The sequence below is a fragment of the Mustela nigripes genome, chromosome 13 (genome assembly GCF_022355385.1).
Source record: "Mustela nigripes isolate SB6536 chromosome 13, MUSNIG.SB6536, whole genome shotgun sequence".
Classification (NCBI taxonomy): Eukaryota; Metazoa; Chordata; class Mammalia; order Carnivora; family Mustelidae; genus Mustela; species Mustela nigripes.
The window spans coordinates 6644208-6714042 of record NC_081569.1 but is presented as its reverse complement, the minus strand read 5'-3'; the positions used below and the strand labels follow the sequence as shown (position 1 = coordinate 6714042).

The 69835-nt window shown below is 52.1% G+C and overlaps 2 protein-coding genes across 2 annotated transcripts; both read left to right on the top strand.

The window, feature by feature from the left end:
• The first annotated feature begins 30488 nt into the window (after nucleotides 1-30488).
• On the top strand, nucleotides 30489-39539 carry AEN (apoptosis enhancing nuclease). Its single transcript, XM_059371605.1, has 4 exons — nucleotides 30489-30589; nucleotides 34595-35199; nucleotides 36718-36918; nucleotides 37362-39539. Exons 1-4 carry the CDS (start codon nucleotides 30493-30495, stop codon nucleotides 37596-37598), a joined length of 1140 nt encoding a protein of 379 aa, XP_059227588.1. The 5' UTR covers nucleotides 30489-30492; the 3' UTR covers nucleotides 37599-39539.
• A 3228-nt stretch (nucleotides 39540-42767) lies between these two features.
• ISG20 (interferon stimulated exonuclease gene 20) lies at nucleotides 42768-53755 on the top strand. The gene is made up of 4 exons (XM_059418472.1): nucleotides 42768-42972; nucleotides 43211-43462; nucleotides 52019-52219; nucleotides 53518-53755. The coding sequence occupies exons 2-4, from the start codon at nucleotides 43235-43237 to the stop codon at nucleotides 53602-53604; spliced, it is 516 nt and encodes a 171-aa protein (XP_059274455.1). The 5' UTR covers nucleotides 42768-42972; nucleotides 43211-43234; the 3' UTR covers nucleotides 53605-53755.
• The last annotated feature ends 16080 nt before the right edge of the window (nucleotides 53756-69835 follow it).

Genomic DNA, 69835 nt, shown 5'->3' with positions numbered 1-69835 from the left:
AACCTCGGGGTCCGGAGTTCAGGCCCCATGCTGGCTGTAGAGGTTATTTAGTGAATAAATAAACTTAAAAAAAGAAAACAAAACACCTTTCCAAGTGAACAACTTGGTTAACATCTACCAAACTTTGAAATGTCACAACCAGTATCTGAAGTTGTTTTGTTTTGTTTTTTAAGATTTTATTTATTTATTTGACAGACAGAGGTTACAAGTAGGCAGAGAGGCAGGCAGAGAGAGAGGAAGGGAAGTAGGTTCCCTGCTGAGCAGAGAGCCCGCTGTGGGGCTGGATCCCAGAAACCCGAGTTCATGACCTGAGCTGAAGGCAGAGCTTTAACCCACTGAGCCACCCAGGCACCCCCAGTAACAAGTCACATTTCTTGTATCTCTACCACTCCCCGGACCATGCTCTAGGACCTGTCCCAGGGGCACACTCACCCGTGACAGGGCTCACTATGGGCTGTTACCAAGTTTTTTTTTAAAGGGTTTATTTATTTATTTATTTGAGAGAGAGTGAGGGAGAAGCAGGCTCCCCGCTGAGCAGGGAGCCCAATGTGGGGCTCCATCTGAAGACCCTGGGATCATGACCTGAGCCAAAGGCAGACACTTAACTGACCGAGCCATCCAGGCGCCCTGGAATGTTACCAATCTTTTAAAACTGTTGCCGTTCTGTTGTTGAGAAAATGGTATCTCATTGCTGCTTTAATGTAATAATGCTGAGTAGTGATTTTCAACTCGACTTCTGTTTGTTTGCATTTTTAACAATGAGACACATCTGTGTATTAACTAGTGATAAAATTAAAGTAAATAAAAACCATGATTCTTTAGGCTTTTCAGAGCATGGCTTTGGAAGACAGAGAGCAACAGTGGATAGAAAAACAAGGTGAAACTGATAAAACCACGTGGTGGAAGGTTTGGGCCACATCCTTTAGGTACTAGGTAAAAGTAAGTGATTTGATAACATAATTAAACTTGATCATATGTAAATGTATATTACATATGGGCATACACAATACACATAAACACACAAATACATACAAAATCTAATGAAATTACGTGCACATAAAGCATACATGTGACAATCTCCAAAGAATGACCCTGCCTTGAGCTACAAAGGTAAACTAGACAAATTCTAAAAATCAAAAATCATAAAGAGGCCACGGTCTCTGAACACAATGAAACAATATTCAAGATTAATAATTTTTAAAGGATAACCAAAATATTATCTGACCAGAAAAATCATTAAAATGTTCTCTTAAATACTCTGAGGTTAAGAAAAAAGAAAAAAAAAATCAAATTGCAATGTGTTTAGAAATGAAAGACAACAAATTGGTTTAAAGATTTAAATTTAAACAAAAACTAGACAATTTATGAGTAATTAAGAACTAATCTTGGGGCACCTGGGTGGCTCAGTGGGTTAAGCCTCTGTCTTTGGCTTAGGTCATGATCTCAGGGTCCTGGGATCAAGCCCCACGTTAGGCTCTCTGCTCAGCGGGGAGCCTGCTCCCCTCCCCCACCCCAGCCCCCACCTGCCTCTCTGCCTACTTGTGATCTCTGTCTGTCAAATAAATAAATAAAATCTTTAAAAAAAACAACTAATCTTGGGATAGGAAAGGCCCTTCTAAATTTGACAGCAAGGGGCATCGGGGTGGCTCAGTTGCTTAAACCTCTGTCTTCAGCTCAAGTCAGAATCCATGGGGTGCTGAGATCGAGGCCCACACTCGGCTCCTCCCTCAGCAGGAAGCCTACTTCTTCTCCCTTTGCCTGCTGCTCCCCCTGCTTGTGCACTCTCTCTCTCTTTCTCTCTCTCTCATCAAATAAAATAAACAATCTTCCTTAAAAAAAAAAAAAAAGTGACAAGCTTCAGAAACCCCAAAAGACTAACTAACACATTCAACCACCTCAGATTTAAAAAAAAAACAAAAACAAAAAAACCTATGTGATAAACACAATGGGCAAAATCAAATGATAAACTAGGAAAGAATATTTGCAACTTAAATCACAAAGGGCTAATTTCCTAATCTATAAAGATCTTCCATAAGCCAGTAAGAACAAATACTAATTGGGGCACCTGGATTACTCAGGCCATTAAATGGCTGCCTTTGGCTCAGGTCATGATCCCAGCCAGGGTCCTGAGTCAAAGTCCGCCATCAGGCTCTCAAATCAGCGAGGAATCTGTTTCTCATTCTCCCTCTGCCCCTCTCCCCACTTGTGTACTCTTTCTTGTTCTCTCTCCCTCTCTCCCAAATAAATTAAATTAAATTTTAAAAAGAATAAAGACTAATAGCCCAAGAGAAAAATGCCCAAAGGATATAACCAAGAGTTCACATGGGGCGCCTGGGTGGCTCAGAGGGTTGGACCTCTGCCTTCGGCTCAGGTCATGGTCTCAGAGTCCTGGCATTGATCCCCGCATCGGGCTCTCTGCTCAGCAGGGAGCCTGCTTCCTCCTCTCTCTCTGCCTGCCTCTCTCCATACTTGTGATCTCTCTCTGTGTCAAATAAATAAATAAAATCTAAAAAAAAAGAGTTCATAGAAAAAGGAATTTAAGAAATGACTTTTAAAACATACAACGTGATATTCCATTGCACATACAATAAATTTAACTGCAAAATAAGACTACATTGAGATATCGGGTTAAAGAAAAGGACACAGTAGATAATGACCGTTACATTGTTACACGAAGTTCAAAAACAGGCAAAACTAATTGAAGGTGTTAGAAGCTAGTGTCCGTCTTAAGCAGTAGGGAGCTGGAGATATGATGGGGGCTGCTGGAATTCTATTTCTAGATCTGGGTGCTATTATACAGATGAATTCACTTTCTGAACCTGAATGGAGCTGTATATTTATGATTTCCACATATGTCTGCATGTATGTTAAATGTCAATAAAATTTACTTCAAAATACTACACTGAATATAACATTTTACTTATGAGTTTAGCCAAGATCAAATCATTTGATGATGCATTATGCTAATAAGGGTGAGGAAAAGGGGGCGCTCCTATGTATTGCTAATGGGAATACAGACTCACAAAGCTTTGACGGGAAGATGATTTATTAATATCTGTGGAAATTATCAATGCACGTGGCCTCTACCTAGCATTTGCACCTCTAGGAATTTACCTTATAGATAACACTTGCATCAATATGAAGATGAAATGCATTGCCACATTCCTGAGAGATCAAAAGATTGAAGGCTCCCTCAAGAGCCATCAACAGGAGATTAATTAAATAGTCCTTATAATGGAATCCTTACAACAAAATGCTCTACCATCATTAGCTCTAAGGAGGAGATTTTTTATGTACCAATATAGAATGATCTCCAAGGTGAATTTTTTTTTTTAGATTTTATTTGTTTATTTGACAGACAGAGATCAGAAGTAGGCAGAGAGGCAAGCAGAGAGAGAGAGAGAGGAGGAGGAAGCAGGCTCCCCCTGAGCAGAGAGCCCGATGCGGAGCTCCATCCCAGGACCCTGAGATCATGACCTGAGCTGAAGGCAGAGGCTTACCCCACTGAGCCACCCAGGCACCCCCATCTATGTAATTTTTAAAAATGTTTTAAGAAACAACGTGTCTGCCATAATAGTTGTTGCAGACAAGATAGAGGCTAAAACCAGGGGACAAAACTTTGGGAAGAAGCAAGTAGAAGCATCATTTTGGAATAGCTCCCCTAAGATATTTATCAATTACAAAGGGAAAAATAATATTATAGTGGCAAAACCTGTCAACCACCACTTCATTAACATCACTAGGAGTAAGAAAACATCATGTACCCTCAGATACAATGCACTGGGAAGGATACAATATCTCTTCTGTAGTATTCTCCCCAGTAATGCGTGACCTCCATCCCATCAATGAGAAAACACCACATAAAGTCAAACTGAGAGATTTTCTACAAAGTTACTGACCAATGTTCTTCAAAAGTGTCAAGGATGTGAAAGTCAAGGAAAAAATGAGGAACTGCTACAGATCAGAGAAGACTAGGGAGTGATGTCAACCAAACAAGGTGTGAGATCCTAGAACAAGAAAAAGGGGCATTAGGAGGAAAACTGGTGAAACTCAAACCAAGTCTGTAGTTTCATTAGTAGTATTGTAAAGATGTTAAGTTTCTGGACTTGATAATTGCCCTGCAGTTATAGAAGTAGTTGGCATTAGGGGAAGCTGAGCAAGAGAGATGCATTAATTCTTTTTCTTTTTTAATTTATTTTCAGCATAACAGTATTCATTGTTTTTGCACCACACCCAGTGTCCCATGTAATCCATGCCCTCTCTAATACCCACCACCTTGTTCCCCCAACCTCCCACCCCACTCCCCGCCCCTTCAAAACCCTCAGATTGTTTTTCGGAGTCCATAGTCTCTCATGGTTCACCTCCCCTTCCAATTTCCCCCAACTCCCTTCTCCTCTCCATCTCCCCATGTCCTCCATGCTATTTGTTATGCTCCACAAATAAGTGAAACCATATGATAATTGACTCTCTCTGCTTGACTTATTTCACTCAGTATAATCTCTTCCAGTCCCATCCATGTTGCTACAAAAGTTGGGTATTCATCCTTTCTGATGGAGGCATAATACTCCATAGTGTATATGGACCACATCTTCCTCATCCATTCGTCCGTTGGAGAGCATCTTGGTTCTTTCCACAGTTTGGCGACCATGGCCATTGCTGCTATAAACATTGGGGTACAGATGGCCTTTCTTTTCACAACATCTGTATCTTTGGGGTGAATACCCAGTAGTGCAATGAGATGCATTAACTCTATTATTTTTACAACTTTTCTGTAAGTCTAAAATTCTTTAAAAATGGAATGAAGGAAGGAAGGAAGGAAATGGAATGGAATGGAAGAGAGAGGGAAGGCAGGAGGAAGGAAGGAGGAGTACAAAGAAGGGAGATTGGGGAAACTCAACAGAAAAGGAAAAGACCTGGAAAAGCAGAATTCGACAGTGACTTAGGTACCTGTTGTTTGGTAAGCAATGTTCTAATTTCAGGAAATGACTCAGCCTGCTGGCAATTTTATTCAATTTTAGAGATAGAAATAGTTTTTTTTAGCAAATGGTGCTGGAAAACTGCACATTTCCATGAGTGAATCTAGACACAGACCTTATATGCTTCACAAAAATTAAAGCAAAAATAGATCACAGACCTAAGTGTAAAATGCAAAACTATAAAATGGCTGGAAGGTAACACAGGGGAAAACTAGATGGCCCTGGGCGTGGTGACAACTTTGTCACAACACCAAAGCCATGATTCATATGAGAAATAACTGATCCACTGGACTCCTTTAAAATTAAAATTTTCTGCTGTGCCAAAAACACTGTCCAGAGAATGAGAAGACAAGCCACGGGCCGAGAGAAAAGATTTGTAAAAGAAATATCTGACAAATATCTCATAAATGTCTGATAAATGTATGTATGTCCAAAATATAAATGAACTCTTAAAACTCAAAAAGAAGAAAAGGAAAAGCCTCAGCAAAACCCCTCGCCAAGGAAGATACAGAGATGACCAAAAAGCATGTGGAACTATGTCCACATCATTTGCCATTAGGGAAATGCAGATTAAAACCAAAATAAGATACCACTGCACATCTCTTTAAATGGCTCAAATCTGGAACACTGACACCACCAAATGCTGGTGAGTATGCGGAGCAACAGGAACTCCCATTCATGGCTGGTGGGAATGCAAAATGGCAGAGCTACTGTTTGGTGCTTTTTTTTTTTTTTTTTACAAAACTAAACATACCCTTCCCATAAGATCTAGCAATCATACTCCTCAGTATTCACCTAAGTGAGTTGAAAGCATAACCATGCAAAACCTGCCCACAGATGTTTATAGCAGCTTTATTCTTTTTATAGTGTATTTTTTAAAAAAGATTTTATATATTTATTTGACAGACAGAGATCACAAGCAGGCAGAGAGGTAGGCAGAGAGAGAGAGGAGGAAGCAGGCTCCCCGCTGAGCAGAGAGCCCGATGTGGGGCTTGATCCCAGAATCCTGGGATCATGACCTGAGCCAAAGGCAGAGGTTTTAACCCACTAAGCCTCCCATGCGCCCCTATTCTAGCTGCTAAAACTGGGAAGCCACCAAGATGTCCTTCAGTAAGTGAATGGATAAATAAACCGTAGCGCACCCAGACAATGGAAGAGTATTATCCAGGACAAAAAAGAAACAAGCTATCAAGCCATAAAAAAAACACACACACACACACAAAAAAAAAACCCAAAAAAACAAAAACAGACATAGGGGAGATTCAAATGCATATTACTAAGCAAAAGAAACCAATGTGAAAGGTCACACTACTGTGTGAGTTCAACTACATGACAGTCAGAAAAGGTAAAACAGGCTAGTAGAGACAATAAAATGCCAGGGGTTGGGAAGGGAGAGGAATGACTAGGTAGAGCACAGAGGACTTTTAGGACAGTGAAGTTATTCTTTGACGATTCTATCATGGAAGATGCATGTCATTATACATTTGTCAAAATGTATAACATAGAAAGATGTACATTCTATAGTTCACAGCAATAGTGAACTGTAATGTCAACTGTGCACTTTGGGGTATAACAATGTATCAGTGTAGGTTCATCAGCTGAAACAGATATACTCTGGTGGGGAATGTGGGCAGAGGGGAAGCTGTGCATCTGTGTAGGCAGGGGAGGTATGGGAATGCTCTGTACTATCTGCTCAAGTTTGCTATGAACCTATAACTCTAAAATATGAAATTAACTTAAAAAGAAAAAATGTTTAATTTTTTTAATGAAAAAAACAAGACAAAACAAAAACAAAAAGTAAAAAAAAGAAAAAAGAAAAACATTTGCATGTAATACAGATTCTGATGGTTGGATGGGAGTCTTTTTTTTTTTTTCCTTTAAAGATTTTATTTATTGATTTGTCAGAGAGAGAGCAAGCACAGGGAGGCAGAGTGGCGGCAGAGGCAGAGGGAGAAGAAGGCTCCCTGCTAAGCAAGGAGCCCGATGTGGGATTCGATCCCAGGACACTGGGATCATAACCTGAGCCAAAGGCAGCCGCTTAACCAACTGAGCCACCCAGGAATCCCTGGATGGGAGTCTTGATAGTTACGGCAGGAATCCCCACTTCATCCGGTAGACCAGCTAAGAGATTATATGGAAATGTCCGCCAGTTCACTCCCGGGCCTCCTGGAGTCAGAATCTCATCAACATCATTGAGCCCAGGAGCTTGGAGTAATAAGAAATTTTTCACCAAGGAGAAATCTTATTTTAGAAAGGATCCTGGCTAAGGTGCCCAGGGCTGCGCAACACAAAACCATAAAACTGAGGTCCTTGGAGCATTTAACAAGATTTCCACCTGATTTCTACCTCAGTGATTTCATTGAGATTTGTCCAGGAAACTGGTTTCTCCCAATCTGCTAAAAGGTTGAGATCTGCTAAAAGATTTAGAAATAATAATGTGGGAGGGCCTGGGTGGCTCAGTGGGTTAAAGCCTCTGCCTTTGGCTCAGGTCATGATCCCAGGGTCCTGGGATCAAGCCCCACATCGGGCTACAAGCCTGCTTCCCCCCCACCTCTCTTCCTGCCGCTATGCCTACTTGTGATCTCTGTCTGTCAAATAAATAAATAAAATCTTAAAAAGAAAAAAAATAATAATGTGAATAGGAAATACTGGGTCAGCTTGTGCTGAGTCTCCTGTGCATATTAATTAACTCATCAATTTCCTTCCCAGAGATGGGAAAGATTGAGTGCTCAGAGGCAACTCTTACAGGCCTTCCTGCCTCAAGAATGCCAAGAATTCACCTGTATCCTCTCCAACATGATTTGCCTCTGTGACTAAGAGATCACTTCTCCAAGCTGCCTTTGGCTGCTGCCTCTGGCATTTTCCACTCTAAGTCTCCTCTGATGGATAGTCTGGTAGATTGCCAAAGGAGTGATTTACACTTACAGTTAAACCCAGGACCTTCTCACCTGCCTCCCCAGGCAAACGGCCTTTATCTGCACTGCTTAGAACACCCTGGGGAAACATTAAGGCGAAATTGAGTACCTTCTCTTTATCTCTTACCTAATTTAAAATTAGTGTGTGCTCTAACTGTAAATCTCAGACTGAGCCAGTCTTAGCTAATTATGTTTTTGCCATTTCATTTTATGTGATAACAATAGTATCAGCTTTAAGCAGAATTTATAGTTTTCCAAGAGCTCTCCTGAGTGTGAGCGTATTTGATGCTCACCAAAACCCCATCAGGTAGCAAAAGAAGAGTTGCCATCCTCATCTGAGGAAAGAGAACCCATGACCCAGAAGTTCAACAATCTCCCCTCCCCCCAAGGTCAAACATCAGTTTCTACCATCAAACAACTTGTGCAGGCCTTGTGTCTACTTTAAAATAAGTCGCTAACTATTTCAAAGATATGTAAAATACAGAAAATACAAAAGATAGCCCCATATCTATCTCCCGGTTTTAACAACTGTTAACACACGTGCCTCTGATGCTTTTAAACAAGAAATAAAATGAAACAGGGATGCCTGGCTGGCTCAATCAGTAAAGCATGAGACACTTTTTTTTTTTTTTTTTTTTTTTAATGAGCATGCGATTCATGATCTTAGGGGTTGTGAGTTCAAGCCCCATGGCCCCATGTCGGATGCAGGTGTTGCAGGATTTCTGTCTTTACTGTCCACAGTTCTTGGTCATGCAGATTTGAAAAATGAAGAGGTAGACCAGATGAAAAGTGGTAGGCAATGAAGCAAAGTTTATTGAGCAACAGTATAAAGGTCCCGGAGAGGGAGGGGACCCAAAAGGGTTGCCCTTGGAGTATCCAGGTTTAGGGGTTTTTATGAGCTCTTTTGCAGAACTACCTTAAACAATCAGGGTGTGCTGAGTAGTGCCAAAGAGGGCACTACCGCCTGAGCCAGCCAGGCACACCATGTCTTACTCTTCAAACAGTGCTGCAGTAACCATTTTTCTCATGCTTCCTTGTGACCATGCACGAGTAATTTCCCTAGAGTATGTACCCAGAAGGAGGGTAACTGGATTGAAGGATATACATACCTTCGAATTTACTAGAAGTTGCCAAATATTAGCGATTTATACTTAGAACAAGTGTCTAAAAATTCCTGTTTCACTTTATCTTCACCAACCCTTGGAATTATTACTCTATAATTATTATTATTAATTTTCCAATTTGGTGGGTGCACTTGGTTGTCTTCATTGTTTTCACTGGAATACCCTCAGGACTCGTCAGTCTGGGCAACTTTCATAAGTCTACTGGCCATTGGAATGCCCTTTTCTACGAACTGTCTGGTTACGTCTTTTATTCAATTTTCAATTTTTAAAATCTTTTTCTTATTTATTTTACAAGTTCTTTTTCAAAAATTTTTATTAACATAGGATGTATTATTTGTTATTTTACAAGTTCTTAAGGAATTCTAGATACTAATTTTTCATTGTTGATAGGTTTTGTAATTATCTTCTCCCACTTTTTAATTTGATTTTAACTTAGTAGCTAACTTTTGCCTCCACTAAAGTTTCAAAGGTAAATGTTATTGAATATTTCTTTTTTAATTTGTGCTTTTTGGATCTTGTTTAAGAAATCATTCACTGTCAAGAGTCAGAAAGATATGTTCTTGTATATTTTTCTATTTTTTTCTAAAAGCTTAACACATTTTTGTTTTTAATTCTAAATGTAAATTACTTTAGGGTATGGTATGAGATTACAAACTTCTTTTATTTTATGTTCCTTATAAATGTTTTCATATAAATGTTCCAACTGCCAAACACTCACAGACCAGTCACCCGTATGGATATATAGGATATATATGGATATATAGGTCGGTTTCTGGGCTCTCTGTTTATTCTATTAGTCTATTTAATATCTCTATGGCTGTCCACGAAGTACTTATTACTACAGCTTTTTTTTTTAAGATTTTATTTTATTTTTAAGATTTTATTTATTCATTTGGCAGAGATCACAAGTAGGCAGGCATTTAGAGAGAGGGAAGCATGCTCCCTGCTGAGCAGAGAGCCCGATGTGGGGCTCGATCCCAGGACCCTGAGATCAGACCTGAGCCGAAGGCAGAGGCTTTAATCCACTGAGCCACCCAGGTGCCCCTTAAGATTTTATTTCTAAGTAATCTCTCTACCTAACATGGAACTCAAACTCACAACTCCAAGATCAAGAGTCCCACGCTCCACCCACGGAGCCAGCTAGGTACCCCTCCTATAGCTTTATTATAAAACTTGATATTTTATAGGGAAGTCTCCCTCATTAATCTTTACAAGTCTCTTGGCTATTCTTGGCTGTCTTCATATAAAGTTTAACACCAGTTTGTTAAGGTCACACGAGAAAATTCCCAGGCTTTTTAAAATTATAATTGCAATAAATTTATAAATTAGCTTCAGGTAAATTAACATTGTAATGTCATTGCCACATCCACCAACAGGCCATGTCTCTCCATTTACTCAGGTCTTCATTTATAACCTCCAATAAAATTTTAGAATGTCCTCAGTGAGTGCCATCATTACTAGATTTATTCCTTGGTACCTAAAGGGTTTTCCTGTTATTCTGAGTAAGTTCACTTGTTATCTTTTTTAAAATTAGGCATTGCTTTGGAATGTGACTGATATTTTTGAATCGAGGAATTACTCACATACCATAAAATTCTTACCCTTTCTTTTTTTTTTTTAAAGATTTTATTTATTTGACAGAGAGAGATCACAAGTAGGCAGAGAGGCAAGCAGAGAGAGAGGGAGGAGGAAGCAGGCTCCCTGCCCAACAGAGAGCAAGATGCGGGACTCCATCCCAGGACCCTGAGATCATGACCTCCTGAGGCTTAACCCACTGAGCCACCCAGGCAGCCCCTTACCCTTTTAAGGTATATACTTCAGTGGTTTCTACTATATTCTCAAGGTTGTGCAAACACTAATTCCAGAATATCTCTGTCATCTGCAAAAAGAAACCCCATAAACTTTAGCATAATGTTTTGAGTGTGCACCTGCACTGTAGCGTGGATCAATGCTTTGGTCATTTTTATGGTTCAGTAATATTCCACTACATGGAGCTATCACATTGGTTCATTCATTTATTGGCTGACGGACAGTGGATTGTTTTCACTTCAGGGTTATTATGAATAACTCTATCATGACCATTTGTTTTGGTTTGGTTTCTTAATTTCTTTTATTTTTAAATATTTTTTATCTATTCACTTTTGAGAGAGAGAGAGAATGAGCCTGGGGAGAGGCAGAGGGAGAAGCAGATTCCCCACTGAGCTGAGAGCCCCTGGCGGGACTCGATCCCAGAATCCTGGGATCATGACCTAAACTGAAGGCCGGGGCTTAACCAACTGGGCCTCCCAGCTTTTTGTGATTAGTAATATTAAGAGTATTTCTGTGGGGATGCCTGGGTGGTTCAGCTCATGAAATGTCTGCCTTCAGCTCAGGTAATGATCCTGGGGTCCGCGGATCAACCATGGGACCAGGCTCCCCGCTCAGTGGAGAATGTTTCTCCACTGAGAATGTTTCTCTCCCTTCCTGTGCCCTTCCACCCTGCCAGCTCATGCTCACTCTTACTCTATCGCAAATAAACAAATAAAATCTTAAAAAAAAAAAAAAAAGGAGTATTTCTACCATCTTCTTTGTTGTTTTCTGTGTAGCTTGGTTTTTTCCCTTCTTTTTTTTTTTTTTTTTTTTTTCTTTCTAGTCTTCCCCTCGATTGATCTAGTTTTCCTCATTCCTCCTCTTTCCTCTGCTGGTCTGGAAATGAAACTTATAATTTCTATCATGTCAGCTGTTTTTAAAAAATTTTTTTAAAGATTTTATTTATTTATTTGACAGTGAGAGACAGTGAGAGAGGGAACACAAGCAAGGGGAGTGGGAGAGGGAGAAGCAGACTCCCCCACTGAGCAGGGAGCCCGACCCAGAGTTCCAGATCATGACCTGAACTGAAGATAGATGCTTAAAGACTAAGCCACCCAGGTGCCCCTAAAATTTATTTATTTAAGTAAGCTCCAGCAGGGAACCCAACATGGGGCTTGAACTCACTACTCTGAGATCAAGTCCTGAGCTGAGATCAAGAGTTTGAGGCTTACAGGACGAAGCCACCCAGGTGCCCCTTTACTCCTTCATTTAAAGAACTTACCAAAATTTAGCTATATTTAGTTTTAGACTTTACTGCTTGTCCCAATGTCTCTGTGTGTGAGGCTCCTGCATACTGTCTGGCACACACCAGGTACCCCATAAACATCTGTTGAACAAATCGTTGAAAAAAGTGCAGCGGGGGCAGCTGGCTCAGGCTCAGTCAGTAGAGCGTGGGGCTCTCAATCTCAGGGTTGTAAGGTCAAACCCCACGTTGAGTGCAGAGATTACTTAATAAAATTTCTAAAAAAAATGTAGCAATGTTTAGTATTTGTCCTCGAGTCCTTTTTTTTTTTTTTTTTTTTTTTTTTTTGCCTACAAACAGAACAGTTCAAGGTTTGCTAGACATTATAACTATAACCACCTCCTTTACAAAAAAGTTTTTAATTATAGGGCCCCCTGGGTGGCTCAGTCATTAGGCATCTGCCTAATCCTGGGACGGAGCCCAGCATTGGGCTCCCTACTCGGTGGGAAGCCTGCTTCTCCCTCTCCCACTCCCCCTGCTTGTGTTTCCTCTCTCACTGTGTCTCTCTGTGTCAAATAAATGAATGAAATCTTTAAAAAAAAATAAGCTTTTAATTATAAAATGCATATAATATGAAATGTACCATCTTAATGGTTTTAAGTGTACAGTTGAGTGACACGAAACATATTTGCATTGTTGTGCTACTATATCCGCCACCCATCCATAGAACGCTTTCATCTCGCAAAACTGAAACTCAGTACCCATTAAACAGGAATTGTTCACACCCCTCTCCTAGCCCCTAGCAACCACCATTTTAGTTTCTGATTCCATGAATTTGACTACTTAGGGTACCTCATATGAGTAGAATCATCCAGTATTTGTCTTTTTGTGACTGGATGGTGATCAATGAAAAATATGAATTTTTAAATGTTTCCAATCCCTGCATATTTTGAAATGTGAAAATGAAAGAGGAAACAAACAAAAAATATCCCCAGCCTTATTAGCAGGAAATATCCTGCTCCTGTGTTGTCTGAAAGTGAACGGCACAGACATCTATGTGTCTGTCAAAGGTTGGACCTGCAGGGCACTGGCCTGTGAGTAGCGAAGCAAGAATTTCAGCCTGGTGAAGCCCTTACCAGCTTCTGCTGGACTGGCAGGGTTGGGGGGGAGGGAAACTCACATGATTATGTGGCCTGATAGGGGATATTAAGGAAGCGAGCAAGTGAGAAGGGATCGAAAATATTTCACTTCCCTCTTTACTATTAAAAGGAAAATGGTTGGTTGGGGTGCCTGGGTGGCTCAGTGGGTTAAAGCCTCTGCCTTCAGCTCAGGTCATGGTCCCAAGGTCCTGGGATTGAGCCCTGCATCGGGCTTTCTGCTCTGCGGAGAGCCTGCTTTCTCCTCTCTCTCTGCCTGCCTCTCTGCCTACTTGTGATCTCTGTCTGTCAAATAAATAAATAAAATCTTTTAAAAATAATAATAAATAAAAGGAAAATGGTTGGGACTCCTAGGTGGCTTAGTTGGTTAAGCCTCTGCTTTCAGCTCAGGTCATGATCCTAGGATCCTGGGATTGAGTCCCGTGTGGGGCTCCTTGCTCAGCGGGGAGCCTGCTGCTCTCTCTGCCTCTGCCTGCTTGTGCTTTCTCTCTCTCTGACAAATAAATAAATACATAAAATCTTAAAAAAAAAAAAAAAGGAAAATGGTTGATGATGAATGGCCTTGGTGACACTGACACAAAGGAGAGGAAGGCTTCAGCTGAACGTGACTCAGCCTTTTCTACAGGGGTCAATGCTACTCCACTGCATGCAGAACCCAAGCCCTACTTTCGAGGGACATAGAATGCCCAGATTTCTCTGTGAACATTTGCAATCTTGTTGGCAAGTATGTCATTAAAAAAAGAAAATCTGGGACACCTCGGTGGCTCAGTGGGTTAAAGCCTCTGCCTCCGGCTCAGGTCATGATCTCAGGGTCCTGAGATCGAGCCCCACATAGGCCTCTCTACTCAGCAGGGAGCCTGCTTCCCTCTCTCTCTGCCTACTTGTGATCTCTGTCTGTCAAATAAATAAATACAATCTTAAAAAAAGAAAAAAAATCTGTGAGCCTTCCAGTTCACACTTCTGTGTCCCATGTGGCTCCCTGGCCACCAGCATGGAAATCCTAGATTCACCCTAGATTCATGGAGGGTTTGCTCTTTTCTCGTCCATTTGGCTGCTTTCTGGAGCAGGGGAGCCTCGGCTTATCCGCCTACACAAGTGAGGATTCCCGCAGGTGGTTCTGCGTGGGCGCACCCTGGGTGCGCTCAGTCAGGCCGGGGTTTGGGGGACGGCCTGTGAAGAGTGTGTGAGAGAGAAGGGTGAGCCTTCACATTCTTCAGTTCAGGAAGGACAAGCTGTGTGTTGTTAGGTGACCAAGGGTCAGACCTGCCAAGGTGGGGCGGTGGGAGGGAAGGGGAAGGCTAGGGATGTCCCTGTGGAAATGAAGATTTCTGCGTGATGGCCCTCTGGGAGTCTCCCTGAGGCCAGGCTGACCCTCTCCTCCCTAGTTTAGCCAGGACAGAGGAATCAGGGCGAGGACAGAGAGGTGGGCCCGGGACTAGTTAGCTCTATCCAGTGCGGGTAGAGTTGGCTTTGGCACCAAAGCCCGACCCACCTCCAGCATTCTACACCCCCACCCCCCATTCTACCCCTCCTCCAGCACTCTGCCGCAGCGCAGCGGAGCGGAGTCCCCGAGCCCAACCACGCGGCAGCAGAGAGGAAAGGCGGCGAGCTGCTGCGGCGCAGGCCTCCTGGAGCTGTTGCCATGGCCACAGGGGACTTTTGATGTGAAGCGCAGTGACCACCCCCGCACCACCAACTTCCCTTCTCCACTTGTCCTCTGGATGACGTCACGGACGTCCGTGGCCCTGACAGGCCACCTGTAGGCTGGTCTCGGCTTTAAAGCAGCTGTTCTCCCCTGGTCACCGCAGCCGTGGCCACTGTGTCTGCTCCCGGAGCACAACGCGACTCTGGACCTGCCTGCCCCCGCCTCCCCCCGCCGACGGCGCGGTCACCGCTTGGGACAAGACAGATTGCCCGAGAGAGGCAAGTATTCACGGGAAGCCTCACAAAATACCTTCCTCAAACCCTAACCCCTTCCGCCGCACCCCACATCCCGCCCCGGCTCTGCAGTTCTTGGTGGAGAAGCGACGAGCCCAAGGCGGGGTGGTAAGGGGCTTTTTTCTTCGAGAAAGAAGTGGAGCCAGCTGTCCTCCTTTCTGGCCGGGCGACCCGTGCTAGGTAAAACCCCGACCAGGGTCCTCTGTGCCATCCTCCCCCGCAGGGCAAGGGCGCGGGACTGGAGGAACAGCCAACTCGAACTGAGATTCGCGAGACTGAGCTGCTTCGGAGGGCCGGGGAAGGGGGGCGGTAGGGCCCAGCACCTGCCAAAGGTGCCTTGCCCGCTGATAAATTAACGAGGGGGGTAGAAAGGCGGTGAGGACGCCTGGGAAGCAGGAGGCAGCTCCGCAGCCCCGCAGCTGAGGACTCCTACCGGGTGCTCCGGTCCGCTGGAGTGGGGGGGGGGGGGGCGTTGTTCTCACCCACCAGCCAGACGACGCAGACACAGGACTAGCGGTTTGTCCCGCTGGGTCAGAGGCGCCCGCTGGGCGACGGGCTGCACCAGCCTTGGGAGTGAGCACTCTCCGGACCCAGCCTCGCCACAGCAACCTGGTCTCCACTCTGCTCGCCCTTCAGAGTCCAGGTGCAGCAGACCTGTTGCATGTAGAAAAGCGTTGGGGCTTGGTGTTCCAGGCTTTCCTTACCAGCCTGGCCCGCCAACAGATCTGTGCACCAGGAGTCCCGGGAGTCAGCCTGCGGACACCCAGGCAACCCAGCGGCCGAAGAGAAAACGTGGGGGGAGTGCCGGGAGGCCACTGGATAATCAACCCAGTGCAAGGGGCTCTTTCTACACGCCGCGACTGTGGCAAATAATTACACAATTCGGGGAAGGGAAGGGAGAGGCTGGGAGATTAAGTCCTGGAGGGAACCCCGTTTGACGCGAAAGCACTTCTTTTGTAGACACGTCCTAGACTCGCCTCTACCCCCGGCAAAGGGTGCCTGCTCTTCGGATCCTGACCTTGGGGGGGCGGTCAGAAACCTGCAGCTGGAGGTCCCCAGAACCCCTCCATGGCGAATCCGAGGTTCCAGCTTCAGCACTGAAGGCTGGACAGCGCCTGGACCGTACTGCGTCCGGACTCCGCCAGCGCTTAATTCCTCAACCCCCAAGCGGTGGAAGCCAGGAGGTGAGGCAGGGTTCGCCCAGGTGGTGGGAGGTGGGGGAGGGAAACACCTCTTCCCCATTTTCCCAGGAGCGTAGGTGTCGGATTCTAGGAGGGAATTCCATCTTTCTATTCGCTGGAATACCTTGGCGCAAAGTGCCGAGGAGAGAACAGGCGCACCTGAAAAAGGTGAGTTTAGGGGCAAGCTGGACAGTGGATGTGCCAGGAGCACCAGGTACTGCTGTGCTGTAAAATATCGTCACATCCAAGCCGTGTTCTCGCTCGCTCCCGCCCACCCCCACTTCTTCCTTCTCTTCCTCTCTCCCCGCAACCTCCCAGCGCCCTAACGCATGAAGGAAGGGATGGAGCGAGAAGACACTGAGGCTGAGGTAAGAAGCACATTTTATCTGGGTCAGGATATCTGGGTGTTGGTGAAATCTGTCCAAAATGAACATCAAGGTCCTCAATTTTAGCCAACAGAGCCTAGTGTGCCCTTTACAGGAGGAGCAGAATGACTCTTTTGCCAGAGAGGAAAAAAGCCCGGAGGGGAAGACGTTCTCACAAAAGGGCTAACGGAGGTGGGGGAGGAGGAGAGGGGACAGGACCCTGGTGCTAGAGTGTGGTTACCAGGCAACCAGCCCCAGCCTTCTGTTGCCTTGGTTACCGTTAGTGGAGGGGTTTTGGCCACTGATTATCTGTGAACACCTTGATTCTTTAAATTATCTGCTAAGGAGCCCCTGCCTTCCCTGGGTTGGATGGGAGTCACAACCAGTCCTGCAAAATCCCAGGGGTTTAAAAGGAAATCCTAGAAGGTGAATTTTTCCTTTTAAGTCAAGGTTCATTGCGAGGCACCCACCTGCCACCAGGGCAACCCTTACCACTCTGCCCCTCCCCTTTCACTGAGGTGATCATATCCTACTCTGCCCTTTCTCTGGGATTTGCAATTAGGGCTTTTTTCTTCCTTTTTTCATCTAGTCCCTTAGACTGACCGGCTGATCTTCTTCTCCCCTCTTTTTTAACCGTTAAATGAGAAAAACATATTCGTTCTTCGTGGATGAACGGCAGGAAGCCAGGGAAATTCTCCAAAGGTGGTACAGAGTGTTTCTCCTTGATTTGGTAGTGCCTCCTTCCTCCCTAAACAACCCCCGCCATGGGAAGAGGGCTGAATTCTAGATCACCCCCTCTTCTCTGCTCTCCCCATAGACCACACAGCACAGGTCGGTAGAAATGCTCCTTCCTTAGCAAATTGCCCCTGGCATCACCTGCCTTTGATTCCCCAAGATTCTCTCTTCATTTCCTCTCCAGCCTGCCTTCATAGCAAATGTGGCTCTCAAGGCTTCTAATCCTCTAATCTTCCTTTCCCTTGATTGAGGAACACTGACTCCATTTTTCACCTGTCAGCCTTACCACCTGCGTTCATTTGTGTAGTATCTGTGGGGAATCATTTTACCCATCATTTCCCAAGGCATCTGTAACAGTCTCAGAATGATTTCAAGGGACATCACTAGTAAGTCAATAGGCTTGTGTTCTGTGCACTATGTCACCTGAACTACTTTTCCTTAAGGACCATGAACTTTCCCTTTCCAAAATGAAATCCTGCTTTACACGGAGCTCTGACTTAAAACAGGGAAATCTCTGTTTCAGGCAATAACTGTCATATCATTATCTGTGATGCTCTGCAACCGTAAGCACATATTTCATTTTTTCTTTCTCGTCTTTTCCTTCACACATTGCTAATGTTAAAAAAAAATTAATCATTATAACATCAATCTAAGTTGAAGGTAAAAATTACCCTCCATTAACTGGCTAGTTTTGGAGAGATTCACATTAAAATTCTTTTCCTTCATATGTTACTATAGAAACTTCTTTTTAATACAGACCAGACAGCTGGTCTGCTTTTTGTACTTTTCTTCCCAAAGAAGTGCCTCCTTTAGGAATTCTCTGAGGCACCCATCATTGATCACATCAATAATGTCCCAAAACCCCATAGCAACAGGGTTTTGTTTTGTTTTTAATTATTATTCCTTTTCTGCTCATTTTCTTTATGGACAAAAGATCTACTTTTAAGAAAAGAACTGAGATCTTATTGGCCAGAAAAGGAGAAACGTTATTTCATTGGTTAGTTTGTATTGCCTTGTCAACCAATCAGAGGATGCCATTTATCCTTTTCTGACTAGCTGAGTGAATAGGATGCCCAGAGTGTTTCAATCTGCCTTAGTTTCATCCAGTAGCAAAGGAAGGAACTCAAGAGTTCTAGGACCCAGGAATGTTGACTAATCCAGATTACATTTTACATGCAAGAGCAAATTTTGCTACCTAGTTATTTAGTTTTCTTTTTCTTTTTCTTTGTAAGATTATTTATTTATTCATTTATTTATTTTTGACAGAGAGAGATAGAGCGAGAGAGGGAGCCGGAGAGGGAGAAGCAGACTTCCCGCGTAGCAGGGAGCCGGATGCGGAGCTTGATCCCAAGAGCCCAGGATCATGACCTGAGCCAAAGGTGCACGCTTAGCGACTGAGTCATCTAGGCGCCCCTATTTGTACTTTTCTTGAACAACAACAACAAAAAAAATTCGTTGTTCTATGGATTCTTCTTTTCATTTAAAAACATATCTTGGGGGCGTCTGGGTGGCTCAGTGGGTTAAAGCCTCTGCCTTCGGCTCAGGTCATGATCCCAGGGTCCTAGGATCTCTGCTCATCAGGGAGCCAGCTTCCTCCTCTCTCTCTGCCTGCTTCTCTGCCTACTTGTGATCTCTGCCTGTCAAATAAATAAATAAAATCTTAAAAATATATATCTTGATCATCTTCCCAAGTCAGTGCAGACTCTTGGTTTCAGCATATAAGGTCCAGGGACCTGGCTCCTGGATGGCTCAGCTGGTTAAGTGTCTGCCTTTGGCTCAGGTCATGATCCCAGGGGCCTGGGATCGAGTCCAGCATCAGGCAACCTGCTTGGTGGGAAGCCTGCTTTCTCCCTCTCCCATTCCCCCTACTTGTGTTCCCTCTCTCACTGTGTCTTTCTCTGTCAAATAAATAATCAAAATCTTAAAAAAAAAAAAAAGAAGAAGAAAAAAGAAAAGCCCAGGGAACTTTTGCCATTTCTCCTGAAAGTTCAGAATAGGTTCCTACCCGTAGGGATTCAGTGAAAACTTTGGGAGATTAAGACGAGGAGGCTAGAAGACATAAGAGCTGTGTTACGTCTGATGAACATGTATTTCAGCTTTTGGATTCATTCTGTCCAACATTGGTGTCCCTGGTAGCGCTGTTTTCTACTTTAATTCTTCATAGCTACTCCTTTGGCTTGCATTTTCAGTGACAAGTGAAACATCTAGATAGGTGGAGATGAGGACTTTCCAGTTCAGTGTAAGGGCAGAAACATCACTTCCCAGGAAGACTTATGGCAGGCAGGATGGTGGTCCCTAAAACGAGATTATCCTAACCCCTGGTGGCACTGGAGTTGGGCGTTTGTTTTTTTTTTTTCCTCCTTGCACCAAATAGTCCTATTTGGGGATTCTGCCCTTATCCTACACTTCTGTAAAAGAAAGGGGCATTAAAATTCCTCCCTTTCAGGACAGAAACTCTGACAACAGTTTGGAAGAAGGTTTAGTGTGAACACAGACTTGGTCAGTCTTTTCTTGGTTCTTGCCTGGAAGGAATGCTTGGAGTGGACAGGTGCCTGATCATGATGGGGTTCTCAAGGGCCACCTCCCTTAATGGCCACATCTATGCCAGGGTTTCTGTGGCACCATGACCTCTCCAGCACTGGACTATAAGCCTTTCAACATTAGGGGCTATCTCTTGTACACTTTTGAGTCCCTGGAACTTAGGCATGCTTAAAATGGGGGCCCAACAAATGTTTGAATTGAATCCTATAGGCTAACACCAAGACAAGTACCTTGACTTCCTCTTTATGACAACGGCAGCTCCAGCCCTGGGCCCTCCCCCATCGCTTCCTTCCAAAAGCTTCACAAAAGATAAATGAAGGCTCAGTTCATCGTTACCATGGTTACATGGAGTGGCCACACTGAGGATCCCTATCACCCATTACTGTCAGAAGGAAAAAGAGAGGAGGGGTTTGGGGATCATTGTCATGGAGGAAACCATGGAAACAAGCATTGCCAAGGGGATGGCTCTAAATTCAGAGGAAAGAAACTAGAAGTGGGAGAGGGAGGTGGTGGGCTCAAGGGCAGGTCATGTTTTCAAGGTACTTTTCTCTGAGACTGCAATGGCCTCCTTGCTATTTGCATCTTAAAAAAAATAATGTATTTTTTATTTTATTATTCTTTTAAGTAAGCTCTATGCCCAACATGGGGTGTTGATGATCCAGAGATCAAGAATTGCCTGTTCCATGGACCGAGCCAGCCAGGTGCCCCTCTTCACCCAACCCAGAAAGAGCCCAGAGTTAAAGAATTTAAGAAAACTGGGGCTCATGTCCATTTTCATTGGTTCTGACAGGAAAGAGCTAATGAAAATGAATCTATTATATTCACACCTCATGATCAAATTCTGTCTCTGAATCCTGCCTCTTTGCTAAGCAGTTTCATGAGCCAGGCTCTGTGGTAGGCACTGGACTACAATAATGAGCAAAAGAGCCTGTGCTCTCATGGGGTGGGCCAAACAGCTGGAAGGCATTGGGCTTCAGAGCTGGGCACTGCCAGTCTTCTTCATGTCCCCCTTCTGTGCCTCCCAGCAAGCCCTGCCCTACTCTGGATGGAGATAACAAACCAAGGTTGGAGAGCTGGGCTACAAGGGGAGAGTTCGCAATCAAAAAGAGAAAGAATTAAAAGCAGCACCAATAGGGGAGGGTAATTATCCTTCAACTACTGGAGAAATAAAATTACGCCGTGCTCTCTGAGCCACCAGGATATTGTGCCTTTTGCCAATTAAGAAGCAGATATGTCCTGCTAGGGCAATTAGATGGTGGACTAAAGGGAGGGGGTAGGGGTGGAGGCGGGGGTGGGGGGTTAGCAGGACTGACACGACTTGCTTCTCCTCCATGGTTACCTGGGCTGGGGCAATTCCCCGGGGAGTGCTGGCACTGGGCCTTGGGTAAGAGGGACCCTGGGGCTGGGAAGCCACCCTCCCCCTGCTCACAACCGGTTCCCTTTTTCCTTTCCTTCCCATTGGGCTTGCCCCAACACCCTCATCCCTCCTCTTCATTCTGGGCTATGGCTCAGTCAGCACTGAGGGAATTTCCACCAGGGACCATGACCGTGGAGTTGCAGGGATTGGGGAGAGGGGGGACCTGGTATAGAAGGGTCACCATGACCAGGAATCCTTCCTTTTTCTTCATCCCCATGATAATGCCCTGCTTTATGATTAATGAAGAAAGGTAGAGAAATGAACTACCTGCCTGCCTCCCTTTAAAAATAAGATCTCATTAATAAAGTATGTTCATTACAGAAAAGGAAACACTCCGGAGGCAAGAACAAGACAAGAAGTCATCCCTCTCCCTCCCCTTTCTGAGCAGAGGCTGCGGAGGCTTCGGACGTCGGGGAGGAGGGCTGGGAGGGGACAGACTGGGCGGTGGGCAGTGGAAGGGTGGAGGGGAGCAGCGCTGGCCCCCCAGGAGCGCGCGGGCTGACTGCGCAAGCGCCGGGAGTCACCTGCGGGAGAGGTCGGGGTGCGGGCGTGGACCAGCTTGCCCCATCTGGAAGACTAGTGATTTTGTTGTTGTCTCACTGAGTCCAACAACAAGTCCCAGTCTGCCGCATGGTGCCGGCCACCGCAGCGGGGTGTGGGCAGGGCCGCGCACCCCTTTCTGGCTCTCCTTCCAAATGTTGTTCTTGTGCTTTCTCTGCGTCCTGGAAAACACCTCCGGGAGCCACCCTGCACACCTCAAGCAGACGCTTCCAGAAACAAGGGCAGATTAGAGCGTGAGCTGAGATGCGTGGGGGGTCGGGTGCGGGGATGGGTGGCTGTCCTCCGGAGCGCTGGGAGGAGGACCACTGAGGACCCCAAGAGACGATCCTTCTCATCACTCACGAACTCACCCAACCACGGTAGGGTTGTGTTGGCTGGAGAGAACTCCGGGCGGACGCGCAGACCCTACTTCGTGCCCCCAGCAGAGAACACGCCGCCCCGCCCCCCTCCCGCCCCCCCCCCCCCCCCCCCCCCCCCCCCCCCCCCCCCCCCCCCGGCGCACCTGAACCCTTTCGGCTGCCTACCCCTGGGCGGAGAGCGGACTCCTCTGGGTGCAACGTCTTAGCCCCAGAATCTGCCTCAGCGCTGCCAGAGGCATTACCAAGGGGAAAACCGGGGTAGGGCAGTTCTGCGTGGAGCAGTTCTGCCGGGCAGTTTGCCGCCCCGCCCGCCGCGCCCGCCCTGCGGTGACCGCAAGCAGTCATCACACAAACCACTTCCCAGTCCCGCTGCCTGGCTCTGCGTGTGGGGCAGCTTGCTCTAAGGCGGTCGCCGAGTCCCTGGTGATGAGACCTTAAGCGGGGACACATTCTTCAAACGACAATCCCAAATGCCCTCTCGGGACCTTTCCAAGTATATTCCTAAACTTCCTCACCCACCCGGCAGGCACAAGGCGCCCTGGGACGCTCCGGCCAAGGAAGGGAAGGTTTGGTCAGCAGCCTCGGGAGGCAAAAAGGCTGGAAAAATCCTAACACTAAAGCACCTTGCCACCTTCAGTTGAGTTGGGATTTGGACTCCTTTGGGGAGCGCTAAAAATGCAACCATTAGTTGAGCTCACCCTGCTTCCACCGCTTGCCAGCTGTGTGACTTTGGCAAAGAACTTAACCTCTCTAAAGGAATCAGCCCCTCCCTCCCACCAGAAGCTGCTGCTGTCACTGCTTCAGCCGCTCTGGCATCAGCTCCTCCAAACCCGCTCACTTCTCCCCCATTTCCTGCCTCTTAAATTTCTCTTTATTCCTGACGCTGCCTGAAGCCAGTGGGCAACCGGTCCTATTAGAAATCTGATTCACACTTGAGAAGGCTGCAAATTGGCGTCACTCAGTGGGGGTCTGCCCTTCCTTGGGGGCCGGGCTGGGGAAGGCAGGGGAAGGAAGTCAGATCTCTCTCGAACAGGCCTCAGCCTCCAGGCCTGGTGTGAAGACAGAAGGGGGAGAGGCCCCGCCTCAGGAAAACTAACATCTGGGGAGCAAAGTGGGGTGCGCTGCTGGGTTGAGAGATGGGTAGGGGAGCCCTTGCTGGTATGTAGCAGAATGTAGACAGGGGGAGCTAGGAGGCACTCCCTGAAGTCAGACACCCCAGTTCTAATCCTGGCTCCACCATTCACTGGCTGTGTGACTTCGAGCCAGTCACTTCACATCTCGGAGCCTCAGAGCCTCACTTATGAAATGGACTTGATCACAACTACCATGCTTAGGTTGTTAATGATAATTTAGCGAGAGAAGAGTCGTCCTACAGAACGGCATAGGTAAATACTCAGTAGTAGACTCTTTGTCTCCTCTTTCATGGTTTTTCTCTTCCCCGACCTGGGCAGCCACAGGTCCCCTTTCCTGAAGTAGGAACACGTGAGAACTACCATCTCCCTCATATGGTCTCCCCAGTGCGGTAGTTTTATCCCATTCAGATGTTTATCTTTCCCTTCCCCAGATCAGTATCTTGTCCATTTCAGGAGGCTCCATATATATTGAAAAAATGAATATAGGTCATAGATTCCCCCCTCCCTCCCCACCACCACCCTGTTTTGTTTTGTTAAGTAGAAATCAAGGATCAGAGAAGGTGTGTGACTTACCTCTAGGTCGTTCAGCAAAACAGACAGCTCACTACTTCTTCATGTAACTTCCAAGGTGTCTCAGAACATAAAAGGGTTGGTGATCCAAGGGTAAGGACATCTGGGTCCCCTTTCCTTAACTGCACGGATCCCCTATTTCGGGGACCAGCAGCCAGCCCCGTTTCCAGCGAGCACATCTGGTTCCCCGGATGAGCAGGGACGCAGCGCCCTCTTCCGGGCTCTATAGGTAGCTGCGCTTTAGCGGAGATTCTCTGTCTTGTCCACACACTGGAATCCCTAAGGGTGAGCCTTACAAAAATCTGCAGGGGCGCCTGGGTGGCTCAGTGGGTTAAAGCCTTTCTGCCTTCGGCTTGGGTCATGATCCCACTCCCCGGGATCTCTGCTTGGCGGAGAGCCTGCTTCCCGCACTGTCTGCTTCTCTGCCTACTTGTGATCTCTCAACTTTATTTATTTATTTATTTAAACCAGTGAACCATTTTTTAAAAGATTTTATTTATTTATTTGAGAGAGAGAGAGAGAGTGAGAATGAGAGATAGAGAGCATGAGAAGGGGGAGGGTCAGAGGGAAAAGCAGACTCCCTGCTGAGCAGGGAGCCGGATGGGGGATTCGCTCCTGGGTCTCCAGGATCATAACCTGAGCGAAAGGCAGTCGCTTAACCAACTGAGCCACCCAGGCACCACCCCCATCAAATTTAAAACAAAAAATTTGCATGTTCAGTTCTCTCTCTAGAACAGTTAAATTAGAACTTTGGGGGTGTGACCAAGCATTGGTATTTCTTAAAGCTCTGCAGGAGATTCCAATGTTCAGCCGAGACTGAAGACCACAAATGTAAGGGTTAACTTTTCTTTAAGATTTTATTTATTTATTTGAAAGACAGAGAGAGAGAGAGCTCCAGCAGGCACAAGGAGAAGGAGAGGGAGAAGCAGTCTCCCTGCTGAGCAGAGAGCCCAATCCCAGAACCCTGGGATCATGACCTGAGCTGAAGGCAGATGCTTAACCCACTGAGCTACCCTGGCACCCCAAGGGTTAATTTTATACGTGAAGAAATTTCCTAGCCTAGAATGGAACCAGCAACCGCGGAGGATACAATTCCCCTGAAACATTCCCCCCCACGACTTTTTCATTAAAAAAAAAAGAAAGAAAGAAAGAAAATCGATCACATGAGTCTTAACCTGTGTTTAAGAATCCCAGAAGTTCTCAGAAGTTGAGGGAAGGTATGAAGGTACCCTGAATGTCTTGGTGACAGGCTGTATTTGGGCAAGTCCAAAGTCACTGTTGGATCAAGAGTACTATCCAGAGGGAATCTGCTTGAGTAAAATGAGCAAATTATTTTCATTTGGTTCCCAGAGTTTCGTCAGGTTCATATGCTCCGAACAAGGACTCTGAAACTTGAACATGAACACAAAAGCGGTCGGTCAGCTCATTAAAACGGGTTGCTGGGCCCCAACCCTCTGGATTTCTGCTTCAGTAGGTCTAACCAGTCCCCTGGACCACACTTAGAGAACGACTGGTCTGAAAAATGACCAGACTGACACCCCCTTTCAAGTCTGCACCTGGCCCAGCAGCACGTCAATCCTACAGCATCCTAAATAGTCCTCAGAACAGGTACACAGGCAGGCAGAATGATGCTTTGACCGCGGCAATGATGATTTATAAATGCAACGCCCATTAAGTCCTATGTGTCAAATGCTGCAGGATTGGGAAGGTGGAGGTGGAAGTGGGGGAAGGGGTGCGGTCCATAGTGACAGGACTGGGGTTAGTGGGCTTACTCCCACCAAGCCCAGCTCAAAGGAATTCTGCTATATAGAAGCTGCAGCCTCTGGGGCTTTTTATTTTTCTGATATTTTCACTCCAAGAATGGGAGGGTGAGGTCCGTAAGGTGGGTCTGGGGATATTGCCATTCACAGTCAAGATGCCAGCATTAGGCCATCTGTGTTGTCTATCTGGGGACTATCAACTTCTTTGCTCGATTTTATATATAATTTGCTTGATTAATAAATATAAAATATAAATATATATTCACATATTATTACATTGTTTATAATATTTTATATTTTACAACTTATAATTTTATATTATATTTTATAGGAATATACCTTTATAATTATTAATTTTATATATTTACTTATATATACTATATATGTGTTTGCATATATATATAATTTATATATAAGTATATGTGTAAATTATATATATATAAATTTTATTTATATATATATATATATATAAATTTTATTTTTTTTAAGTGATCTCTACACCCAGCATGGGGCTTGAACTCACAACCCCAAGATCAAGAGTTGCATGTTCCACTGACTGAGTCAGTCAGCTTCCCCTGCTTGATAATATATATATTTTAACATTTATTTATTTTTGAGAGAGAGAGTGCTCAAGTGGGAGCAAGGGAGACGGAAAGAGAGAATCTTTTTTTAAAAACGGTTTTATTTATTTATTTTTTTGACACAGAGAAAGAGAGATCACAGGTAGGAAGAGAGGGAGGCAGAGAGAGGGGAGGAAGCAGGCTCTCTGCCGAGCAGAGAGCCCAATGAGGGGCTAGGATCTTGAGCTGAAGGCCGAGGTTTAACTCCCTGAGCCACCCATGTGCCCCAGGAAGAGAGAATCTTAAGCAGGCTCCAGGCCTAGCATGGCTCATCTCACAACCCTGAGATCATGACCTGAGTCAAAACTGAGAGTTGATTCTCAACTGACTGAGCCACCCAGGTGCCCCCCTACTTGATAATATTTTTAACCATCATTGTGTGTAGTTACAAAGGATGTATTGTAAATATTGATATCTTGTTTTTTAAAAGTGTGCTTAAATGAATGCAGTGAAGTCTAAATATCATAGCAATTTGATTATGAAAAACTCTTACTGACAATATTGAGTTTTACCTGAGTCCTGTGCCCCTGGAAAAAAGCAATGGTTAAGAAATTCTCGAATTCTCTTGTGTTCTGGAAAGGACTTACTTCAAAGAAACATCCTGTCTCATTTGACTGAGGTAAGACTCATGGCTTCTCCCTTAGTTTACCTTGAATGAGGCAAGGCAGACACTCCAAATGTCCATTCCTCGACTCCTCAGTGATTAGCCGAATTGCCTGGCACACTGGTCAATCAGAACAAAATGCTTGTTAACCAAACTTTGGCTAAGCTTCTCTTCCTTCTCTAGGGTCTTCAACTATGGCCATCCTCAGTCAGAGCCAGTTTGCAATTCCTCCTTAATGACCCCTCCAGAGAACAGGCCTCAGAGGAAAACAATTTCCCAACTGTTCTAAGACCTACCATCTGGATCTTGGATTAGGCCACTCCTGTCCATCCCTCCTCCCCATCCCCATTCTTTCTAGCCTTGTCTACTCCGCCCCATAAAAGAAAGCCATTTTTGGGGCACCTGGGTGGCTCAGTGGGTTAAAGCCTCTGCCTTTGGCTCAGGTCATAATCCCAGGGTACTGGGATCGAGCCCCACATCGAGCTCTCTCCTCCTCGGGGAGCCTGTTTCCTCCTTCTCTCTCTGCCTGCCTCTTTGCCTACTGGTGGTCTCTGTCTGTCAAATAAATAAATAAATAATATTTTTTAAAAAAAAGCCATTTTCGCCTCAGTGTCAGGTGTGGGGGGCACCTTCTGGTCAGAACCCTCCCCCAGGACTATAGTTCTCCCCTGCCCCCACCCTGCCCCCCAAAATCATTTCAAATAACATCTCTCCTTACTAAATCCAGATCCATTTTTCCTTTACATTATATGCAACATTCTTTTTCCTTCTTAAACTTCTATTTCCATTCAGCTGCTATGGAGCTAATCCCAACCTAAAAAGTTTTCATGCTTGGCAGTATTTTCTGGAGCCGCCAATCATACCTTTCTGTCACAAAATTGTGTACATAAATTTTGATCTCCTTAACTCTAAAAAAGTGTTCTGTGACCCATCAAGTTCTAGGTGTTCATTTTTCTCTCCTAAATGAGATATTGTTGCGTTTTCAGTACAAGTGATCAAATAACAAATAGGTAGTATTTCATTACAGGAGAGAGCCTCTTTAAACATAAAAAGTCAGTTTTCATTAGAAGCACTGTTGAAGGGGCGCCTGCGTGGCTCAGTGGGTTAAGCCTCTGCCTTCACCCTAGGTCATGATCCCAGGGTCTTGGGATCGAGCCCCACATCGGGCTCTCTGCTCGGCCGGGAGCCTGCTTCCCTTCCCCTCTCTCTCTGCCTGCCTCTCCCTACTTGTGATCTCTGTCTGTCAAATACATAAATAAAATCTTAAAAAAAAAAAAAAAAGAAGCAGCACCATTGAAAATATGTCTCTTAAGAAGGTAGGTGGAGCCAGTTATTTTTCCAATGAGTTTGTAGGTACAGGGATGAATTTTAATTTTTCCAGGAACGAGACAGAGTTTGGGCCTTTTGTAAGCCCTGATAAACATTGTCCACATGAAAAGCAGATAGAAGTGGAAGGAGGTTGTTTATTCTGTCAGTGTTTCTCAGTTCTTTTAATTCCTGATAATTACTCATTCTCAAAAAATATATATTTTAAATGACCTATTAGCTGACAACATGATTAAATCCTCCTTGGATCACAGGGAAAGTAAATCAGAAACCATCTGACTTAGGAGTGGGTTTTTTGCCCACTCATCAGTAATAAAATATTTAGAACTGCCTTCTTGGGACACCTGGGTGGCTCAGTGGGTTAAGCCTCTGCCTTTGCTCAGGTCATGATCCCAGGGTCCTGGGATGGAGCTCAGCCTTTATGCTCAGCGTGAGGCCTGCTTCCCTCTCTCCCTCTGCTGGCCTCTCTACCTATTTGTGATCTCTCTCTGTCAAATAAATAAAAGCTTTAGAGCTGCCTTCTTGTTTTTCCTCCCTGGCACTATAATTTCTTCTTCTTTTTTTTTTTTTTTTAGGTTTTTAAAAAAATTTTATTTATTTGACAGAGAGATCACAAGTAGGCGGAGAAGGGGGAAGCAGGCTCCCTGCTGAGCAGAGAGCCCAATTCGGGGCTTGACCCTAGGACCCTGAGATCATGACCAGAGCTGAAGGCAGAAGCTTAACCCACTGAGCTACCCAGGCATCCCATGGATGCTATTATTTCTCTAGGTAAAGCAGCAGGGGCAAGATTCAGCACGAGTGTGTGCATGAGACTTTCCTTTGTAAAGCTGGAAACTTGTTATAAAAGCGGAGCTCGTTATAAAAGGGGAGAAGAAGGCTGAACCTCAAGTACTCCACGCTTGTGCTCAGGTCCAGCCTCATGGGAGTAGAGGATCTGGATACTGAGTCCCTGAAAATACTCCTTGCCCCCAGAGTTATATCTCTCACAAAATGTCCATGTCTGAAGACCTTATGTCCTCTTCCCTACCACTCTCTGTCCTATCGCTCTTGTCTCCTAAGGAGCTCTGGAATCTGTACCATCCTCTCCACCATGCTGACCCCCAGGATCTTATCTTGCCTGAATGTCCGCCATCACCCCCAATCCCTCTTCCTCCAGACCTAACCCATTCTTCCCTGCTGGGCAGCCAAAAGGGAGCTTCCCCAAATGCAAATGAACCAGCTGGGATTAAACTCCTCCTAGCTCCCCAAAGCCATCAGAAGTCTGAGTAAAAGGACTTCATCTCTCTAGTGGCCTGTCTTTTGTCCTGCTTCCCTCAAGTCTAAATTCCAGTCAGAAGTAGCAGATTCCTGGATGCAGGTACCCCTGGCCTTCTGGGTACCTTTCCTATGCCCTCTACTTGCAAGAGGGAGCTAGGAGGACTCAGACCGCTTTGGTAAGGGTCTTTGGATCTTAGCTTGTTTCTTCTTAATTTCTTTTAGTGTCAATTTCCTTAACTGTAAGACAGAAATAATAATAGTACGTATTTCACAGGGTTCTTGTGCAGATTACATACATATGTCACCTTTGCACACAGGGATGCTCACATAATAAATGTGAACTGTTTATTATTGTTATGATGCATGTCTCAGTGATTTATCTGTTGCCCAGCCAGACCTTGAGCAACTGAAGACTGAAGGACTGTGTTTACTCTGCTGAGCCCACAGTAGGAACTTCATACTTAGGAAGAAAGTTATTGCAAAGGGATAAATGAGAGACTAGCGCTGAAGGAGCAAACCTGACTTTAAAAATCTTTCTTTAGTACCCCTCATGCACATTATTTCTCTGAATCCCCACAACAGAGAGGAGGTAGGCACTATTTATTAATCCCCATTCTGCAAATGTGGGTGTGTCTTCTGTAAGCCCTTCCGCGTTTAGCTGCACACAACTCGTAGGAGGCCACATCCCGACCCAGGGAGAGGGGTGGATTGGGGTTGGAGGGACACACAGGGGAACGGGACACAGGAGACACGCTCCCTTGGGGTTGGCTTAAAATTTCTCCCGGGTTGGCTCTGCTCCCGGCACAAACCACACCCCTTTAGGAGTCCCCGCCCTTTCTGCAGTCCTGCACCTATCCGCCGCGAGCCAGACTCCCAGCCAATCAGAAGAAGCGTTAGGCGGGCGCTGCGGATCGGCGAGCCAATGGGCAGGCAGCCGGAGCGGGGCTTGCCCGGGCATGTGGGAGCTGCGGGCTGCTTGGACACCACGTGCGGGCGGGAGGACTCGCGCGGCGCCTCAGGTGATCTGGGGGACCCTGCTGGGGTCGGCGGGCTCGGGAGGGCTGGCGCGGCGTCTCCCCGGCCCCGGGGTCCGCGCGCGGTGTCCGCCTCCGGCCCGGGTGAGGGGGCCCCGGGGACCAGGCCGAGCGGCTCTCGGGGCCCGCGGGTGTGCAGGCCCGGCCCCGGGTGCCGCCTGTGCCGCGTCCCCGCCCTGCTCGGGGTTCTGAGGCCTGCGGGGACGGCGCTGGGCGCTGGGCGCTGGGGCTCGGCCTGGCGGACTCGGCCCGGCCGCTGCGGCCAGCGAGTGACCACCGCCCGAGTCCCTGCCGGGCTGAGGCCCGGTCTCCCCCGCGGCGCTCCTTGGGGAGCGCGGGCGGCGGGGGGAGATCGCGCGGGGCTGCTGGGCTCTCCTTGCCTTGCCCGGAACTTCCAGTACCTCGCGGGGTGGGGGGATCGCAGCGAGCCCGGCTTTCTTAAATTCGGGCGCCAGTTGGTACCACGGCTCGGGGGGGTGGGGTCGTGCGCTCTGCAAAATGCAGCTTCTCAGCTCCCGTTCCCCAAAATGGCAGTTAGGACGGCGGCGGGGGGCGGGTAGGCCCGAGGATCGGGGCGTTTTAAACAGACGTTCTAACTGCTTTGGGGGGACCCCCAAACCTCGCCTCACCCTTGGTTTTAATTAACCCTCGTTTTGTGGTCAGGGGATGGTGACTTGGTCCAGGCCATCTAGCGTTTAGGGCCCGGGCCCCAAGAAGGGGGCCTTCAACCGCCTGCTGCCTCCCGGATCCCGCGGGTAACCCTGCCACCGCCGGCGACTGTGACTTCGGGGGTCCTCTGGGGACTCTGCTGCTGGAGTCCTTGCCTTAGGCCACCAGCCCCCACAGGGAGGCCCAGTGGCTGCTGATCCCTAGGGAGCTGGTTCGGGGCTGGAGGGAGATTTGAGCGTGTCCTTATCGAAGCTGTTGTGTTACTTGAGCCAAACTTCTCTCCGACCTGGCTGAGCTCCCTCCTGGGGCCCAGGACGGGCCAGACGTGTCCTCGATGATTAATGGCCGGTTCTGACGTGTGGGCAGGGTCAGGGCCTGTAGAAGAGGACTTGCTTTCATTGTCTCGAAACCCGAGGCCACTTTTTCTCAGGGAGCTTCACTTCTGGCTTTGAAATCTTGCCAGCGGGGTCAGGGAGGCCACCGGCCCTGCGCTGGGCTCAGCTCCTGACCTGCCGGGCCCGGAGCCCTCGCAGAGAAGGGAAGGGGCCCTGTTCTCCCCATTGCTGGGCTGGGGCAAACGGAGGTTCTGTGCGCGTCAGCTCTAATATGTGCCCTGCCCCAGGAGGATGTTGATTATAGTTACGCGCACTATTAAAAGGGAGAAGGCCTCTTGGGGAGTGGATGAGTCAGGATGGGTCACCAAGCCTGGCATCACCCAGTAGCTCCTCCCCTCGCCTCGTCAGAGTCCTCTCCAGCGCTCTTCCTGTGAGGCAGTAGGGATCCTGTTCCCCATCAGTCCCTGGATTATGCCCAGACTCTCGCCGCCTTCCAGAAGCAGTAGTCTCTCACCGTTCCCTCCACCCTGTCTCCTCACCCACGAACGACCTCCTTCTCCAGCGGCTTCTTCCACCAGCCTCCTGCCCTTTCACAGTGCGGACGCTTTGCCTCGTGGGCTTGGTGTCTGCAAGTTCTCTGATGGCCCTTCCCTTCTTGCGCTCCTGGCAGGTCTTCCCGACACCCTTCAGCAGGTCCCTCCACCGCCACCTTTCACTAACCTGGCATTTCTGTCTGTCCAGTACTCGGACCGCTGAGTCTGTCCTGAGGTCACTGCTCCCATCTGGAGCACCCTCTCATGAGAGTCTGATGGCCTCCTTTCCGCGTGCAGAGTTCCCTCAATTCCCCGTCCCCTCCAGCTCTGCCCTCCCCACAGTCCGACCGGTAGCAGCCCCGGCTTCAGCTCCCTTCACACGCCTCTGAAGAGGACCTGCTTGATGCCGGTCCGGGCAGGCTGTTGGGGGTGGGACAAAGACACAAGACACACATGTCTGGGTCCCCACCTTCAGAGCGCTGAGAGGTTGGTGCTCTGTAACTGTCGTCAAGCGCAGTGAGTTCCTCTGTGGTTGTGCCGTCTGGCCTGGAGGGGTGAATTTTCTTTGCTCCCCATCTAGATTGTCACTGTCTGGGGTCAGGAAGTCAGTGACTCCCGTCGGTGCTCTGGGACTCCCTCATGTGATCAGCAGAGATCAGTCTGGGGATCCCCACTCAAGGGCTTAGGGGAGGACCACCAAGGTGTGTGGTGGCCTTCCCAGAGTGGGGACAGAAGGTTAAGTGGTAAAAAGGGGGGAGGGACAGTTCCTCTGGCCGGGACCCACCTCGTGCTTTGCACCGCAGCGGCATCAAGCTTCCGGCGGGCCCCTCTCCCTCAGCCCTGGGTTCCTTCTCTTTCCAGCCTTTGCCCCTCATGTGGCCACCAGTTCCCCTCCCTGTCAGCTGGAGGGTCACTGCTTCTTCACGCTGATTTAATCTCCTCCAGCCTGTCCTGCTCCCCTTTTACTTCTGACCCAGCCCTGCACACTCCCTGTGCTTTGTTTCTGTCTCTGCGTGGAAGCTAAGCTGCTTGGAGTCCAGGATCCGCCCTTGTCACTCTGTGCTCAGCACCTGGTGGGATAAAGGCTTGTCCCAGCAGGGCTTGCCGGAGGGTGTAGTCCGGAGCAGAGGTGTGTGAAGGGGCAGGCCTGTGGTTTGGGAGGGGCAGCGAGTCCTGGGCCCAGGCACCTTTTGCCTGGGAAGAGCTGGTTACTGACCTGAGGAGAGTCTTAGCCTCTCTGGGGAAGAGGGGGCGAGTAGTTATTGAGCCCCTGCTGTATGTAATGTTTGCAGAGCGCGCGTGTGTCGTATGGTCTCGTCTTCCGCAGGAAAGGCGGTGGGAGGGCCATTTCTCATGCGAGGAAGGAGAAGTGTAGCAGGTCAGGTAACTTCCAAAGAGCCCAGGGAAAGCCCACTCTGCCCACTGGGAAGTCCTGGTTTCCTGGGCTGCTGCATACGCACCAGCTGACTCAGCAAGTGAGTGACGCTTTCCAAGCCCCTCGCCTCGCTCTTGGGAAGCCGCTGGCTTTGTTGCGTGGGATTCGCAAACCCACCCAGATTCTGGACATTTCCAGTGTTCAGTGATGGAGGGAGCTGCACACAGTCCCTTCTCTGTTTCTCCTTTCTGGCAGCTGAGCAGGTTTCCCGGTGTCCCTCTGCCTGCAGTCTGTGGTGACTTAGCCACATGCCCGGCTACTGAAAACTCTAGATGCGGTTGTGATGAGTGAAGTAGAAAGTCCCTTAGTCAATTACCTTATTTTGGTCAACGCATACCCAAAACACACAACTATTGTGAGCCCCTTTTGAATTTTTTTCTCCAGTTTCTGAGGGTCTGTCCTTTCACAAAGGATTCTTTTTTAAAAAACTGGGATTGTGTTGCCCCGCCGGAGGGTCTGACTCCTGATCTCTGGATTATGAGTTTGAGCCCCACGCTGGGTCTCGAAATTACTTAAATTTTAAAAACTTAAAAATGGAATTTTGTATGTGTGTCTGTATATATTTGTATGTGTGTATATGTATACACACACACACACTCTGGTTCTGTAACCTTTATTTTCCCGTATCTGTGCCTCTCTAAAATATGTTGATTTTCCTGCACCTGGAGGTGAGCTGTGGCCTGGAGGCTGAGACGGTGGATTCTGGGTTCATGTCAGCTCTTGTGTCTTCCTACCTGAGCAGGTTACTTAACCTCTGTGCTCACCTGGGAGATGAGGATAATCATACTTGTTCAGGATTTGGGGACTATTTAGTGATTCCATGTAAACAGATTTTCCCCTGGGGGCTTGACTGAGTGCGGTGATGATTCAGCAGGGTCCTGGACTCCATGTGCAAGCCCAAGACAAAGAGTAGGGCTCTAGAATGGCGTGGCAGTGAGCGCTGTGGGGCCAGCCGGGCGCACCTCTCCCCAACACCCCCTCTCACCCTGCCTCTCTGCCTTGTGTGTTCCCTCTGCAGAGCGCCGCCCTGCTGGCAGATCACTCCCCAGACCGCACTTGCCCCCGAGCTCTGAGCCCACTGGGATGGTACCCCGGGAAGGCCCTGATTCTGTGCAGTGCCTGTGCCCTTCCCTGGCTAGCCTGCAGGCCAAGGATGCGCTTCGGAGGAAGCATAAGAGGAAGAGCCGACAGCACCAGCGATTCATGGCCCGGAAGGCGCTGCTGCAGGAGCAGGGGCTGCTGAACATGTCCCCAGAGCCGCGGTCCTCCCCACTGCCAACGCCGTCGGGGGCACTGCCGGGCCCTGAAGGCACCAGCGGCGGGACGCAGCGTCCAAGGAATGAATCAGGAGGTGCTTCATGGAGCAGGAAGCCCACCCCCAGGGAATCCGCGGGGCCCTGGCCCAGCAAGTGCGTGGCTATCGACTGCGAGATGGTGGGCACGGGACCCCGAGGGCGGGTGAGCGAGCTGGCCCGCTGCTCTGTGGTGAGTTACCACGGTGATGTCCTCTATGACAAGTACGTCCGGCCGGAGATGCCCATCGTGGACTACCGTACGCGCTGGAGTGGCATCACTCGGCAGCACATGCGCAAGGCCATCCCCTTCCAGGTGGCCCAGAAAGAGGTGAGTGCAGAGGCGGGGGCTTCTATGGGTACGTGATGGCCAGGGAAGGGCAGCCCTGGGTGCAGTTTTCTTCACTCACTAAAATGTTTCTCAGAGGCAGAATCATGCATAGGGAAAGGTGAAATTTTGCATTATTCGCAAATGGTGTCCTCATAGATCAGTTGTGTTGGAACACGTATTTTCCAAATAAGCATTACCGTAGAGCTGCTTAATGTTTCTGGGTTATTCTTGGGATTCGGTGAATTTGGGAAATACTGGTACACGTGCTCTTGTGTCCTCCTTTTTCACATGAGACATGGCCTAAGCGTGTTTTTCCCAGAGTTTGGAGATGATGCACAAGCATGTCGCTTGGGAATAGCTGCAGCAGGGCGGGAGGCCTGCGGCCAACCCTTCAGCTCCTCGGTGCCTCCCTTGGCCTGGTTGGTGGGGCTCTGGGAACGGAACTGAGTCTTGCCAGCTCCAGCCCAGCCCATACAGAGTGTGCTTGATTCCTTCCCACCATGTGCTTGTTAGGGGGGGTGTGACTGGAGTGTGGTGGCGTGTCCCCACCTCGGAAGTCTAAATGGCACCTTCTTCCTCTGCTCTGCAAGCTGGGTTTAGTGATAAGCCGGACACGGCCGGCAGAAGCACTCCACGGGAGCCCACGGCAGGTGATCGGGAGAGCCAGGCTCGTTGCTGAGGGCTGGAGGCTGTTGCAGGCCTGGGGCTCTGGATGTGGCCTCCCTGGGGCCCGAGGAGGCTGCAGGCAGGGAAGAGAGACACACACAGTGCAACTGCTGAGCACTGTGCCAGAGAGCGAAGGTTTCCAGGCTGGGAAGTGGAGTCCTGCACGGCTGAGAGGCAGAGGGATAGAATCCTGGGGAGAGGGCCTGTGTCTGCTGCTGCTTTCGGCTAATCCCCAGGGCCCGTCGCAGTTCCACAGACGCTAGCCAGCGGGTCTCTGTTGATCACCTCCTGTGTGCTAAGCTTTCACTGAGCGGCGTCACTAGTCCAAGCAGACATGGTCGCTGGCATTTACGCTGAGCTGACTCGGAGGGCTGGCGGGGAGACTGTGCCAGCGCTGCAGTCTGCTCCACTGCGGGAGAGGGCTACAGGGTCCTCTTGTCACTGGGGCAGTGCTGGGGAGGCCTCCTGGTGTGGGAGCCGAGCCAGGCCACGAGAGAGTTGGGTGGGGAGGTCTCCCGGGCTGAGAGAGGAGGGCGGGCGCCAGCAGGACACAGTCGCTTGTGTTGACTCCGCTAGGAGACCCACTCCGTGCGTGATTTCTTGCGTGCCCGCAGCCACCCCATGGAGAGCGCTCTTCTGCTGGCTAAGAGGGCTGACTTGGGTCGCGGGGTGTAGCAGGTCCAACCGCTGGGCTTTGGACTCAAGGCAGTGTGGCTGAGCGTGGGGCTCGGGTATCCCCTCCCCACGCCGCCCCCCCTTTGCAGGGATCCACACCCCTGTGGTCAGGGCAGCAGCATGTGGCCTGGGCCTCCTAGACAGTGGGGCCTTCCCCTGTCCTCTGTCCGCTCACAGATCCTCAAGCTCCTGAAGGGCAAGGTGGTGGTGGGGCACGCGCTCCACAATGACTTCCAGGCCCTCAAGTACGTGCACCCTCGGAGCCAGACCCGCGACACCACTTACGTGCCCAGCCTCCTGCAGCAGCCCGGCCTCCACACTCGCACCCGGGTCTCTCTGAAGGACCTGGCCCTGCAGCTGCTACACAAGAAGATCCAGGTGCGTGGGGCGGGTGGCAGAGGGCTGGTGCGAGGAGGGACCCCGGGCTGGGCAGTGGCTGAGCCTCCACGCTGCTGGTCCTTCTCCCTCTCCACTGTGCAGGGGTCCTGGTAACTGTCCCGCATGTACAGGCCACCCTGGGTGTCTTCTCCACCAACCCTCGTCCCCAGTGGATTGTGACAACCGGCCACAGGCTTGCGGGCTGGGCTTTTCAGACCTGTCCCCCATGCAGTTCCTGGCTCTGTCCATGCGTGCCACGTAGAGCCCACCTGTGGCAGCCCGAGAGCCGGGGCCTTCCTCGGGGGCGGCCAGTAACATTCGCTTTCCTGAGTAGCTCCCAGGTACCCTATGTCCCAAACCTCACATACTTATTCCGAGAGGACGTGTTTGCGGTCGGCAGCAGAGCTGGGACCATGGGCGGTGACAAGGGCTGTCGCCCGCAGGTCGGCCAGCACGGGCACTCGTCGGTGGAAGACGCCACGACGGCCATGGAGCTGTACCGGCTGGTGGAGGCGCAGTGGGAGCAGCGGCAGGCCGGCAGCCTCCCGCCCCGTCCCGAGGACCGGGACCCGGACAGCAGCACGGACGTGGAGCAGTACATGGAGGACCAGTACTGGCCCGAGGACCTGGCCCAGGGCACCTGTGGAGGAACGGGGGAGCCACAGGACAGAAGGGAGTGAGGCAGGAGAGGCTCCCAGGTGGCCTCTGAATGGAGCGTGGGGAGCACCGAGGGGCCAGGAGAGCCCTGGGCACGTCGTCCCGGGTAGGGCAGGGTGCGGCTAGCCTGCTGCCGGGGTCCGGGGAGCTGGGACCATCTGTCCTCTCGGCTCCCTCCGTCCAAGGCTGTTGTGGGCACTTAACCCCACCCCTGTGGCCTGCTAATGGCACTTTATAGACACTATGAAAATGTCAGGTGCGCAGGGACCCAGCTGGGGGAGGACGCACGCCAACAGACCATCCCAGCTGTCACCCTGCCCCCATGGGTGGATAGCACCCCCGTGCTGTGCTATCTCAGGGTGATGTCTTCTCCCTGGGGTGTGAGCCCAGTGACTTGGGATACAGCTGTCTTCTCTTACTGTCCTTGTCTCGCCTCTTCCTCCACGGGCATTGTCAGATTCAGAACAAATGCGCCCTGAGCCTATAGAATTAAGGCCACTCTACGGGACGTTCCTTTCCTTTCTCTCCGAACTAGAACTTGGGCTGGCGCCACAGTAGGACCTTAGTGCTGGGCTGTGACAGACCAGCAGGGCCCCTCCAGACGCTTGGGGAGCTGGCACCAGGAGTCACCAGGCTCTGTTCCGAGGGCGGGGGGAAGCAGGAAAGCTTTGGGTGGAGACGCTGGTGTATTCATTTTGACCCGACTCAGGCAGGAGGCTCTCTTAAGCACAAGCCTGAGAAACAGCACAGCAGTCTGAGTTCTGGGACCCGTGTGGGACCCCCTACCCAGTGTGTAGGGGGGCCGAGTGCATGTGTCCCCTCGGGCACTTGGATCCACAGACATTGTGGTCATCCGATTGCCTACAGCTTGCCAGAGCTGTCTCTGTCAGGATCTCATCTGCCACCCCTCTTGCCTTCTTTCCCAAAGGGCAGTTTGGGAGTATTGAGGTTAAGCAAGAGCTCAGGTCCACACTGACCTTTGAACCCCATCTTTGCTTGCCACTTAATAGCTTTGGGACCTTGAACGAATATGAGACCTCACCCTTGAGCCCATTTCCTCCTCTGTAAAATGGGGCTAATGCCGTAGCCTACCTCATAGGGTTGTCCTGGGGGCCAAGTGCCCAGTGCTCAGCGTGGTGCCTGGCTCCCTTTCAGCCTCTTCTGGGGAACGCCTGAGCCCCCCCCCCGGGATTGAGACGGCTTGACGCTTGGCTGCCCCAGCAGGGGCGGGCTGAGGACACAGCGTGCAGGTGCCGGGTCCTCACTGCTCCCTGCGGCTGGGTGACTGGTATATGCTCAGCTTCCCCCTCTCTGCGTGCAGGAAATGACAGTGATTTTTATGTCAGTCTGATCGAAGCAGCAGGGCCAGGAGCTGAGAGACACTACTGAAACCACACTACTTCCAGGTTGCCTGTCCTCCGCTCCCTCCCTGTCTGCGGGGCAGGGAGCCAGCAGTGGCATTGACCTCTGCTGGCCTGGCTCCAGCGCTTTGTTCTGGAGTCCTTCAAAGTCTGTAGCTGGTGCCAAAGTCCCAGCCCAGCCGGGCTGCAGTTTCGATTCTTTGGGCTACAGACCGGAGGAAGATGAAACTGTTACCAGTGGGGAAACATACTGGGTTTAAGGTCAGCTTTGTTGTAAAACCATTTGTTCTAGAATAAAATGCGATTAGAAAAGTAAGCGAAGTGGTCCTTTCCTAATTCTGAGGCTGGGGTGGGAGGGCGGTGCTGGGCGCGGGATCTTGCTGCGTGCCTTGACCTTTGAAGCGGGGGGTGCTTTCCAGATGATGCTTTGGGATGTGACAACATTTTAGAGCTATGGAATTCATGTCATTTATTTTTTTAAATTTTACAACGGTCTTATTTGTGGAGCACAAAGTTTGTTTGTCCTGAAGCTCTGTTCCCACTTCTCAAGAAAATGTTTAGTTTTCATTGTGATAAAATTCACATAAAATGCCAGCTACCATCTTAACTGTTTCTGAGTGGCGTTAAGTATATATAGAGTGTGCTGCCAGTCTCCTGAGCTTTTTCATCGTGCAAAACTAAAACTGCTCATTAAACACGAACTCCCCACTCCCTCCAGCCCCTGGCCACCACCATTCTCCTTTCTGTCTCTCTGGATTTGACTAGCTACTGCACACGAGTAGAATCATACTTCCACATGCAAACGCAAGCACTTGGGATTTGCTTATTTCGCTTCGCAGATGGCCCTGAGAGTTCATTCATGTTTAGTGTGTGTCAGAATTTCCTTCTTTTTTAAGGCTGAACAGTCATGTGGACACATAGACCATTTTGTGGATCTCCGTGAACACTGGGGTTACTTTCCCCGCTTGGCGATGAGCAGTGTTGGTGTGAACGTGGGTGTACAGCGTCTTTGGGATTCTCCTTTTGGTTCCCGTGGGTGTAGACCTGGAAGTGAGACTGCTGGGTCATACGTGGTGGTCCTGTGTTATAAGTTTAGGAGGAAGCACCATACTGCCTTCCATAGTGGCTACACCAGTTTGTGTTCCCACCAGCAGCCCATAAGCTTTCCAATTTCTCCACATCCTCACCCACACTCATTACTTGGTTTGGTTTCTTGGTAGGGTATCCTAGTGGGGTGTGGGGCGACAGCTCATTCTGATTTTAATTTGCATTTCCCTAACGAGTATTTCGACCTCTTTTGGCGTGTTTATGATCTACAGTTCATTTTTACTGTTTATATCTTTTTAAAAACGTAGTGATTCTGCTTGACCCGCACGAAGATGCTGACGTTTGCTGACGCTACCATCTGCCACCCAGGATTGAGAAATTCACACATGCGCATTTCGGAGCACAGGCCCAGCTGAGGCAAATGGACAGGAATTCAAAAGTCAGGGTGCCTGTAGGAAGTGGGGTGACCCACTGTTAGGAACCAGCCACCCGGCCTGTGCCCTGTACCTGGGGCCACACAATGGCAGCCTCTGTACTTTGTACAGTCATAAGCAGGCCAACTGCAACAGGACGACAGGACACATGTCTCATAAGGCTGAGATGTTTGCCCTGAGTGACTCACTTTCCTGCTGTCGCCTGACCTGAGATTGCCAGGGTGGTGTGGTCTGGCCAAAGGGTGAACCAATGACACCGTAGAAGCAGCCCCTCTAGGAGCAGCCCCTCCCCAACCTCCCCTCCACCTGGCTGGGGTCAGGGCTTCCTCCCCTGGGCTTCATGGTGCCTGTGTCGAACCTCAGTGCCCCCAATACCAGTGAAAAAAGTTCCACAGGACTCCAGGTGCTGGGGGCCTTGCAGCAAACCACAAAGTGGGAGCAGGAACAGTAAATGGACAAGTAAAATCACGGTATTTCTGATGGCGCTGATTATTCCTGCAGGAGAAATCCAGAAGGGAGAGGAAGTCCAGTTTTAAATAGAGGCCAGAAAAGGCCGTGGTGGGAAGCCTAAGGAAGAGGGAGCAAACGGAGGAGATCACCTGGAGGCAGAGCTTTCCAGGTGGAGATGGAGGTTGGATAGCACAGGCCCACCCAGGCTCTGGGGACCAGACAAAGCCAGTGCGGTGGGAGGAAGTGAGAAGTAGTGGTGAAGGCGTGGAGAGGGGCTGACCTTTGCAGCGGGACCAAAGATAGAGACCTGATCCTGCCCTGTGGCCAAGAATGGGAGGCCCTGGGGGCAGTGGAGGGGGGGAGTCTGGGAGAAGGAACCCTGTGAATACACAAAGGCCTCCGGTTAGGTGTAAACAGTGATGCCAGATGAGATGGGGAAGGCTGGTGGAGAGGTGACAGGGTCCTGGAAACTGCAGGGGAGTTGAGGTTTGCTTTTTTTTTTTTTTTGGACAACAGGAAACCACTGTAGGTTCTCCAGCAAAGTGCTGTCCCAAACAGTGCACGAGATTAGATAAGGGGAAACGAAATCTCTTCGGGTTTGAAGGACAGTGTGGAGTAGGGTGTGAAGGGGGAGGTGGGAAGACCCGGGAGCCCACAGGCTGGTGGGGAGGGACCTCGGGGAAAGGCAGGGAGGGTGACCATGGAGCAGGCTCCGGACCCTGGGGCAAAGAACAGGAGTGGCGGGCGTGTGTTCTCTCTGGGACGGGTGGAGGCCAAGCAGGGTGAGGGCGTGAGATGTGTGGGGTCCTAAGGGGACTGTAGAAGCAGAAACCTCACCACCGAATCTCGAGGGGGTTACTTTTTCAATGCACTTTCGCAAAAAGTAACACATTCTGCTTCATCTTCTCCCTAAATCAGGGCATAATCCTTCATGCATTTGAGAAACAAGAAGTCCCCTAACAGTCCAAAGTCAAGCAAAAATTGCTCATTCAGGATGGGAACCCAAAATAATCTATCTCAAATTCAAGCCCATGGAACGACAACTGTGAGCTATGCCGTACCGTTTAGATGTATTTCAGGACTGGATTTCATGTTTGAGGTGAGGTCCGCTACAGTCAGACGTCACGTGGTGAAAACATCAGGGACCTGGGGAAATTCCTTTGTAAGCCACAAACCTTGGTGACATCTGGGGGAAATCAGATCCCACGGCTCAAAGCTTAAACCTCGTGCGTCTGGGGCAGGAGGCAAGAATCTCGATGCCAGTCCATGGTGACGACTTCCTCACTGAAAGCTGCTTCTGTTTTTGTCTCAGCTGTAACTCATTCATCTATTCGATAAATACCGAGGGCTCTGTGTGTTGTCAGGCATGGTTGTAAGAGGCCAGGGTTCTAGCCTGGGAGGGAGTGTAACCCCTGGAAGTGTGGCCAGGCTGGCTGGGGCTCTATTCAGGCTCTTTTCCTTGTCCTCAAACAGTGTCAGCCCAGCTAAAGGCAGAGCCCATTAAGGGCAGACAGATGGCAGGTTCTGAAATACCCCTGAGGCACTGGTGACTCTAGGGGCTCCCTCCCAGCTCGCCTTTCCTGGGTGGGGGGGAGGGTAGGCCGGCCCCACTTGCACCCAGCCTTTTCATGCCCTCCCTGTTGATAGCCGCAATGTCCCAAGAGCCAGGTCCCCCAGCTCCCCTTAGAGACGTCTCTAAGTATCAGGTTGGTCGTGGCCCCGGAAGTTGTGGGACATTCTGTGGTCCCCGATCCTGGGGATGTTTATTCTCTGGACAGACCGAAGGTGAGAAACGGAGAAAAGGTGTGGCAAGGCGCTGGCTTCTCATCACCCATCGTTTGAGAAGAGGAGGGCTCCGTGCACCTGGGTGTGTGGGGGGGTGCGGGCAGGGGCAAAGGTGACCTGTGAGGACAGGGAGGCTGGAGCAGCCCGGCCCACGTGCCCGGCCTCCGGCCCCTGACTTCGCCTGATAAAAACCAGAAACTGAAACAGGGTCGGGATTCCCGGTGTGAAGTCAGAGATGACTCACAGCTCGGAGGGACTGTAGTAGCGCAGAAGTGGCACCAGAGAGGCAGACGTGAGTTGAGGGCAGCGGAGGCGGGCAGGTGAGTGGGAGCCGGGGCGGGAGTGGGGGAGCGGTTGGCCTGCCCATCCCCGAGGACCCCAGGACTGCTGGGCTCCGGAAGCCGGGCGGGGTGGCAAGAGGCCCCCTTTGCCTTTTGCTGGGTGGTGTTCGTACAAACAGGGCAGAGGGCACAGGCTGGCAGGGTGGTGGCTGAGGACACCTGGGGCCACGGTGTCCTCATGTTGAGTTGTTGCCCCCCACCCGCCTCGCCTCCCCAGCACGTCTGAGGGTCCTGCTGAAACATGGCGAGGAGCACTGCGGTGGTGGCCATCGACTGCGAGATGGTGGGGCTGGGGCATGGCCAGGGGAGCGGCTTGGCTCGCTGCAGCCTCGTGGACATCAATGGCACGGTGCTCTACGACAAGTTCATCCGGCCTGAGGGGGAGATCATGGATTACAGGACGAGGTTCAGCGGGATCACACCTCGGAACATGGAGGCGGCCACGCCATTCGCCGTGGCCAAGCAAGAGGTGAGTAGAGAGCTGTCCGCGGGCCAGGCCGGACTCCCACACACACACCCATGTGCACACTTCTCGGGTACCTTCTCCGGGTGCCAGGTCTGCGACCTGTGACCCCAGATGTGGCAGGTTCCCCCACCTCTGTGTGAGGGAGCTCTGGGGCATCCCTGTGAAGACCTCCTGACCTCAGCCTTAGACTCACATCTGGGAGCGGCCTTCAGGGCATCCGATCCACCCTGCTGGCCCTGTGATGGGGGCACCTGGTCCCACCTGAGGTTCCCCCTGGTGGGGTTCTTTTCTCTACCCCGGCTGCCCCTGGTCAGCCTCTCGGTAGGGAGCTCCCAGAGCTGGAGAACAGGCCTGGAGCCCCTGGACCGAGGGGAGAGCTTGAGCCCAACCCCATGGTAGGCCTTCCCTCAGCTCGAGGACAGTATGTGGTCCCGACATTTCCCACCCTCCCGGTTCACCTAGTTGTGATAACTTGTTTAGGTCCCAGTTTCTGTTTCTGTTTCCGTTTCGCTGAATCACTAGAGGGAAAGGAAACTCAACCTCTCTTGCACCAGCTTTCGTCAATACTCGGAAGGTTACAAGGGCACGTAAATTCATGAGTCTCTAGGCCGCTGGGGCTTGGTGGGGGGCAGTCCCTGAGGAACAGAGAGGAACGAGGTCTGTCCTAGGTGCACACACCGCACCCCAGGCTCCGGGCGCTAGAGAGAAACAAAACGTAAGCAGTAATAGTTCCTGTTTCCTGCTCACTGGCAGGCCGGAGCTCCCTCCCACCTCACGGGACAGCCGCCGGAAGGGTTCTCGGGGGCTGTAAACTCAAGATACAGCAGGGCCAGTCTTGAATCCTGGCTGCTGACTTAGGAGCTGAGTTACCTCGGGGAAGTTACTGGGGCAGCCGCTCTGTGTACCCAGTTGCCCACACCTGGAACAGAAACTGGGTATAAGAATTACAATTTCATAGGATTATCGTGAGGACTGAGAGCGCCCAGAGCGCCTGTGTAAGGACTCGAGAAATGTTAGCTGTTACCATCGATCGTCTGTTATCCCCAAGTTAGAGATGCAGAAACTGAGGCCCGCTGGAACTAAGTGTATTGGTTTGCTGGGGCCACTGTAGCGACTTGCTGCGGACTGGGGGCTCAAACAGCAGAAATTCATCCTCCCACTGTCATGGAGGCTGGGGCGTGGGCAGGCTCGCTTCCTTCTGTGGTGCGGGAGGATCGGTGCCGCGTCTCTCTCCCAACATCTGGGGTCGGCTGGCCAGCCTGGCTGTGGCCTGGCTTACAGAGCCATCACCCCGTCTCTGCCTTCAGGTTTGCGTGGTGTTCTCCTTGTGTGCGTGCTTTGTGCCCCTGGGGCTCCTGTATGAGGACAGGCGTCCTGTTGTATTAGGGCCCTGAGGGTCTCTGCTAGTTACATCTGCAATGACCCGATTTCCAGATAAGTCACATTTTGAGGTCCTGGGGGCTAGGATTTCAACATGAATCAGGGTGGGGGACACACAATTCAACCCATAGCACTAAGTCATCCGCAAAGGTTCACGTAACAGAAGGTGGTCAGGACTCGGAGCTCAGGCCCAGACCTCTAAAGCTGTGTGTCCAACGGGACCGCCGAGCCACATGTGGCTGTGAGCTCCCCAAAATGACTGGTCTAAACCGTGATGTGCTATCAATGTAAAATGCACACGGGACTGCAAAGACTTGTGTTAAAAAATTCATAAAACACCTCAGTCGTTTTTTACATCACTGGCATGTTAAAATGATAGTATTTTGGAATCTTAGGTTCAACGAAACATGAAAACTAACTTCCCCTATTTTTACTGTTTTAAATATGGCGATTAGGTGATTTAAAATTACACATGTGGCTCACGTTATAAGTCTACCAGACAGCACTGGTCGTCTAGGTACTAAGAGGAGGCCAGGGAGCCCTGAGTCATCAGCGCAGTTCTGGAAAGACTCCGTGAGGCTGGTGGTATTCTCGAGAGATGGGAGAAGCCTGTGTCTGCAACCCAATGGGCCACAGAGAGCCATGGAAGATTCTTGAGCAAGAGCATGGCAGGATCAAACCCAAGTTTTGAGAAGACTAGAGTGGGGGCTGCTGTGGCGGATAGATGGTAGTGAGGAAAGAGATGTCACTGGGGATGAGTCAGAGCCCCTGGGGAGGCATCAGCAGACTTAGGACTGGGAAGAAAAAACTGTCAGGTTGGAGGAAGCCAAAAGGGAGTCACCAAACAGGGGAGGGCAGCATAAGGAAGAGGTGGGTTGGTTGTTCAGGGGTCGGGGGAGCCCAGGGTCATGGCAAGAGCTCCCCACACTCAGATCCCCATTGAGAGGCCAGGTGGACTAAAGATCCCCATCCTTCCTCCCCGTCCAGCCCCCCACCCTCTCGCTGGTAGAGCAGCAAAAAGGACAGGAGAGCCCAGAGCAGGGGACAGCAGGAGAGGAGGCAGCAGGGAAATCCTGCTCGCATCCCCTAGGCCTGGACACACAGCCAAGTCCCTGCAAGCCTTTGGTCCCCACCCAGATTTGGGGCAGAATGCTTGGAATCTCATTTGCAGATTGTGCTAGGCCCCAGGCTTCCTGTGTGTAGCTCGGAACCCTGCCCAGGGACTGCCCACTGAGCAGTCGTTCAGAGAGGGAGCCAAGAATCTATAGACCAGGTAGACCTTTGAACCACATCTGAGGTTTCTATTTCCTGTTCCGTCATTCACCGGCTTGTGTGACCTTTGGCAAGTTCTCGAACTTTCTGAACCTGTTTGTTCATCAGTGGCTGCTGATGTCTCTTCCCTGGCCCTTGGAGTTTGGATGGAGTGCCATAGCCTGTAGCCCAGAACGCAGTGCCGGGCCCACAGTGATGGTCACTAACTGTGCCCGTGGTGGGGGGAAGGGCAGACACCCAGATGATCGGTCTGAGTCCCCTTTCTGACTTCCCTTGAGCACTGTGGTCTTAGATTCTGGCTCTCATTTTCTGCCTGAACGGCAGGTAAGCTGTGCCAGAGGAACTTCCCCAGGCCTGGCTCAGATCACAGCTTCCCCATACCACTGTTCAAACACCCCCCATGGCTCCCCATTGCCCAATGTCCCTCAGCACAATATTCGTGGACCTCCGCACCCTACCAACCTGCTTTTCCTGCCTGCTTTCATGACTCAGTCTCTATCCAGCCACACCCGTACTCTCCCCGGCCCCCGCCCCCCTGCTGGCCGGCCCTCCCCCCCCCCCCCCGCCCACCCTGCCCATCATCACCACCTCCCCACGTGGGGCCTCTAGTTCTCTTGCTGTGGCCCCGTACTTTAAAGCTTGCCTGTCCGCACACCTGATCTGCCTAGTTCCACGCCGCTGCTGTTTACTCTGCCTCCAGACTGGGTGGTGTGCTTTGTGCACAGATGTTTGTGTGATCGGAGTTGAATTGATTTTCATAAAATACAGGTGTTCCGGTAGCTGTGTGGCACAAAGTTGCCTCCGCCCTCATGCCAGCTTTGGCTGCCAAGAAGCAGCGATTCACACCCAGCCGGGGGCTAGAGGGCAAGCACACGGTCGTTAGACGTGCATGGACGTGGATGTGTGTCCTCTGGTTTGTTGCTAAACTTCTCTGCGCCCTTCGGTAGGAGTGTCTGGGCCACGGGGAGGGGGTGAAGCAGGACAGGTGTATCCAGCATCGTGTTCTGGCTCTGTTCTAAGCGCTTGCCATGCACCCCTGCCTTTGCTCCCCACAGTAGCCCTGCGAAGTGGCTAACCGGCATTGCTGCCCCATTTTACAGATGAGCAAACTGGGGCGCAAGGCTGTGCAGGCGCTCCAACAAAGGCGTAGAGCGGAGACCCAAATCCTGGCTCCAGAATTTGCGCTGGGATATTCAGATCCCATCATGAACGTGTATCAATGTGTCATCTGAAAGCTAGGTGGCCGGCAAATGTGAGGGACAGGGTCAGGCACCGCCTGTGCGTGAAGATGTGGTACAAGGCAACAGCTGTCCTTTGTTGCCACAAACAAGGACACAGAGGCAGCTCGATCCCACTCTGTCGCCCCCATGTGCTAATCCCAAAGTCAGAGACCGGGCTCACGGGTCCCAAGATATGCTGGGTTGGGGGCTCCCAAAGGGGAGAAGCCTATCAGCCATCTATCGGACGCCCCAGGGCTGGGGGACACCTCTCAGGTGAGCCTAGGGCTCGCCAGGCCTTGGTTTCATGCAGACAACTTACAAACGTTGCTCACCAACCTGTCTCTTCCTCCGACGGGAGCGGCGAGTGGGCCCGGCTCGCCGTGAGCCATAGACCAGCCCGTGGTGGCCAGCAGTGCTCTGGGGAGCCGGAAACCCCACCCAGTGCACCCAGGAAGGTTCCTGCCACAGGCCCCTGAGAATGTGCGTGGGATCCCACCACTCCCTTCTTTGTTTTGATTGTTTTGTAATGTGGTTTGATTACTTTCATAGTGGGAAGTTACTGCCTGGCATCTTCTGAAACCTCTAGGTCTGACCATCATCTAGAGCAGCAGTTCCCAGTGTGGAGTGATTTTGCCCCCCCACCCCCGCCAGGGATGTTTAGCAGTATCTGGAGACATTTCCGGTTGTCATAAATGGGGCAGGGGGCCTGCTACTGACATCCGGTGGGGAGAGGACTGAGATGGGGCTAAACCATCCTATAATGCGCAGGACAGCCCCTCCCCCCAGACACACACACACCAAAGAAGCACCAAGAGTGCCCAAGTTGAACAGCTGGTCTATAGAGCCCCACAGATCAGGCTGTCAGCCCAGGAGGAGACAGGTCCAGAGAGGGGCAGCAACTTACTTAAGGACACACAGCAAAGCTGTGATACAATTCGGGGTTCAGGTTCTGACCTCTCACCTGGTGGGCTAATGAATGCTGTTTTTTCTTTTCATTGTAATTTTTAATCACCTGTAGTGTATTTTTGTAAGTTAATGCTTTCTTAATGTTTACCCAGTCCACTGAGTAGCATCTACCCATGATCAGGATTGGGGAGGGATAATTTCATTTTTAGTTGGCAGACAAACCAGCTGAATCCCATGAAGCCTCTGGGTTTAGGAGGGAAAAGCAGCAGAAGGGAGGCTTTCTACAGCTGTTTCTCAGCTGCTGCCAAGGCCACCCGTGCTTGGGCCAAGTGCCCTGTTGGGGCCCTGCCACCGGGCCGGTGTCCCTGGGGCCCGGCCAGATGGAGGAGGATGGCTTCACCATCCAGGCTTCCCCCAACAGAAGCAGCCTTGCGGGATGCGGGCACAAGCTGGGGTGGGTGCACCTGCAGAGCCAGGCAGGGGACTGGGTGAAGGAGGGGACCAGGGCCATTCCAGAAGGTGACAGGAGGGCCTGGCCCTGTGGGTTTTTAACAAAGGTCCCAGGTGATCTTTCTCTGATCAGGCACCTCTGGGAAATACTTGGAGCGAGAGTGGGAATGCAGTGGCGTCCCTGGCCATTACTCCCCGCCATGGGACACAGGCACAGGCCACCCTGTGCCCCGCTTTCCCCGTCAGGAAGGTGGTATGATGACTCGAGCCTCACAGAGGCCTGTTTCTGCTTCAGAAAGTCCTCGCTGAGAGCCGACATGGGCACAGCATCCCCCTCCACGCCCTCCGACATTCCTGCTGCTGAGCTAGGTTCCAGCAGGTGGTGACAAGGACAACTTTAATGACAGGGATGGGGTCAGGCAGCTCCAGACACCTCACTGCAGCTCTCAACTCACCAGCTGTGTCCCCTGGGCACACCGTCCCATGTCTCTGGCCCCCAGTCCCCTCCTCTGTGGCAGGGAAATTGAACTCCTTGAGCTGAGAGGTGGTGCCCGGCTGAGGTGAGGAGAGTCCCTGTCCCAGGGCCGCTGACGAGAGCAGATGGGTGAATGTGTCCTTCCTCCTCCCCACTCGGCTCTCCAGGAATCTGAGGCTCTGCCCCCGTGTCCGACAGACCTGCCTCCTGACGCTGACTCAAGGCAGGTCCCACAGCCCTGAGGGTCCCCCAGCTGGCACCTTCCCGTGCCCAGGCTCTGGCAGGCCCCCCACCTCCCTCCCCAGCTCTGCCTCAGGAAGTCGCCGGAGCCTCACCTCTCCCTGCCTTCACCTTCCCCCTGGGGAACCGAAGCCCACATATGGTCTTTGACCTGAGAGCACACAGCGAGGACCCGCTGTCTCTCCCTGCCCGGGGCCCAGTATCCTCGCCCTGAGAAGTCGCTGGCATCTTCCTGCCAAAGACATTCTTCTCTTTCCCTGGTTTCCTCTTGCTACTGCTTGTCCTCTCCTTGTATATTGTCTTGTCGTGAGTTCCCTGCCTCCGGACCCTCGGGTTCCAGAAGTGACTAAGTTCCCAGGAAGCCACCAAGTCCCAGTGACTTGGTCCTCTTGGCTCCTGGGACCTGTGGATGCAGTTTCTGGGATGGCAGAGGGTCCCTCAGGGCTCTGTGAACTGGGCCCGAGCCAGCTCCTCACTGGGGGCAAAGAGGCCACATTGTTGAGGAATGTTAAAGGATGTCTGTGAGAAAGGGTGTGTGACCCCCGGCTGCCCAGTGCAGCCCTGCGCTTTCCTCCACACACAGGACTCAGCTGCTGCTGAGGTCGTGTGCCCTCAGCGCTCACGTGAGTCCTGGGTCAGCAGCAGTGGCACTCCGAATCCCAGATGTCCGGTGCTTCCCCGGGGGATGCCTTAGCCCATCGTGGTGTCCCCCCCGTCCAGCCCAGCTCCGTTCCTCCAGCGACCCTCCCCAGTCCCCAGGCTGACTGCGGGCTCTGTCCAGCGGTGGCCCGACAGCTGACAAACCACGGGAATGGGGGACGCGGTGATGGGTGGGCTGGTGACACTGCCCACTGATGACAGATGGACAGACCCCACAGACAGGTTGCCTCAGGTGTCCGAGCCTTGGCTTCCCCTCCTGTGGACTGGCCGCAGCAATCCTGTGGTGGCCAAGGGAGGGCACGTAATGCCCATGTGATGTCCCAGGAAGCCACTAGAAGCAGAAGCAGGGCACGGGAGGGTGTTAGCCAGAAGACGGGACAGAAGCTACTGAAGAGCTGACCAAAGAGGGGCCTGAGCCCTAAGCTGCCCCTCCAGTGAGGGCCTGATATGGTTTCGCCAAGGTCCCCCTCAAATCCTGATGACAGCCACAGTAAAGAAAGGGGACCGGCCCATGGGGCCTGAGGTAGGAGGCTGTCCACGGGGCCACCACGGGAACAGAGTCAGGATGGAGGCACCTATGTGGGTGCCTCAGGTTGTTCCCCCAAAGCTCGACTGCGTGGCTGGCAGAGGCCTGGAGCTGGCCTGCTCTGAGTGTGGCTTTGAAGGCTCACTCTGCCACTAAGTCGCTGGCTGTGTGACTGTCCCAGTTACCTAATGGTGCTTAGCAAATCACCTCCAAACATGGTGGTTCACAGAAGGTCAATATTTACTGTGCTCACACGTCTGCAATCTGGACCGGGCTTGGCCTGTGGGCTCAGGTGTTCCACAGGCCTGGAGCCGGAATCATCGGGAGCTTTGCCAGCTCACCTGCTGGGGCACCTCGGGCTCGGCTCTCCGCCTCCCTGTGCTCTCTCCGGCAGGTGGCTTCGGGGTAGCTTGGGGCTGCTGAGGGACTGGCCCCTGAGAAGTCAGAAGTCACATAGCCGGGCCTGTATTCATTTGAAGGGAGGGCGACTGAACTCCACCTTTGGAGAGCGGATGCGACAAGGGACCTGCAAACTTGCTTAAAATCCACAGAGGAACCCGGGGGGCAAATTATTTCCCTTTCTCCAGGCTTCAGTTTTTCTCCTCTGCAAAACGTCCATCAAGGACAGGCCTCTCTCCCAGCTCTGTTAGCTTCTTACGGTTCTGCTGTAAGGAAACCATAAGCCGTGTGGTTTGAGGTACCACGGACGTGTCGGCTCTCCGTTCCACAGGTCGGGAGTCTGGCACGGGTCCCAATGGCTGAAATCGAGGGGTGGGCGGGGCTGCGCTCCTTTCTGGAAGCTCCGCAGGAGGGTGCGTCTCCTTGCCTTTTCCAGCTTCTAGAAGCCGCGTGTCCTTGACACCTGGCCCCTGCCTCTCACCCCCAGGCCAGCAGCTGCCTGTCAGGCCCTCAGGGCAAATCACTGACCCCCCCACATCTGAGGGCCCTCGCGATGATGTGGGGCCCCCGTGGGCCGTGCAGGCGATCGCCCTTCCTGGGAGGTCGTCTTCTACCTGAAGCCCGTCTGCAACTTTAACTCCCCTCTGCGGGGCAAGGCATCCGCATCTTTGCGGGGTCACTATGCTGCCTGCCTGAGTGAGGGTTATTGAAAGGATTAGACGACCTAACATGTGTGACGTACTCAGCCCGGCCCGTGGGACACGCTCAGCCGCGGCCACTGCTCTTCTCCATAGAAGCCACTGAAGGAGTCGGGTACTCCCCTTTGGCACTGACCGCAACCACGGAGCGTGAGGAGGGGCCCGTCCAGTCTCCCCATTTTGTAGACGACAGGTTGGAAGCCCAGAGAGGGGGGGACAATGGGCTCAAAGTCCCACAGCAAGTTGAGGGGTGGGGGGCTGCTCCCTGCGGGTGGCCTCAGGCCCGCGCGGAGGACCCTGCGTGAGGCGTGGGCGGTGTGTCCTCCGGGCCAGATCCTGCAGATCCTGAGAGGCAAATTGGTGGTGGGCCACGACCTGAAGCACGACTTCCAGGCGCTGAAGGAGGACATGGTCAACTACTCTGTCCACGACACGTCCACTGACCAGGTGCTGCTGCGGCAGGCCAACCTGCTGTCCCAGAGGCAGGCCTCCCTCCGGCTGCTCAGCGAGGTTCTCCTCCACCGGCGCATTCAGGTGAGACGCCCCCCCCTTCTCCCCGCCCACCCCGCCACCAGCCTTTCCGCTTTTCCGAGCTTCAGAGGCTTCCTCCTCCCACAAGGCTCTCACTGCCCCCAGGGGCTCCAGAATCCCCACATTTGGCCCCAAAGATGCTCTGCCCCCCCCCCCCCCCGCCCCAGCAAGTCCTTCCCCAAGTCCTAAGAGACCGTGGGCTCGCCAGCAAGAAAGCAGTGCTGGCTCCGGGCATCCCCAGCCCCTGGCCCCAGACAAGCACCAGAGTGTGGGAGCTCTACTCCAGAGCTGACCCCAGGACGCTCCGGGAGAGCGGGGATGACAGGCAGGGAAGGGAAGGCATCCCATGCAGGTTTTGTTTGGGTGCTTTCAACCTCAAGCCAGGTACTGCGTGGATAACCGAAGTTTAACCCCAGCGTGGGCCTCTGGGAAATCCCACAGACCTCAGATTTACCCAGGAAGGGGGGAGTCCAGAAAGCTCCCCTCAGGCATGGCTGCTACTGCTCCCAGGGCCCCCACCCCTCAGCATCTGTCACCTCCAGCAAGCCCCGGGCGAAGGCGTCCAGGTGTTGGTTCTCGCGAGATTACGGAGGTGGGCCGCACACTAGCAGTCGCAGCTGCATGTGGGGCTTTCCCTGGCCAGCAGATACTTACCAGCCCCTACTCTGGGCTGGGCTGGATGGGGTGCTGGAGACGTGCGGCTGAGCAGGGCTGGGCCCGCCCCATGCTTGAGCAACCCTTGGTGGGAGGGAGAGTGGCCCATTAGCCTGAAGGGGTGAAGGGTGCCTGGGCGGGGAGGAGGGCAGGTGTGCACGAGTCTGAAGGGTGAGCTCCAGCCTGAGGGAGGAGGCACCACTTGGCCGGGTGACTGGGAATTGTGTAGGTCGCCGGGAAGGGGCTTGAATTTGTACCCCTCCACTAGCCTTGTGGCCCGTGGGACCAGGGACAGAATGGTCATCACGTGCATTCATGGAGGCGGCGCTTTAAAAACCTCGTTCTGACCTATTGTTTTAATATGGGCCCGTGCGGTGGGGCTCCCTATGTGTCGGACAGCAAGTGTGCCCCTCACCCCCACCCCGAGGGCACAGCCCGGCTCTCCGGAGGCTGGAAGTTGTGCTTGGCCATGCCTGGGCCTAGGGCCCCAGCTCCGGGGCTGACAGCTGAGGCCAGGCCTGCTCCAGCCACCTGCTGAGTCCAGGGGCGTCAGAAGCCTGGGGAGACGCGCTCATGGACCCAACTTGGTGCCCGGGAACCAGGGATTCAGCCCCACCGGAGCCCTCCCCCTGCGCCTGTGTTTACAGAGCAACCGCGCCGGACACAGCTCGGTGGAGGACGCCAGGGCCGCGATGGAGCTCTACAAGCTCTCCCAGCGGCTTCGAGCCCGCTGATGGCTGCCTGCTTGGCGAGAGGGGCTGGGGATCTGTTCGGTCCTTTCCGTCGGAACGTCCCCAATGTGGTCGTCTCTTCAAGACAGCAACCTCGTTGCTTTTGGAAAATGCATCTTTAGTAATAAAATAGCTCTACATTTTTTCTACTCCATCATTGGACACTCCTCTAGCCTTTCTCTGAACTGGGGAAGGGTGATGGGCCCCAGTCTGCAGGTCGCTTAGAGGACGGTCAAGACCGAGCTGGAATGGGGGTGGGGTGGGGGACTGGGGGTATTGGTTTCCCAAATAATCTTGACTCCTGTGCGTCTAAGAAGCAGTTGGAGGAATCGAGGTGGCATGTAACTAAACTCTTGCCTCCGCCTCCCTTTTCCTCAGGCAGTGGCTCCTGGCTCAGAGGTCTGTTTGTGCCATCTTGAAATGGGTGCCACTGCTCTGAAGCCAAGGTCCGGAGAATGTGGTGACCTTCAGCAAGTCATCCCCCCCTCTTGTAAAACGAGGAAGCAAAGGTAGTGGATTTTGAAGTCAGAACTAGGATAGAGTCTTAGTAGCTAAAGTGAGTTACTGAACTCTGTGCCTCAGCTTCTCCACCTGTAAAATGGGAACTCTTAAAAAAAAAAAAAAGATTTTATTTATTTATTTGACAGTATTTGACAGACGCTTCACTGACTGAGCCAGCCAGGTGCCCCTAAAGTGGGGGAATTGTAATCATAGGGTTCTTGTCGCACACAAAGCTCCTAGCATCACGCCTGTCAGAGCTTAAACACTCACCTAGCAAACCTCAGTAATGGTTGGTTACCGTCTCCGATGCTCACTGATCGAGGAGACCCGGGGGAGAGCAGCTGTGCTCTGCCAAGGGAGCTGAACCCCGGAAGGGGGCATGCGTAGCTCGTGGGGAGAAGAGTCCACAGCAGAGCAGTGACTGCTCACTGGAATCAGCTGTAGAGTTATTTTAATCTGTGCCCGGTGTCTCTAGACACAGAACTGTCGGGGGGTGGGGGTGGGGGGAGATGGACAGCAGGTGACACTGATCAGGCCCTCCACGGGGGATTCTGATGTCTAGATCCGTTGAGTCACCCTAGTTGTTTGTTAAGCAACCCCAGGCCCCAAGCACAATGTTCTCACACTGGACCGAGCATCAGCCTCACCTGGAGGGTGCTGGACCGCACCCCCAGAATTGCCAACGCAGGTCTGGGGTGGAGGCCCAGAATCTGCATTTCCTACAAGCTCCCCGTTGATCCCACTGCTGCTGGTCTCGACTGTGCTTCTAGAACCACAGCGAAGCATCGGCTGATGGTTGAGAGCCCCTGTCTTATCGTCGGAGGACCACGAGGGTAGGCTCCTACTGCCGGCCCAGCTGTGGCCCCTGCCATCTCCCCCAGCCGCCTGCTCATGCAGAGAGAGGTCCACAACCCTGAAGAACAGGCTCTAAATAGCCCCATGACATAGATGAGGGACTCGAGGTGAGGCTAAGAACCCAAGGGTTCAAATCCAGGCCCCTCCGACTCCAAACTTCAGAGCTGTTCACTCAGATGGTGTTATCATGGCAGCTCCGCCCATTTGCACACTGACCTCTGGGAACCCGGCGGTGGGGGGGCTCCCTCCATCCCTCCCGGGTCTGGGAGAGCAGAGAGGGGCAGCTTGCTCCCTTACACTGCTCACCGGGCGCCTGACTTTCAGGGCTGTGACCCCGCCTTCTGCAGCTGCCCCGTCTGGCTGAGACTGGCCACCAGGTGGCGCCCTTGGGCCATCTGTCGGTCCCTGGGGCCTGGAAGGTGGGACCAGCCCTGGAACACTCAGGAGGCGTGAGGTGTGAGGGGCGCTGTCTTTAAAAACCGCTGGGGCCTGCAGCAGGGACTGGCCTGGAAGGTGAGCCCTGGCTCTCGGCTCTCGGCCACCCAGGCCAAGGTCTTTTCCACCTTGAAGGGAAGGATGAACTGGGATTCCCAGAGCAAAGGCGGTCCCCAAGGAAGTCTCTAACCCAGCTTCCTGCTTCCAGCTATGGTGCTTGGATGTCCCCAATGAGGCACCCACCCTACCTCCCAGGTGGCACTGAGCTGAGGGCCAGGTCTCTGGGGCCCGGGGCATGTGCCATGGGCCCTGGCCCCACTCGTGAGACCCCCACCTTCTGTACAGCCAGTAGAGAGCACCAGCCGTAGAGTCCAGCTGACTTGGCCTGTGTGTCTCAGCTCTGAGAGACCTGATGCCCCACCTATCAGGTGGACAGAGAAGAGGGTGCAGAGCCCACGAGCAGGGTGCCCAGCCCCAGCTGGTGGGGGTGGGGACCCACAAACGGTGCCCGGCACTACAGATCATAATAAAAATAAAGGCCTGCCTCTGGTCTGCGCCTCAGGACTCCTGACCCACCTGGGTCCCAGCACAACCAGAGCTGTGGCCTGCAAGTGTCGGTGTCCTTCCATGAGACTGTAAAGCGCAGAGGACAGGAAGGTGATGTTTGCTGAGTGGCTGCTTTGGGACGAAGTCTGTCGTCTGCAGCAGCCCGGCTCCCAGCGACCCAGAGCTGGTGAAGGCCCACGAGCCCCGCCCTTCCCTGGAGCTAGACTCAGCCTTGCACAACTTCCCCCTCAGTCTCCTCTTCTGTAAAATGGGAATATTCGTCCCAACTCCCATAGCTATCATGGGAGCAGATGGGACGGGGGAAGTGAAACCGCCCTGCCATCTGGCCCGGCCTATACAGGGTGCAGGTGACCTCTCCTTGCCCTGGGAGGCCATGCCGTCCTGCTCTCCAGCCCTCAGTCCTGGCAAGAGCAGGTCGGGCTCCACCCCGGGCACACGGGGACAAGGCCCAGCGGGGCTTAGCATCGCCTTGGCTTCTGCTCTCTCCTTCCCGAGCCCTTCGGCGGCCCCACTTGGCTCCCCCGGTTGGTTTCCAATCCTCCACCTCCCCAACCCTGCCCCACCTTCCTTCAGAACCACCGCTGCTGTCATTGTCCCCTGGGCCACCCTCCTGGACCAGGGGTCAGAGGGTGACCTTCCTCACTTTGTCCCTTCTATCTCTTCCCTTCCAGGACCCGAAATGCCCTGGGGGACCATCTCTGCTCCAGGGCAGGAAGGCCAGGAGAAGGACTCTGCTGTCCTGGGTCAGAAGACCTAGTCCCCGGGGACCTGGGTGGATCCCAGTTTAACGGCAGCTCGAGGAGGGTGGAGGTGGGGCTGGCAGTGATGAGGGTTTCCAGCAGGTGGAAGTTCTATCTGGCACCCCAGCCGGGGCAGGGCAGCTCATGGCTGAGCCCATGGGAAGGACCTGCCACCTCCTCCTGCCCCAGGCGGGCCTACAGGGTGAGCCAAGAGAAGAAGGGAGGGCCTGGGCAGGGCCTCTCTTCCAACGCCCATAGGCGTGAATGCATAAGGGACCAGTGCGGAAAACAAAGGAGTGACTCAGCCCCGATGTGCTGTGCAGAGCTGGAAAAGCCTGCCCAGCTGGACAGGTGCCACTCAGCCTCCGCTGACTGTGGCTGTGCAGAAATGCCGCCCCGTGGAAACAGCTTCAGGCCTGTGTCCGGCCCGCGGGCCACCAATTTGATACCTGAGCCCTAGTCCACCTCCCACCTGACTCTTCAACCAGGGGCCTGGGTATGTCCCAAGACAGAGACCTCACGGTCTCCGAAACCCTTCTAAGTGCAGGGCCCGCCCCGCCGAAGCTCCGACCGGGGATAAACCCAACCCCACTCGTACGTCGTGACCTGTCACCCATTTTTACATCACTTTCATTTCTCTCACTTCTACCCCGAGTCTTTGACTTTCCAGGTTTAATGCCCTCCATTTCTTCAACGGTTTCCTCTTCTGCGGAGCCCCTCCCATTGCCCCTCTGTCCCCCTCCACCCTCCGCCGCCCACCTGCCACCAGCCTGCCTGTCCCTTCTCTGCCCGCTCTCCTCAGCCCCATCCTCAGTGGATTCTTAGATGGGGAAGAGGTGCCGTGGGAACCAGGACTCCGCTGGGACAAGCGAACGAGTGGCCCCCTCCGGCCAGGGCTGGCTTTGGAAAGACCCGTATGTTCACACGGATCTGGCAGAATGTACACAGGCACCAAGGAGGCAGTCACTTGTCGCCACCTAGCCCCGAGGCATCGGGGGGAATTTGGAGGGGGACAGTCTTGGAGTGGCCCCCCGCTTCCCTCGGTGCACCCGAGTCCCCTCTGACTGAGGCCTGTTTGTCTGCCGCAGGAGCGAGGGGACTGCAGAACTCTCCTGCCCGCCTGAAGCCCCTCAGCCTTCCAGCCCTCCTCTGCCCAGCCCGGCCCGGCCTGCTTGGAGCAAAGTGCTTCTGTTCAGGGAAAGGGTTCTCTGGCCTGGCCTGTTAACTGTCTTCGGGCACTTACCCAGGCCCCGCTCCCCACCAAAGGCCCCGTGCTGAGGGCCGCTGTCTTGGAGGGTCAGGAGCCAGCCCGGGCTGGTTCCAATAGCTGTAAGAAGGCTGCCCGCTTCCTGCCCGGCGTGCTGAGGGCTGGGCCGGATTCTGCCGCCAAGAGGCTTACTCACTCGTGGAACAATTTCTCCTCTATATGGAAAGAACATATGCTTTTCCTGCTGGGGGAAGCGAGGGTTTGGAGGAGCTTTGCCGAGACGTAAAAACGTTGGCCTGGTTCCAGCACCCTGATTTCCAGCCACATGCTGTGTGTTGGAGGGCAAAACCCGTCGGCCTCTGTTCCCAGGTGCAAGGGGAGAAGGCCCAGGGGATGCTGGTTGGGACCTCGGTTTTAGGACACGGAGCTAGTCCCTTGCTCAGGGCTAGATGTCCTCAACTCATTTTTCCTGTTCTGCCCTCCAGGGTTGAGGGCTCAGACAGAGGGAGAGGGACTCTGCTAGCCAGTCCCAGCTCAGCAAATCCCTCCTACCTCCCCCGCCACTGCTGTGTCCTCGAACAGGGGCTGCAGCAGCCCTTCCTGGCTTACCCCCACCCAGGACCCTCCGTCCGAAGGAAGAGCTCGGGCCGAGGGGGAGCAAGTAGCGCCTGGCTGGCCAGATATCCCCACACCTAGGACCAGCGGGAGTCTAAAGACAGGAGGCACAGATTCAAAATAAAAATTCTTCCGATGTGAGCTCACCTCTTCCCTCTAAGGGACAGGAAAAGGCTGGAAGCAAGATATTGAGGCTGGTGCTCTTCCGCAGAGAGGAAATCCCAGGAGCCTGGACCGCAGCGCCGCCCGGGGAAGGGCAGGGACTGGCCAGCAGCAGGCTGGAGGGCAGCCGCGGCTCACTCGCTTCCCGTCCAGGGCGCTCCTGACCCCTCCGAGGTTTTGGTTCCTGAACTGCAGATAGAATCCCTGCCCGGTGCAAGGCTCAGAGTCAAGGATGCCAAGAGCTGGGCACGGCGGACAGGTGCTCCATGAAAGCTTGCCTTTGAGCAAAGATGCATTCGAGCCCTGAGTCAGGTTCAGGGGGCTGTCAAGGCTTGGGGGAGACCCGCTGTTTCTAGCCCTGTGGGGCCTGCCCATCAAGCTATGAAACTCTCCAATGCAATCAGTGGGACTCCTGGGGTCCTGCCTGGGTCTTAGCAGTCTGGGCCGCTCTAACAGAACACCAGGGCCCTGGTGGGTTCAACAACAGTTCTTCAGGCTGGGAAGTCCAAGCCCCAGGGGGCAGCAGATCTGGCCTCTGGGGAGGACCCTCTTCCTGGTTTGCAGCCATCTTCTTGTCATGTCCTTCCATGCTAGACACAGAGGCCACATCTCCGGTGTCTCTTCTAAGGACACAGATCCCCTTCCCGAGGCTCCACCCCGATGACCTGACTGCCTCCTAGACTCCCCACTTCCAAACACCATGGCAGTGGGGGAGGGGCGGTGAAGGGCACTGTTGAGGAAGCCCGGGCCAGCCCAGGAATGTTACTTGGCCACAGTCACGCAGGCAGGCAGGGCTAGAGACGGGACTTGAATTCACCCCAGGGGAAAAGATGCCTGGGATTCGTCACCCATGGAGGAGCCGGATGAGCCCAATCTCTTCTTCTAGAAGAAGCCCCATGCTGGTGTGGAGAAGAAAGTGTCCCAGGTCAAGGCCAGAGTGGGGTCAGGCCTCAGGGGTCCTGGCCTTCAGCCCCGGGCATTGGAAAATGGAATTAACCAACAGGATTTGCATGTATATTTGCAAGCCTTGCTGTAGTATCTCCCAGTTTAAAAGCCAGCAAAAGGAAACCCTTGGTCCTACAACATTGTCCTCCCTCCCCATGAATACCCCTCTCCAGAAACCACTATTCTAATGCCTAAACCTCCATGAGTAGTTCGGTCTGTTCTAGAATGTCACGTAACTGGGATCAAATAGCATACATCCTTTTGCTCACATAGTATTTTTTTTTTAAGATTTTATTTATTTGACAGAGAGACACGGGGGGGGGGGGGACACAAGCAGTGAAAGAGAGATGGGGAGAAGCAGGCTTCCCCCAGAGCAGGGAGCCAAATACAGGGCTCGATCCCAGGACCCTGGAATCACGACCTGAGCCGAAGGTAGATGCCCAATGAGCGCCCCCCCCCCCCCAGGCATACCCCAGCATCAGAATTTTGAGATTCCTTTCCATTGCGTGTATCCACTGCTCATTCCTGCAGGGAGGGACACGTTCTGTACCGCCCAATACAGCCGCCGCTACAAAACGTCGCTTCGGAGCCCTTGGAAGGTGGCTGGTGTGCCTGAGGGACTGTGTTCTTAAATTCTATTTAGATTTAAATTGTTAAAAATAAAATAGCCACGCATGGTTCCTGGCTACTGGCTCCTCTAGTGGACAAAACAGACAAAATTAAAAAACCACTGAAGGAATGAGGAGACACCACTCCAGCAACGGTAATACTTGGAGATACGAATGTTCTCTGAGAAATGCGCCGACGAAACCACAGGGAGTGGCGAGCGGTCATAAGACCCTTCACCCTGTTTGCCTTTATTTCCTGTTTTGAACTCCCCAAAGTTGGACTGTTTTCACTGTTTGATAACAGACATTCTACTATGTACAGGACTGATGTCATCCACTGTCCTCATGATTCATGTTTTCGGTGTTAAAAACCACTTTTGCCCTTTGGAACTCAGGGTCAATATTTGGATGATCCATTGGATGGAAGGCCAAGACGTAGTAAAGGGCTCTCAGCACACTCATCATCTACCGTCCCTTGACCCTGGGGTCCTCTCTGGCTACGGCCACACCTGTCCTTCCCTCCCAGCCAGTGCCTGCCCCCGGAGAAGCTCGTATTTACCTAGAGTCTTCTCCTTCGCCCTCTCCAATGCACTGGCTTCTGTCCCAAGGACTGTGCTGGAAGAGCTCCAACCAACTCTCTCAATGACCTTCAAATGGTCAAGTCCAATGGATTGATTGATCCTCAGGGCTCATCCCCCGTGACTCCTGGGAAGTATCTGACAATGCTGGCCACCCCTTCCCGGAACTCTATTTTTTTAAGGACATGGGCCTCTTCTGATTCTTTTTTAAGGACACGAGCCTCTCCTGATTCTTTCCACCCTGCTACTTACTTCTCCTACCTACTTCTCTGCTACCTACTTCTCTGCCCACCCCTTCAAGAGGGTGTTTCCTTCAGCTCGTCCTCCTCAGCCACGCCCACTTCTCGCTCTGCCTCGTCTCCCTGCGCCATTTTACTTATGTCTATAACTTCAATTGTCCCTTTAGGTGATGACTCACTAGCCTCTCTCTTAAATTCTAAACCTGTCCGACGGGATTCTCCTCGGGCACGTCAAACCCAGCAGGTCCCCAAATTCCGCAGAGCGTCGTCATTCCTTTTTACATTTCTTGTGTATTTAAGATTTTATTTATTTATTTGACAGAGAGTGAGAGATCACAAGTAGGCAGAGAGGCAGGCAGAGAGAGAGAGGAGGAAGCAGGCTCCCCGCTGAGCAGAGCGCCCGATGCGGGGCTTGATCCCAGGACCCCAGGATCATGACCCAAGCTGAAGGCAGAGGCTTTAACCCACTGAGCCACCCAGGTGCCCCCCCCCCGTTTTTTTAAGATTTTATTTATTTGAGAGAGGGAGAGAGAGAGAGCATGAGTAGAGAGGAGGAGCTGGGCGGGGGGAGGGCAAGCAGGCTCCCCACTGAGCAGGGAGCCCAATGCGGGGCTCGAACCCAGGACTCTGAGATCATGACTAGAGCCAAAGGCAGACCCTTAATCAACGAGCCACCAGGTGCCCCTCTCCAGAAGCTTTGAATCTTGTGTGGCTTGATCCAAGGCTGCAGGAATCCGGCTCCCCGACTCCAGCAGCAGCAACAACAGTACCACCCTGACCAACCAGAAGTCCTCACAGCCTAGACTCTTGGCACCTCTTAGTTCCTGTTCTTTTCCAGACCTAATTCATGAGCCTTTTCCTTTTCTTTCTTTTTTTTTCTTTCGGGTCTGTAAGTTACTGGATATGCTTCAGATGAGTCCCTTTCTGTTAAAATTAGCCCAAATCTATTTCTGTTACTTATAACTGGGAAGATGCCTCCCAAAGCCAGGCTCATTAATAAGGCAGTGAGCGGCCTCCAGCGTCCCCTGCATTCCCTTCTGTCACGATCCCCCTGAACGAGTCACTCCAGCCTGGAAAGTAACACACCGTACCCTGAACACACCACAGCTAGAAAAGTCCTCCTCTTCCTCCCCTGTGAGTCTCAACTTACGCCACTTCCTCCATGAAGCCTCCCCTGCTGCCCCCAGGCACTCCGCCTACTGGGGAGGGCATGGTACTCCCCCATCACATTTTACTGAAACTGCCGCCTTTCACATTTAACCCTCCAAAGTAGGACTAAGCAAAGCCTGGCACACAGCAGTACTGTGCTCAGTCAATGACCCTCTAAGCCTGGCTATTCCCCCAAATGGAGATAATGATACCAAGTTTCTTTCTTTCCTCTTCTAAGATTTTACTCATTTACTTGAGAGAGAGAGAGCACAAGCGGGGCGGTGGGGTAGAGGCAGAGGGGGAGAGAGAGAAGCAGACTCCCTGCTGAGCAAGGAGTCCAACATGGGACTCGATCCCTGGACCCTGAGACAATGACCTGAGCCGAAGGCAGACACGTAAACGACTGAGCCGCCCAGGTGCCCCGACGCCGAGGTTCTTACTTAAAACCTGCAGAAAACAACTCTTAAGTCCAGATGCTAGAAGGACAAGGGGCTTGGAGAATCACCAGGGAGGGGCCTGGCTTGGCTTGGCTTGGGCTGCGACCAGGAAGGACAGCCAGGGCACAGCCAAAGGCAAGCCTGTCCAGGCCCTGTGACATTGGTCTCGCTGGACGCTACCGCAGGTCCCAGCAGAGGCAACTCTGATCTGATCCCGTATCTGTGCGCCACCTGCTGCTTTGGTGTGTGCCCAGTCCTACCTGTGGGGGCGAATCAAACATGTAGCTGGCTTTTTCAGCTTCTGACTGAGAGTGAGGCCCCATCTCCCACCCAGACTCAGTGGGGACATCCTCAAATCTGGGGGGGCAGTTCAGGTGCTCAAGGCTTGCCCTCAGTGAAGATGTCTTTCACAGAAAGCCAGAGGGTTGTAAGGGGGATTCAATGAGAAAATGCATCACCGAATGATTCTCAAATATTTCCCCTAAGCAGAAGGGATGGAAGAGATCTCGGTCGGGAAGTCCCACCCGGAGCCTCGGGCTGCGTGCCTGTGTTACATTCATTCTACCAGCACTTGCCGTGGGGAGCACATCACTGAACAGAAGAGGCAAAACCCCTACTTGGTGAATATATATTCTAGTGTCTGTCTTTGAAACCTCATGTCTTGCTTGAAAGTGAAGGCAGACTTATGCCTTCTGTTTTGTAATGGGCCCATAATAATATACCCATACCATACAGGGCTTGTTTCAATCCAGAAGTAATGGCTTCCTACAAATTTGTGGCCAGCCTGCTATTTGCTTGAAGATACAGAAAACCAGGTCTTTATGGGCCTGTGTTTGGACAAGTTCTGGCTGATACCAAGAACAAAGCTTAAACCAAGTTTGTGGGGTGGGGGAGGAAAGGGAAGCTGGGGAGTTGGGCCGTGTGGGAGTGGGGCAGAGGCTGAGAGATGCCGGAGGGATCTGGGGCCTCGCCAGCCTCTGCCAGGGTCCAGGAACCACCCGGAAGCCCCTCTCTCTGCCTGAGGCTCCAGAAAGAACCACACACTCTTTCTTGTAAGGGGTTCCCATAAAGAACAGTCCCATCTTTGGCAATGAGAGTGCCCTTGTGGGCCAGCGGTTCGGGGCTGATGGGCAGCTGGCCCCTGGATGAGTGTGGACTTGGACCCCTGTGGTCATCAGGCGTCCCGGGGGGATGGTGAGCTGTGGGCACTAGTGGGCAGCCGGGAGCCTGAGGGGTAGGCAGGCCACAACAAGGACAAGGGGAGTGACCTCCCTTGGCAGCAATGCTAAGAAGGTAGCGGTGGCCCTAAGGTTTGTCAGGGCCAGATGTAGGGTGGGAAGGAGGCCCAGAGGGACCTGCCCACCCCATGAGCAGCCCGGCTGCCCAGATGGGTGGTTTTGGAGGGCTTTGTGGCCTCAGGAAATTCTCAGTCCTTCCCAGGCAAACCACCGCAGGAACCGATGAAAAACAGATGGTGGTTGGCATGGGGTGAGGGGGTTGGGGTTGAACTGACTTTTCCCCCCCCCCCCCCCCCCCGGGTCAGGAGCAGACCCAGGAAAGACCATCTGCGGTGAACCTCACCAGCCAGCTTGGTTCCAGGAGAGACCCTCAGATCAGCGCTCCCACGTTTGGTCAGCTAAAACAGGGGCCCCGCGGACGCAGTGCTGCGGCAGGGCATGTGGACAAGACAGAGACAGGAGGTAACACACAGGACGCCCACCGCATGCCAGGCACTGCTCGGGGCAGTGTTCCTCCCTGCAGTCCTCTGGGCGGTATGGTGTCTGGGTGCATGCATTGTCCCCCTTCTCACAGGCACAGAGAGGTTAAGTAATTGGCCCAAGGTCACAGAGCGAGTAAGTGGGCAGAGCTGGGATTTGAACCCAGGCAGCTGGGTTCAGGATCTTAAACCGTGACTGACATTGGCCTTGCACTTTATGCTCAAGAAGGAGAGGGCGGCTAATGTTTTTTTCAGCACTAACTATCTGACTCGGTGATGTGTTCATTTAAATTTCAGTTCACTCATTTAAATTTCAGGGATATTGCTAGTGTCATCCCCATTTTATAGGTGATGAAGCTGAGGCTCAGAGGGTACATCACGGAACTCGCTCAAGGTCATATAGTTACTCCCTGACAGATTCTGGATCTGAATACCAGTCCGTCCCACTACAAAGCTCGGCACATAATAGCACCTCAATAAACGCTGAGCCGCTCCCCTCTGCTGAGTCTAGGAGTCTGCCCTGCACTCATGTCTGTCCCGGTCTCGCTGCCGTGCCCCACCCCGGGGTCCTGCCGGCGTCCCCATCTCAGCCAGACCACTTCCTGCTGGTGAGCCAGCGGGAAAAAGCCAGAATGAACGCAGACCTCAGACAGGGGCCGATGGGGGCCCCCGCTGTCCCCTCTCAGCGCAGGGACCCTCCTCCTTGCAGGGACCTTCGGACAGGACCCAGGACCCAGGCACAGACAAGGGCCGCACGCATCAGCAGCCGGCGGCCGGCCCCCGGGGCAGGCAGCCAGGTGCCCACAGCCGCAGGAGAGAAGGGCCCCTCTTCTCTACACTCAAAGGTGGATTGAGGAAGCCTGGCTCCGTGATTTTTCCAAGAAACTTGTCCAGAGCCAGAGAATGGGAACATCTGTGCCCTGAGCTCTGTTCTGGATGAGACTCAGGCCACAGTCTGGGGCTGGCGTCAGCTGGAGACAGCCCTGCGTGGAGGAGGTTCTGGCTTGCTGGCCAGCGGGTGGGGCCAGTCTGGCTGGCCGGCTGAGGAGGGCGGCCGCTGGCCTCCACCCCAGGAGACAGGGAGCCCGGGCCAGGCAGGCGAGCGAGGACAGGGCGGGAGGCTGGGGCGTCGGGGGCCTTCTCCACTGACTGTGTAAAAGGGCTGGGGAGGCCGTGGCATTCCAGCAGGTGGACCTGGGGCCACGGGCCCTCCTGCCCAGGCCTCCAGCCCCAAGGCCCCTTCCTTTCAAGACAGGCTGTCGTGGGCACCTCTTAGCTCTCCCCTCCGCCTGCCTTCTGGCCGGCTGAGTCTTCCTCTAAGTCTTGTTTTCCCATTTGGCATATTTTTTTAAAAATGTAAATTATATTTTCTTGAAAATGTAATATATTTACATGGTTCAAAGTCAAGATGCTATAAAAAAGACCTTCCCCGACTTCTAGTAGAGTCACCCCCTGATAACCTGTCAGAAATGGAAAATATCATATAATGAAAATGCATTTGATACACGGAGCTACTGAACATTGCAGCTTAGCCTCGCCCACCTTCCATGGCTCAGAGCACTGAGGTTATTAGCCTGCAGTGAGGCGAAGTCATCGAACACAAAGTTTACTTTATAATAAAGTGCTGACCCCCTCATGCAATTTATGGAGCAGTGCCCTGAGAGTGAGGACAGCTGGCCCGTGAGGGCGCAGAACGGCTCTCAGCCTATCGGCGGTGCACCCCTGTGCTTGTGAGCCTGGCTGGGAGCGGCAGCACTGGGATAGAGGATCGTACCCTTGCTTTTTTTTTTTTTTTTAAGATTTTATTTATTTGACAGACAGAGGTTACAAGTAGGCAGAGAGGCACGCAGAGAGAGAGAGAGGGGAAGGGAAACAGGCTCCCTCCTGAGCAGAGAGCCTGATGCGGAACTCGATCCCAGGATCCTGGGATCACAACCTGAGCCAAAGGCAGAGGTCTTAACCCACTGAGCCACCCAGGCGCCCCTTCTTACCCTTACTTTAAGAATGTCTCTTCTCCAGGGCGCCTGCGGGACTCAGTTAAGTGTCTGACTCTTGATTTTTGGTTCAGGTTATGAGATCGAGCCCCACCTTGGGTTCCATGCTCAGCAGGGGATCTGTTTGAGACTCTTCCTCTCCCACCACCTCTTTCCCACTCTCTCTCGGAAATAAATCTCAAAAAAAAAAAAAAAAAAAGAGTATCACTTCTACCTGTGGCCGCATCCCTTCTCCTCCTCCCCTGGCTCTCCAACACCAGGTGACAGGTGACATTAGATCCACCTGTGTCCTGGGGCTTTTTAAAATGCAAATCAAACATATGCAGATCTACTGCTTTCCTCCCCTTTAATTACGTTAAAAACAACATGCTCTACATGATTCTGTATCTTCCTGTTTTTACTTGATATATCCTGGAGATCTGGCCTTATCATTACTTTGGACTGTGTCCTCCTTTTCCTGGCTGTATAGTATTCCATCCCGTGGCTGTTCTAGAGCTTACTAACCAGTTGCCTAAAGAGCACGGGGGTTGTTTCCAGTCTTTCCAACCTCATTTTCAAATGAGATCTTGGGTGGAAGTTTGATTCATGCCAGGCTGTGCTGGGTAGAGGCAGGGTAGGTGAGACTAACACCCCACTAACAAATTCTACCACCCCTGTCAGGTCTCAGGAGAACCTCACCAGGATCTCATCACTCGAGGGAACCATGTAAAAACCCCAGCTTTTAAATCCCAATCTTATTTTATAAAAATATTTTTATTCATTTGAGAGAGAGGGAGTGAGATCACAAGCAGGGTGGAGGGGCAGAGGGGGAAGCAGGCTCCCCACTGAGCAGAGAGTCCAAAGCAGGGCTCGACCCCAGGATCCTGGGATCATGACCTGAGCTGAAGGCAGAGGCTTAACCAACCAGGTTAAGCAGCTGCCTCCAATCTGCTTATTTTGTAAGTGAGAAACATTGTCAGCCTCACGACAAGGCTGATCCACGGTCACGAGTTACCCTGTGGCAGATCTGGAAACAGAAACCAGGTCTCTGGGGTTCTCTTCTCCACACTAGTCCTGTTTCATCCCAGGGGTAACGGACCAGGGCTCTGGGGCCACGTGACTGGAGTCAGAGGCAGATGTTACCGTGGCCTGCCTCTCTCTTACCCTCGGTTTCCACAGTCTCTCCCGCTGCTTGGGGTCAGCCCTGCACACCCCCAGCAGAAGGGGCTCTGGGTGCACTAGAGGAAAGATGAGCCACCCAAACAGGGGGAGGGAATCGGGCCGCTGAGCCGGACCCTTAAATGGAAAGTCAGGAGGGAGCAGGAACAAGGGATTCTGGGAGACCTCCAACTTCTGAGGCAATCTGTGTCTTTGAAAAGAACCACTGGAGAGTTTGACTACTGCTAAGTGATTGAGAAAATGTGTTTCATGAAAGAGAAATATATTTACCGCCCAGCAAACGTTGAGGGGAGGGAGGGTCTGTGGAACCAGGAACCAGGAAAGATTTAACCAGTAAACAGGAGCTTAGAAGGCCAAGAGCAAAACAAGCAGAGAGGGTGGACGGAAGCGGAGGGAGGCCAGCTCACGCCTGCAAGGCTGCGTCTCCAGTGGGATGGGCACAGCCGGGAACACAGGGAAGAGGCAGGGTTTGGAGGGGACCAGGGTCTCTGGTGGCAACGTGCCCCATCCTAGAGAGGAGGAAAACCAGCCAGCACAGGTTTGCGGCCCAGTCCCAGCCCCGAGGATGCTGCCACCACCCTTGTCCTAAGCAGGGCGGGGCCGTGGAAACAGATCAGCCTGGGAGCCAGGAAATCCCGGGGCTTTGACTCCACCACACACTGGGGGACTCCAGGCAAGCCACGCCACCTCCCCGGGGCCAGCGGTATCTTTTCTATGACCAGCGGCTAGGACAGAACGGGACGCCTTTTAAACTTTCTTTTGAGCTCCAAAGTGAGGGGACCGGACTTTGTCTTGGTGTTGTGACAAATGGCCCTTAATTGTCACCAGCTGGGGAGGGAGGCAGAGCCATGAGCCAAGCACAAGCCCTTGGACAGGGAGCACCTCCTTGAGCCCAGTCCTCCGCAGGGCTCTTGCTGAACCCAGGGACAGCCCGAGAGGGAATTCCTCATCGTCCTGAGAAGCCAGACCCAGGCTTGCATGCGGTGTGGTTCAGGAAAATAGAAGAATGTGAGATCGCTTGCACCCAGACTCGCGGAATGAAGGGTGTCCTAAAAGGCCCATACAATCTTGCTTAAGATTTTCCCACCATGAGGCGCCTGGGTGGCTCAGTCCGTTAGCATCTGCCATCGGCCCAGGTCATGATCCCAGGGTCCTGGGATCGAGTTCCTCTTCTGGCTCTTTGCTCAGTGGGGAGTCTGCTTCTCCCTCTCCCTCTGCCTGTCCACCCTGCTCGTGCTCTCTCTCATGCTCTCTCTCTCTCTCAAATAAAGAAATAAAAATCTTTAGAAACAAGTAAATAAAAAAGATCTGCCCACCATGGGGGCACTTCCCGTAAGCCCCCCCTGTTCACCCAGCCGGCCCCCGTGTGAAGAACGCATGCCTCATCCCGGTACAGAGATGTGGGGCAGCGGGTGGTCCATCCCTGGCCCCCCACCCATGGCTCTGCTGGCCAGGTCCCTCTGTCCCCGGTGACTTGAAGGATGCTGTGCCCTGAGGCTTTGTGGCTGGGAGTTTGAGAGGAAAAGGTTGGTGGTTCTTTCCTGGCTACTGGCTGCTATATAGGGCCTTGGTCTCACTGCACGTGCACACAGGCGCACGCACATACACACACACACACACACACACGCAGTACATGCTCACAAGCACACACCTTTATCTTGTTTATCTATTTAGAGAGAGAGAGGTAGGGGAGGGGCAGACGGAGAGAGGGAATTTCAAGCTGACCCCCCTGCTGAGCGCAGAGCCCCACGAGGAGGCTGGATCTTCCGACCCTGAGATCCTGACCTGATGGAAAATCAAGAGTTGGACGCCCAAGTGACAGCCACCCAGGTGCCCGAGGCAGACACCTTGAAAGCGAGGCTGCAGCCCGGGGACAGGATGCCAGGTGTGGGCTGGTAGGGCAGGTGCGCCTGGCCAGGTAGGGGGCAGGGGCTCTTGGAGATGCCGCTGTGGGTGAGGACAGACATGCCCAATACCTGTGGGGCAGCTTCTCAGCTGGAGGCCAATTTGGGGCCATCAGGATCCGTGGATTTTGAATCAAGGTATACTGGGTGAATGGCACAGACATTCCAGAACTATTCTCTCCACTCATTGTCCTTGGCCGTGTTGAGAGACTTGTTTTATCCTGAACCTCACAGCAGGGTCCTTTGGGGCTTAAAGCCATGAACATGTTTTAGCTCTTTATGCCGTGTGCCCCTGTCCATGGAGACACGGGGTGGCCCGGTCCTGACCTGAACAGACGTGGGGTGATGTGTAGTCTCTCTTTATTTCACTTCGTGTGGATGTTCCGAAGTTCAGCTAAAGAAACACTAAGGTGTTTGATTACA

What these genes read in the sequence shown, in the direction of transcription:
- AEN (XM_059371605.1), top strand. Translation starts at nt 30,493, where the DNA reads ATGGGCAGGCAGCCGGAGCGGGGCTTGCCCGGGCATGTGGGAGCTGCG. An exon ending in GGACTCGCGCGGCGCCTCAG is followed by an intron (nt 30,590 to 34,594) that starts GTGATCTGGGGG and finishes TTCCCTCTGCAG; the next exon opens with AGCGCCGCCCTGCTGGCAGA. An exon ending in TCCAGGTGGCCCAGAAAGAG is followed by an intron (nt 35,200 to 36,717) that starts GTGAGTGCAGAG and finishes GTCCGCTCACAG; the next exon opens with ATCCTCAAGCTCCTGAAGGG.
- ISG20 (XM_059418472.1), top strand. Translation starts at nt 43,235, where the DNA reads ATGGCGAGGAGCACTGCGGTGGTGGCCATCGACTGCGAGATGGTGGGG. An exon ending in TCGCCGTGGCCAAGCAAGAG is followed by an intron (nt 43,463 to 52,018) that starts GTGAGTAGAGAG and finishes CCTCCGGGCCAG; the next exon opens with ATCCTGCAGATCCTGAGAGG. An exon ending in TCCTCCACCGGCGCATTCAG is followed by an intron (nt 52,220 to 53,517) that starts GTGAGACGCCCC and finishes CTGTGTTTACAG; the next exon opens with AGCAACCGCGCCGGACACAG.